The sequence below is a fragment of the Diadema antillarum genome, unplaced genomic scaffold, assembly GCF_040938485.1.
Source record: "Diadema antillarum isolate AM-2024a unplaced genomic scaffold, OU_Dant_1.0 scf00000011, whole genome shotgun sequence".
Lineage (NCBI taxonomy): Eukaryota > Metazoa > Echinodermata > Echinoidea > Diadematoida > Diadematidae > Diadema > Diadema antillarum.
In genome coordinates, this window is record NW_027270900.1 from 472,035 (window position 1) to 535,902 (window position 63,868).

General features: G+C 36.6%; 1 protein-coding gene across 1 annotated transcript; it reads left to right on the top strand.

Annotated features, from left to right (window-relative positions):
* Positions 1–14,782: 14,782 nt before the first annotated feature.
* LOC139720464 (plexin-A2-like) lies at positions 14,783–54,413 on the top strand. The gene is made up of 25 exons (XM_071631823.1): positions 14,783–15,832; positions 17,820–18,026; positions 20,768–20,866; positions 21,353–21,490; positions 22,963–23,116; positions 24,056–24,114; positions 24,857–24,994; positions 25,757–25,850; positions 26,297–26,487; positions 26,903–27,057; positions 28,710–28,824; positions 31,925–32,164; positions 32,670–32,858; positions 32,992–33,214; positions 33,484–33,623; positions 34,648–34,769; positions 35,196–35,261; positions 38,211–38,277; positions 38,679–38,822; positions 40,820–40,973; positions 42,172–42,272; positions 50,505–50,668; positions 51,345–51,483; positions 53,292–53,381; positions 54,330–54,413. The coding sequence occupies exons 1-25, from the start codon at positions 14,783–14,785 to the stop codon at positions 54,411–54,413; spliced, it is 4,323 nt and encodes a 1,440-aa protein (XP_071487924.1).
* Positions 54,414–63,868: the final 9,455 nt, after the last annotated feature.

Sequence of the window (63,868 nt, forward strand, 5' to 3'; positions counted from 1 at the left end):
ATAGCGCCATGATGTGTTGGCTCAGTGAGTAGAGCAGCTGCCCTCACAATCGGGAGGTCGTGGGTTCAAACCCCGGCCGCGTCATACCAAAAGACGTTAAAAGATGGGAGTTGCTGCTACCTTGTTTGCCGTTCAACAGTTGAAAAGGTTAGAGCAACGTCGATCTGGCGCTGCTCAGTGGCTGCCGGGCCCACGATCAATTGGGCAAAAAGAATTTCCATTCTTGGACAATAAAATTTGGAGTTTATATCCAAAACAATTATGTCACTTTATTATTATGTATCAACTTTGACAGTAACACCATATCATTGAATATATGGGATATATGACGTGTATCTATTCTAAAATGTAACTTCCTAAATATTCTTAAAACAGATACAAAAAAATGGCCTTTCATTTTACTAAAAAAGTTAATTTACTTGCTATGCTTCCATGGAAACACATACCTTTGATATCCATACTGTTAGCCGTCACACACGAAATACTGCAATTAGGACTAAACTGAAAACATGAATTTAGAACTAACTCATCAATGAAACCTTTTTAACAATTTCTTTGAAATTAAATTTCTTTCAACACCAGATTGCATTAGATATAATGTCTGGTTAGCATTATTCTATTGCTTTCTCCTTCTGGAATAAGCAAATAAAAATAAGAAGTGTGTGGAAGCCATTTTGCCAAAGAGCTGCCATAGCCGTTGGGGACGATGTTTAAATGGTGGCTCAATATCTTCATTTCAAGTTTAAATTCAAATTCAAACCTGAATTTATTTGAATGTCTTTTGTCAATTTGCACAAGAAATTATATTGTCTTCTTGTGGCATTATCATATTTTCAAGAAATAAATAGCATCTATAGTGGCCATTTGGAAAATGGCTGCCATGGTCGTTGATGGTGCCATTTGTAATGACCTCATATATTATTTTCTTTTGAATATGATTTTCAACATAAAGGTAGGTACGAATTTCATTGATTTTCTCTCTGAAATTAGCAAATCTTTCCAGAAAAGAAAAGAAAAAAGAAAGAAGCAGACATCCATGGCGGTCAGCATCGCCCTTGAGGGCGCCTTCTAAGAAGACTTTACACTTAAATTTATTTCTTGAGCATAATCTTCAACTTGTTTGCAAAGTCTTATTGACTTTTCCTTCAGACATCAGCAAATTTTTGCAAAAAACAAAACAAAACAAGGGGGCATCCATGGCAGCTGTTTTAGAACTTGGCTGCTATCGCTGTTGAGGGTGCACTTTTGGATGGCCTATTATCAAATTCAGTTTGAATGTAATTTCCCACCTTTGTGGAAAAAAAGACATTCATGGTGGCCATTTTGAAAAATGGCTGGAATGGCCATTGAGGGGCCAATTTGCAATGGCCCAAAAAGTTTACTTTTGAATGTACTTTCCCACCTGTTTGCAAAATCTTGTTGGCTTTCCCTTCTGATTTTAGTAAATCTTTTCGAAAATATAGCATTTATGGCGGCCATTTTGAAAAATGGCTGTCATGACCGTTGAGGGCGCAATTTCCGATGGCCCGATATCGACATTTATTTTAAATGTCATTTCCCATTTATAACCAAAGTTTCATTGACTTTTCCTTTTGAAATTAGCCTTTTTTAATGAAAAAGTGGCACTTATGGTGCCCATTTGAAACAAAAAATGGCTGCCATAGCCATTGAGAGAGCAATCTTCAATTGCCCAATATCTGGATTTATTCTGGATGTAATTTCCCGCTTGTTTACAAAAAAAAGACCATTGGCTTTCCTTTCTAAAATTTGCATTTTTTAAACAAAAAATGGCATTTGTGGCAGCCATTTTGATGAAAAAACGGCTACCATGGCCGTTGAGGGCGCAATTTCCGATGGCCTAATATCTAGATTCATTTTGAATGTAACTAACATTTATGGGATAAATCTTATTAACTTGTCCCTTCTGAAATTTGCAAAATCATCGAAGAAGTGGCACATTAGACAGCCATTTTAAAAAGATGGCTGTCATGGACGTTGAGGGCGCAATTAACAATGACCAAATATTTAGATTCATTTTGAAAGTAATTTCCCACTTGTTTGCAAAATCTTACTGGCTTTCCCTTCTGAAGTTAGCAAATATTTTGAAGAAATGGCATTTATGGCGGCCATTTTGAAAAATGGCTGCCATTGCCGTTGAGGGCGCTATTTCCGATGGTCCGATATCTAGATTTATTTTGAATGTAATTTCCCATTTGTAACCAAAATCTTATTGACTTTTCTCTCCTAAAATTAGCAAATTTTACGAAAACATGGCATTTATGGCAGCCATTTTGAAAAATGGCTGCCACGGACGTTGAGGGCGCTATTTACGATGGCCCAATATCTAAATTTGATCTGAACGTAATTGTCAACCTGTGTACGAAATTTGGTGCTTTTATCACAAAATGCACAATTTTTCGGCTATGCCGCTCCACTATATATATATATGCGTGTGTGTGTGTGTGTGTGTGTTAGTGTGATAATAGTAATTGACATCAGTAACCTAATTTAAGGAAGTTTTGGTATTTTCCCTTCGGCTGAAATCATGGAGAAGGTTGATAAGATTATGTGTACGGCCTATCATTATGGGCCATTGAGCACGAAAAAAAACGGCAAACGATTTTGTCTCGGTTATACAGATTTTCCCATTCATTTTCAATTTCTTTTTCTCATTCAGTTTAATGAATTTGTGTAGTTCATTTTCGTCCAGAGAAGTCTTGAATATGCCAATCCCTTGGATATAAAAGAGCTCAAGTCCAAATATTGTCATGACATGAATAAAGCTCATGCTGAGCAAAGTACGTCTGAGCATTGTACCACCAATAACATCAGACTAATTTGTTTGAAAAGTTCACGAAGTTCTGAGATTAAAGACGAAAGTGATCCTTACATTCTCCAGTCGATGGGCGGCGGACACAAATTTCAATGACAATTGACAATTTTGAATGCAATGTCATTGCAAGACGAAAAACTAATTGTAATGTCAATCGACTACTAAAAATTGGAGTTAGTAATTGCATGTTGTGTGCTTCTCGGGATGAATTTGAATCAAAAGAAAAACAACTCGAAATAGATTTTTGAAAATCCTGTATTATAAGTGCGTGTCGAAATCTCTCTTTTTACATTAATGTTGACTCGTGTTTGCATTACACACTGTTGGACCTTTTTATTCTGATGGTGAGATATAGTAGAATATAGGAAAATTGTACATGATATCACTATGACAGCACCCAGTGTAATGCTTTTCTCAACACTTGATAGGCTTTACTGCTTAATTGAAATGACTGAGATATCCAAAACAGAGAGATCCTATAAATAGGTGGGACCCAACTGTTATTAGCAACGCTTTGTTTATTTTGCTTTCGGATATCTCATTTCAAAACCAATCTTAATCAAATAAATTGATGATTCCTCATAGAATTGTCTGCTTTTTTAACATTTCATTAGTGATTTCTAAGTGTTTTTTAAAAAGTAAGAGATGAACCACAATCCCAACCAATACCCTATCATCCCTAATAATAAAGATATTATTACAGGGTTATCATAATACCGAGTATTTGTTTAGTATGTTGCACAGTTCCACTATCCCCAATCTTTAAAGCAAATCTTCCATACAATGCAAAGCATTTCTGATTTTAATCATGAGGTTGATGTTCTATACCTGTGAAATTTGATTCTATGCACGGAGCGAAACGACGCAAACTGTTAAGATTCATGAAAGTGATATATTTTATGTCACCTTAACATTCTTATACTTAGATAGTTCTCATAGGAACCCCATCAAAGTATTGCTGCTTTTAGTTTCAGGTTATATCCTTCCAACTGAACCTGAATGATAACTTCTGGTCAACCAGTATTCGCCCTGGTGGTTACTAATCATGATGAATATACTCCATCCAAGCCAGAAAGTTGTACAAGAGATGTGGCAAAATCATAACTTATGGCACTGTTTTCATAAGCTGGCATAAGTGACACAACGAATGGACTAGTAAGGTAGTGGTTAGCGATAGCAGCATAATGTGCAAAGTCATGATGACTTTTCTGTGATTTCTTTGTTTTCCTTTTGTGCCATTGTCGCCTGGCCACGGAGCCGTGCAGCCTCGGAGTGCGGTTTTCGAGTGTTTTACCCCTCTCATTCTCTTCTGTGTATTCATGCATGTATTTCTTGTTTGTCGATGTTAATGACATTATGCAACCATTCAAGTACGCCTTTTGCATGAAGGAGCAAAAGCATAGGATGTGACTCAATGCTCGAGCTACAGAGAAAGAGAAAATCAACCAAACAATGGAAAAATGGTTTAGCTGGAGCGAAAAAACCGTTGCTCACCTATATGTATCTACAGATTCATGTTGTGACTGTGCACAGACAGCCGCAACACAACCCAAGAGAAACACAGACGTCTGCCTTGCGGACAATAAAGCTGACGAAAATCTTAGGTCGAAAGCTTCTACTACCAGCCGGCATCGTGCGACATCTATATACTGTCTTCATTGTCTGAATCATATATATATATGTATATATATATATATATATATATATATATATATATATATACATATATATATACTAGGTGTTTCAAAAAACATTTTCCACTTTTGATTCTTAATACTTCAAAAACTATACATCAGATAACACTGTCATTGATATGAGTGACAGCTGAATAGTGTACAATTTTGTTGGAGGTGGTGTAAATATGAGAGCATAAATCAGTTTCATGAAATCCATGATTAATTTCACATTTAGGTTCCAGATTTTGCTCCATTTTCAACCCTATATACAAAACTTTCACTTTGCACAGGGGTCGATGGGTGTGTATGGGAGTGTGTGGTTAACGCCCTGGCAATGGTCCTGAACAACGGCCAGGGTTTGAATGCTTCATTATTCATTCATGAGAAATTCCGCTATCACAACTAGTCTTTATTCAGCCTCTGGCAGTATCTGTGTAAAGTCAAACGCCTGCCGATGACTGTCGTTGAGTCGTGACAGCGCTGTCCCTACTTCTGAAAAACGAAATTACAATAAATACCTTCTGTTCTGACGTAAACATGACAGGAAGCAAAGAAAATCAATTAGAGTATACACTTGTGTACATGGACCCTTAAATAAATCTATACTGTGAAACAAATCGCCCCAATGAAAAATGCTGCTGAACTCTTTATCAAAAAATGATCTCTTTTTATCGAAAAAGCGACAAATTTGTCAGATCATAGGTAGACAGTTGTATTAGCTCTTTATGTGCCACGTTCGCACCTCAGACTCAGTCGACGGCGTGCCAACTTCGCATAATCAATTCTGCTCAACAAACAAAGCCGCCAAGACCGTTCGATAAACCGCTAATTACTGCTAATCCCGCAGCACAATGAAAGCGTTTCTCGTGCTTTTGTTCCTCTCATATACGGCTAGCATTCTATGTGGCGATCGACTATCAAGCGATGTTCCCAACTAGAAATGAAGAACTGTAGATCAGACTTTATGTGTATTTTTTTTTTCTGATTAGTTAGGTTAGTTATAGGTCTTTTTGTCTAAGTTTCTTTGTTTCATCCATTTTCAATGTATATCAGTCATTCGATCATATAATTTCTTGTATTACGTGTGGGGGGAATGCACCCTATATTCCTCCCCATTTCCAACATTTTCGTATACTTACAATTTTTCTGTAAACTGATCCTTTATTTTGTATTATGAGGAAATCTCTGTACTTGTATTCAATTTCTGTAATATTTTATATGTTTCTGTTGGAAATGAAAAATAAATGAATGAATGAATGAATGAATGAATGAATGAATGAATGAATGAATATCCCAAATTAAACTAGTGATATGTGAAGCAAAATTTGAAAATGATTGCCAGCTGGAATGAAATGTGGTGCTTGCAAGCACATGGAAACATGTGCTTACTTTTTCCATGTGCATGCATTTTACCCTTAAGACCAGGCGTCCACTAGGGCGCGGACAAGACGCGGACAAGCTCCGGAATGCAAATTTGGTATTCCGCACTCCTTCGGGAACCTGTCCGCACGTTCCTGAACCTGTCCGCTTAAGCCCCAGTCACATAATGCTCTGCGTCCGGCGTTACGTCCAAAAAAGTCATTTTTTCCGCGGACCCCCGCGGATTCTTTGCCGTCACCAGAAATTTGTACAAAACATGCGGGCAAAAAATGCGGGCGATACAGACAGATACGACCAGATGCGAATACTTGCGTCCACTTGCGGATATTCTTACGAATTGGCACATAATAGTTCTGAACTCTTGCGGAGAGTTGCGCATTTTTCGGATAGTTACGGATAGTTACAGATTGCGATGAATAATTATGGACAATTTGGTTTTCTCGTACGATCCCTGCTTAAGTCAGTGCATTATGACAGCAAGGTTATCACATTTTGGACTGTCTTACATTGTACACTGGGGAAAACTGAAATTGAATTACGTACAAGTTGTGAAAAAATCGTAATCCTTTAATTTATTTTACAATAATAAAAGGTATATGAAATTTTGAACTTGAAGTTTGAATTTTGTTTGTGCAACTCAAATATGAATAAACGTCATAAATGTAAAGAATGTATGTGACCGTGCATCACAAAACGAACAAAAAGTCGCACACACTGATTTTGTGTGAGGACTGAAAATAGGTGAAATGGGTCAACCGAGCCGATCTTGACTTGGATACCCTGGGTAAATAAGACCTTATTATTGTTATTATTATTATTATTATTACTATTATTATTATTATTATTATTATTATTATTATTATTATTATTATTAATTTCAGTTTAATCTGATAATCCCCTCATTGTTGTTACTCCGGTGGTTTCCATCCTGTTTTTGTCCCATTCATCGCACAACCAGCACGGCTTGATAAAGATTAAGCGCTTGAATAGACACTCTACTTCAGAGCCTCTTTTCTCAGTTTACACTTTTTCTGAGTGTGTGCATTCTTTCCAATATTTAGATAGGTTAGGAGAGTCCATTTGATTTGAGTAATACATCATTTAAAGCTTAAAGTCTGCTCTTTCAGAACATGCTCCCAACTAAAATTTCATGTGTGGCGACTTTTTGTGTGTTTTGTGGTGCAGGGTCACATACAACATCACTATACCACAAATAAAATTCAATATAGATCGAAAAGTTAAACATAAGAGTAAGAAAATATTACTTGCAGTCATGGAATAGACAAACTGTGGTTACGCTGTCGTTGTTTAGCGATATTCATGACTTACTGGGTTATGTTAAGGAGATATTTATGATAAAGCAAGGCTTATTAAATTTACAGAAAAAAAAACCATCAAAACCTTCAAACACCCCTCCCACACCCAAGTACAATATCAAGTCATCTCTGGAAGTAATGTATTTTCTGTTTGAATTTCTTGTATGCATGTCATTTTGTAATGCGCAGTAGAGCATATTATTATAGTAGCTGCGCATTATAAATGTCCTTTATTATTATCATTATTATTATCATTATTTTTTTATTATCATTATTATTATCATTAGTAGTAGTAGTAGTAGTAGTAGTAGTATCAAAAAAAATTAATACACATTCGATGGAGCGTAAAGTGCATGGGTAAGACTATAGAGAAATACTAAATTCGTTCTCATTTTATATAGTTGCCCCTGTCCCACACCTTCCCCGGCCAGAAAAGTTAATAAAATGCTGTCACCCCATCCCCTACCCAAAATATTGCTTTTTTCGAAAAATATACATTCGAAGAGTACAAGGAAAAAAGTTCAGCACCAAGAGTCAACCGATGTCATGAGTATACTTGGTATATGGGTGCCACTTAAAATGACCATTAATTGTGGGAGAAATTTCATAATTTGACCATGCAGTTCTGCCTCTCCACCGCTCCGACTGTGTTGTAGCATTCCTTCAGGTAAAGGCGCTGCAGCTTGGCAACATGAGTAGTGTGCCTTCCCACGAGTCTCTGTGTTCCCATGCGAGTGGAAAACGGAAAACGTCGAAGGACGTAATTGTCCGCAACATCCGTAGCTGTCCGTAAATATACGTAAGCGGACGAATCTGTTGTGATACGTTAACTTGCGGTTAATTTCGGATACTTACGGTGGACGTAAGCGAACGCAAACGGACGGGAGGTAAAAAATTTTGCGGATGGTCTGCGTCCAAGCCACGGGTAGTTACGTTCAGTTACGGATAGTTACGTTTGGTTACGGTTACTTGCGTAAGTTTGCGTCCGTGGCGTCCCTCTGCGAAATTTTGAACATTTCAAAATTTCGCAGGTTCGGCGACGTCATTTTGCGTTTCTTTGCGGATGAGTTACGGGCAGTTACGTCTACATACGTCCCTGCGGATGCCTGCGTCCACGCTGCGTCCCCCTGCGTCCACTCATTCGTATCTATCCGCGGCGGACGTAATCCATCGTAAAGCACTGTGTGACTGGGGCATCACTGTCCTAAACATGTCCGGGCGTTTCCGCACCTTCGGGAGAGAGAAAAATGTCCGCGTCCAAATTTTGATCGAGACCAAAATTTGGACGCGGAAATGAATTTCCTGACACCTTCGGCGACTTGTCCTGACGATGTCCTGAGGATGTCCCGCTTGTCCGGAACCCTTCCGCTCCTTCCGCACACGCTCCGGAAAGAATCCCGCGGTGTGGGGAAGCTTCCCGAATGAAAGCGGAAGACACCAGGAATGTTTTAGGACAGCGCGGAGCCGATGCGGATCTATATATGCAATTGTCAGATCCGATGCGAAAATTTTGTGATCCAGACTCGAAAATGTCGACACTTTCCGCGAGCGTCATGCCAATGAAACGCAAAATGAGCAAGAAGGGAGGCGAGGCCCCTTGCAAATATCCCCATCACAGGCATACCTTTCGTCTAGTGATGAAGAACAGGAAAATCTAAGGAATTTCCAGTCCCAGAAGGCAAAGAATAAGGTAGTAGAGACTGTGCCAAAAGCAACCAGAAAGAAGTGAAATCAGCCCCCTAACTTCCTAGTAAGTTTGTTTTGATTTGATCTTTTCAGAAATTATTTTTCATCTGAGTGACTTTCCTGGTTCCTATTACTTACTATAGTACATTTTCCTTTATGTTCTTTCGTATCTTATTTGCAAACAAACTAGGTTGTCCCATGTGACAGCCCAGCTGAAAAATCACAAAAGTAGGTGGAAGTACACTCAGAAAAAAAAAGCATAGAATTTTTGGCTAAATGTTAATGTATTATATAAACATGAACAAGTTGTTATTCATACGTAAATGCTTTCTAATGATACAACATACTAGAACAAAAGACAAAGTCATCACACTAAAAAGCATGAATTCAGTTGCAAAGATATACCTGTGGTCTCATTACAATGTAATATCTTTGAAGCCCAAAATAACAATGAAAGCTAAAGATGATGGAGGAAAATGAAGAATTTTCTGTCACTTCAAAATTCAAGTTAAATGAGGAAAAAAAGCAATAAATCATGAACTCGAAAAAGTGTTAAATTTCTGTCTTATTTTTGTTTTGTTTTTTGCTGAGTGTATATATTTAAGTACACATTAAGCATCACAAATCATTTCAGAAATATTCTTTACCTGAATGATTTTCGTAGTTGTTAATACCTAATATTTTTTTCTTCTCTTTTTGTTTTAGTTGCAAATAGACTCGATTGTCCAATTTGACAGCCCAGCTGAACTCCCCCCCCCAAAAAAAGTAAATTAAAGTAGGTTAAAAATATTTCCCTATTTTTACACTTCATTGACAATAGGCTAGTAAGCTCTAAGCATGAAAAAAAAAATCTCGGACTTGAAAATGTTCAAAAGTGATCAAAATAAGAGAGGGTTAGAGATGCACAAGGGTAAATATCAGAGAAAGAGAAAAATTAATGATTAGGATCATTTTGGCATGCTCTACAGAAGTATCAGACAAAACATGTATATACTTCACGATGGATAAAGCACAGGTCTATAAAAAAGGGAATAAAGAATATATATATATATATATATATATATATATATATATATATATAATGTGAGAAATAGTTCCCTGGGTCCCGAACGTACGCGGTGCCGCATTGTTGGATGCATATAGTTGAAAGAAATTGGACTGAGGCGGGACGTTGCTCTCGATCTTAGTCTCCCTTTTATTTGTCAAGCTTTCGGCCCGTCATTGGGCCTTCGTCAGGACCTGACGAAGGTAGGTGGTACACTTGTAGGTCCTGACGAAGGCCCAATGACGGGCCGAAAGCTTGACAAATAAAAGGGAGACTAAGATCGAGAGCAACGTCCCGCCTCAGTCCAATTTCTTTCAACTATATATATATATATATATATATATATATATATATATATAAGTAACAAAACTGCAACAAAGTTCATGCTGTATTCACCAACGGTTTATTTCTTGTGAAGAAATAAATCGTTGGTGAATACAGCATGAACTTTGTTGCAGTTTTGTTACTTATCTTTTTATCTTGCCCACACGAGGACTACCTTATCAGCATGATTATATATACATATATATATATATGTATATACATTTACATTTATATATATATATATATATATATACATATATATATATATATATATATATATATATGGTTCAGAAAGTTTGCGAATATCATCCATGTGACTGTAGGCAGAGAAAAAATTGTTCTCCCAGATGAGACAAATAAAAAAAAAAATGAGTCGTCAGCCGACATGCAGACAATCCTATTCTTCGACTTTTGGTGGTCATATTTATCAAATAATATTGACCAATCATGTTAATATGATATCAGCCGCTACTGCGGAAGCACAACAGGGAGCATCAACGACGGCTAGCAGTCAAATGAGGAAAAGTCAAAGTCAGCGCCAAATTTATACCTTTCCATTTTCCTGGTATTGTCCGCAGTTTGTCCGCATGCCTAACTTGTGTTGTCCGGAAGGCATCCTGATTGTCCGCGTTCATTCCTGGTGTAATCCTAGATATTTCCGCGCTGCCCGGCTACGATTAGCATATTCCGAGGTATTTCGCGCTCTTCCGGAGTGATTCCTAGGAATGTCCGCAGTCAGTCCGCGGACAGTCCGCGGACAGTCCGCGGACAGTCCTAGGAATGTCCTAGGACAAGCCGATTCACAAAGTTATTCCGCGTCTGTCGCGGACAGGATGCCGAAATAACAAAATTTGCTTCCGCAACCCTTCCGGGGGTTGTCCGCGCCCAAGTGGACGTCCGCCCGGCGCGTGCATGAATTCAGAATAGCAGTGCCCAGGGCAATCCACATGAATTATTGATTAAGCATTCATGTGCCTGGGAGCGCGAGACGGACCCCTACCTTGTCAACAGGTGGTTCAGGCATGTCCATTGTTCAGGGCCATTGTCAGCACACACTCAAATACACATCATTAGTTTCTGTGCAAAGTTCAATTTTTGTACAGAGATTTAAAATTTGACCGAAATCTGAAACATTACTTCAAAATCAATCTTATATTTAATGAAACTGATTTATGCTTTCAATATCTCCAACAAATTGTACACTATTCAGCTATTACTCAATTCAATGACAGTTTTATTGGATGAATAGTTTTTGAACTATTAATGATCAAAAGTGGGAAATTTTTTTGAAACACTTAGTATATATATATAATATATATATATATATATATATATATATATATATATATATATATATATTGCTCTGCCGAGGAAATCATATAGGTACTACCGGGACACTGCTCCATATTCCCATTTTAAAATTTTCTCAAGCTTTCTGTCAGCCGACAGCCTGTGTCAAGATGTTTATCATTTGTATGATAGACTTGCGAGAAAAGATTATATTGGTAGTCTCTCTTAACTATAACATACGAAACATATCAACATGTAAAGGCAATAACGTTAAGTTAATTTCACATATTATGTTGTATTTTGGATGACTGCTGCCTATCATTTTCCCTACCACCCCCCTCCCCTTGTGTTGCCGTATAGTATACTCCACGCAAATGAATTACGATGATCAGTATTATATTTTTTTTTTTGGTCAACAGGGGCTATACACTAATTCAGCAGGAAGTCGCAGCAACTGAAGTCTTTCACAAACGAGGTCAACATCATTCACGGGATAGGGGCGGGAAATTCCCGAGTCAAACTATCAAATAAAGAAATTCAAATATTTGATCGACAATTCAAAGTTATAGCAGTCCATAAAACCACCATAACAAGAGCAAATACACACAACATGAAGTTTTATTCGTAGTATTTAGGATACACTGAGCAACATAATGCAAAAGCTTGCCCGATGTAGCTATCTTTGGAATTAATGTTTGAACAAACAATGAATTTTGTGTAGACTAGGTGACCAGAAGGACCAGACGCACCATTTAATTCCTTTATAGCATTGAGTGCATCAACAAACTTTTCTTTGTTACTATCATAATTGCCATATACTAGGTATTTATGGCGTTCATTCTATAGTTACTGGCAAATAGGTGTGCTTGAAAGCTCTATCAACGACGATTACATGAGTAATCATTACACGTCAGATGCTTATCTCAGTGAATTTAAAGATCATCGTGACTGAGATGGTAAATGACCTTTTACTGCTCATGCGCAAAGTGGAACTACAAAAATGCTTAATCATTATGGAAATAAACCTTCGCAAGATCTTCGGGCATTTTTATTTTGTGGTCCTTTTTGTTTTTGTTCCAAAATGTTACCATTGTTCACGAAGTTGATGCTGGATTCAAAGAAACCCCATCCTTGGTTATGAGATGCCATCACGACTGACTCGATGTTTATACGATCAGAGCCAAGTTAAGACATTTTCTTCATCGTGTGCCCATCTTTTTGCTCAATTTTGAGACATTGTGACGCCTGCATCATTGTTTACAATATTATCATTGGTTTTTATCATTGTTGTGTAGTCACCATTTCAATTTCAATAGTATACTGTTGTGAATGCATGGTTGTTCAGTCAAATGTGTAAGAGATATCCCAACTACCTTCAAACCCTACAACACTATTATTTATGACTATCGGTCATCAGTTATTCTGCTGTAACAAAAACTGCACAAGATTTATACTACCTTTTTAAGTCTGTGGGGAGTATTTCTCGCTTGCCCTTGAAGCCTCAATATGTCAAGATTCTAAAGACGGAGACTTAACACCTTCACAGGCATTGCAACCTACGTGGAAAGAAATATAGAAGCTTTGCCCAAGAATTAAGCTGTCATGCCCTCGGCTTCACCATAGGACAAGTTTGTCATTACTAACATTTTGTTACTATTGAATCGTGCACGTCGAATACGTTTACAGTTTATACGGCGAAGGTCATTAAAACGTTATTGACAAAATGATTTCTTCATTGCGGAAGTAGACTTCAAAATTACTGCTCATTGATACTTCACTTTTGACAAACACTGGATTCACTCTCCTGGAGAATGTCACACAGCTTGAATAAGACTGTAGCCCTGCTTCATATCATTGTCGATGATCTGTGAGTCAAACCATGTAACAGATCTCGTAACTGAAATTGGCTGATCTGATCGCATTGTAAATTAATTTCTGTCGGAGTTTGCACAGACCGTTACATGTGAAGGTTAGTATATCAATCAGTTGATCATGCTCATTATGTCTATTTTTTAACGCTCTCTTTAATTGAAGTAAATTGTTAGTATCGTAAATGTTAACAAATTTGTGTGTGTGCATGTGTGTGTATGCAAGTGCATTTGGTGACAAGTTCAATACATTTATGTATCACTGACTGGAATGACGATAAATGCTTGCTAGGAGACATACCACCCATACCAGCTGTTCACCTCCTGCCAGCAGGAAGGTTTACAACAATACCAGGGACAAATTATTTACTGTATAGGGCTCCAATTTTTTGTCCTCTCTCTCTTCTCTCTTCTTCCTTTGAAACACAACAACAATACCGATAAAGAAGTTTATGATGATCTGCTCAGGAAACGTGCTGTAATTAATATTTCTTTGTTTTTCACATTTGCACTTTCAAAGAGAATTTCAGAAGGTCTATTGTATAACGAACGAACAAGAAAATCTGAGAGACTACCTACTTGCACTTGACATACTGTACTTTATATAATATTGGTGGCTATGTCTGCTCATCACCATTTTCCACATCGTGACACTAATTTTTTCCGACGGCTAACTTCACCAAACATCTGAGTATAGCTTCCTGTATGAGTTCCCATAGGGATTACTCCACCAAGTACCAAGTTCTATGTCCTTCAAATTACTTGTATGGAAGAAAACAAGCTGAGGAAAAAAATAACAATCTTATACTAATAGCATGTGACATTAAATCTGAGGGAAACACAACAGCTGCAAAAAAAAAAAAACCCCAAACAAACAAAAAAACCATATCCAAAGTGCGTTTACGACTTCTAGCTGGAGAAAGGACAAGGTGATTGATAATAACAATTGATATGATGGTAATTGTAATGGAGGGAATTTTGTAATGTCATTTACCACTCTGTCTAAGTGCTTAAAGGGCATAAGAATTAAGTTCCTCACAAAACATAAAGAGAAAAAAAGATAAAGGAAAGAAAAAAAGAAAAAGAAAGTATTAATAAATAACATGCTAACTGAAAACAGGTGTTTTCAATGCTGTCCTTTAAGTGTCAACTGATGTGTAAAGGTAGCTTTAATATTCTAGAGATCATACAACTCTTTTTGAAGCGACCAAATTATCGTGAGCTGATTATTAAAAGCATGTTACATGAGTAGATTATGAGATGGTTAATGTTTAGAATTTTTCCCCAAAAATCATAAGTTCTGACACGGAAGTAACAGCTCGGACATACTCCCTTTTTATGTGTCTATCTTTATAACAGTCAGCATGGCTCGGAGGGGTCCAAAGTCGCATTCATTGCCAAGCTTCCTGTTTTACTCACTCTGCCTCATCATCCTGATACAATCTTCACATTCGGCTCCTGTCTCCTCCTACCTGGTGTCATCCTTCTCCAGTCCCAATCCCAGGCTGCCTTTCAGACTCATGGCTGTAGATAACACTACTGGTGATGTCTACATTGGAGCCGAGGAGGAGATTTACCACCTGGGAGCAGATTTCATCTTGAGGGAGACAGTTGAGGTTGGGTTATGCAATATACAGGTGTCCCAGTATTTTGGTCGACAGGACAAGAACAGACTGCTTGTCATCGCACCTGCACCTACAGAGAGACTCATTACATGTGGAACATGTGATGGCTACTGTGAAACGAGGTTGTTGGACAATATATCTGATGCCAGGAATTTTTATGATACTTCGTCTCAGATTGTAGTGTCACGCTTTGAGTCTTCTGTTGGAGTTGTGAGTCCCATGGAATTCGGTATGCAGCAATACTTGTTTACAGGAATTGGCGCTGTAGAAGGAACTTTCCTCTCTTTATCAAAATATGACGTTCATAGATTCTACTCAACACAACATATAAGACCCAGTCCAACAACAAATGGTGATTTGAAGTATCTGCAAATTTTCGTGCAGTTAGGATACATCTTTTACACCATTCTTACAGGTTTCATATATCAAGAAATATCTGCGATAGGTCGCCTCTGCCTAAACACAACTGACCAAAACTTTGAGTCCTACACACAGATTCAAATAGAATGCATAGACCAGACAGGATCAAACTACAACGTGATCCAAACAGCTCACATTGGTCCTGCAGGATCCCAGCTAGCTGACTCCTTGAGTATCAGTAGTACCGATGACGTCATGTATGCTGTGTTTACCAAGGAGAACTCATCACCTGTACAGTCTGCGCTGTGTCTCTACAAGATGAGTGATATCCAGCAGAGATTTACACAGGCTGTAGTTGACTGCATCACATGCTGGAGTGATTGTGATGAAAGATCAATTGACTACTTACATGGCAGCCGATGTGGTGTGGTGACTCCAATTTAAATTGGAATAACCACATTGATAATATAACCACATTAATATCTAAAGTCATTGGAATACTTCGGAGATTAAAATATTTTGTAACGGAAAAAGTACTCACTATGTTATACAATGCATTAATCTTACCGTATATTAATTATTGTAATGTTGTCTGGGGAAACTGTAATAAAATCAAAGTAAATGTTATTTTTCTTTTACAGAAAAAGGCAATAAGAATATGTACTAACTCACATTATTTAGAACATACTGATCCATTATTCCTTAGACTAAAAGTTCTTAAAGTTGACGATATACACAAATTTCAAACAGCAATATTTATGTTCAAATACACGCAAAATCTACTCCCACTCTTCCACAACGCATTTTCCCTTAACAGGGATGTCCATGCTTACCCCACGCGCCATCGTAATGATTTCCATTTGAATAACCCTAAACTCTTATTAGCTCAAAAATCAATTCGGCATAACGGGCCTGATATTTGGAATTCACTCCCTCTCCACATAAAACAGTGCACATCTCTCTATTCCTTTAAGGCAAATACAAAGAAATATTTCTTGGCACAATATCATACGGTACAGTAATCATTAAACATGTACCTCTTATACTCAACAACAAGGCAATATTTTGGTCCACCCCCTTTTCCCTTTCTTTTACTTTGCTGCTTGACCCTTCGCCCATATTATAACATATTCAATCATTTTCTTAGAAGTGCTGACCATCAACACTTTCGCGCTTCATCACCTGCACACGCACTCACAGGCACCACTCCTGTTTACCAAGTAATTGTATAAAACTGGATTTACACGCATTTTAACATGGCCCATCCGTATTAGTGTTCAAGTACTACAATAAAAAATGGTAATTTAACTCTGGCTGTCCGTCTGTTCAAGCACGGCTTATAACGGCGGCCCTCTGCATTATATGTATATATTATATATTGTACTGTGAATCAAGTCATTATTGGCCATATAAACATTTTGTATGTTATTTAACGTTTCATTTGTCTTTATATACAAAATATGACTTACTATGTAATATGTCAATAATTTTCAGAATTGTATTTGTGTAATTGAACCTGCCTTTGTTATTTTTGTATTCTGAAAGAAAATATGAAATGCAGAAAATAAAATCTTTTCAAACAAAAAAAAAAAAAAAAAAGTTCAGCTCAAAGATTCAAGGTGAAAGGAATGAATCACAACTGAGTGACTGTCATGGGAAATCATTTAACTAGGTAGAAGACAATCTATGTGGTTTGGTAGGTTCAACGTATACAAGTCAATGTATTTCACTGTGTTTATAGGAATGACACAATTACAATCATTGGGCCACTGGTTTGAGTCTCGCGGCTGCAGTGATTTTTGCCCCTATATAGGAAAAACAATACTAGATTATCCTCTTTGAATATTCATTCAGAGGGGACTTAAAGCAGTCGGTTTCCTGGTATCTTGCTAAAAGAACACTCAGGGCTTTTTTTTTTAAATAGTGATCGCGTCCTAATCCGAACAACTACTCAAACAACGTCAAAATTCGTATTTGATGCAATTAATTGATGAAAATGAAAAGCACTTGTTGCAAAATAAAAATCATTCTTTCAGATGTTGTGCAAGAGGGGATGAAAATGTTGAGTAGATAGGCCTATTTATCATCTACTCAATATGCTGAAATATTGTATCAGTAAGTGAAATAGATTATCAAGTAACTGCATTTCCAATATTATGAATGAAGCATGAAGAAACAAAAATAATTCAATTTACTTTTTTATTTGTTTAATTATGTGTCCGTGTACATCAAGTTGAGGTATTTGTACACATTGACAGCTGTAAACTAATATCAAAAATAAAATAGTACTTCTACAAATTTGCAGAAATCACAGCAGTGAGGAGCATCACAGTGTTCAAAAAAAGAAAAGAAACTATGCAGTTACATTGTACTTTACAGTTTTGTTTTTTTTGTGAACTACGCTTGCCATATATAGGCCCCAAACGATTGGAATCCAGAGAGCAGACAGTGTCAAGCTACTGATGGTATCAATGCGTACTATGCCTATGCCAATGGAGTGAACCCAGTGACTGCTTCACCAATACTCACCTTCTCTGATGTGGAGCCTACGTCTATCATCACTACTACAGAGAGAGACTACACTGTGGCTTTCATTGGAAGTAGCGAGGGTGACTTACTGAAGGTATGTTCCACATTGCAACCCGATGACATAAATAATGAAAATTTATAGCTATGGCACAACTTAGGGAAATGAAAGTCAAACATACATGAAGAGCTCAGTTGCAAAAGGTACTACATCCATTTTCCATCAAAATCCACTTTTTGGTCTTGATGTACTCATTTTTAGGACCTCTTTACACCTATACTAACGAAAAGCTGAAATTCCAAACAGAGAGTGTTTAAAGATTACATTAAAAATCAGTTCGGTTTCAAAAGGTACTACATCCACTCCAATGACATCATCGGAAATTTGACCAATCAGAGAGCAGCATTGGCTTGACCCTCTACCATTGTCTACTGACTTTAATCTGCAAACAATAGAAGTTGGCTTTTGGCGTTTTGGCTTTCTGTTAAAATCACCACGCAAATCTGACCAATATCTTGAAAAACTCATCACATTTCGATCAAGCAATACAGGAAAATGAAGGAGAACTCATTGATAAAACAAACCATCCCAGGAGAAGGATCGAGAACTAAAAGCAGTCGACAAGAGTAAAGCAGAAGCGGCGGAGAAACTGGAGAAATTACGCGACTCTCATGTAGTCCCACGTACTGCATTTACTGTTAGTTACCGGTACCATGCGTTACTGCTAGGGTGCTGAGTTTGAGCCATAAATTGTCCCCTGAATAAAGTACAGACACTTTGTAGGTATGGTCTATTTCTTACATAAATAGCTTCACAGCTAATAAGTGTTTGACAACTAGTCTGAAAGCAAAGTTACTTTGTTAAATGTATACAATGGCATGAAATTCTGACATCCCTACCAACAGTGCTTTACCTGTGGGTATGCTGTGCTATTCTATACGTGCATGATGTCAAGTACCAGGGCTTGAAAGTAAATAGTGACATACAGCTTTGAACACCAGATTTATATTCATTCTTGTAAATGACACCTTTTACTTATACAATGTCACAAAGGTAATACCAAATGTGCGTTTAGTATAGGTGGTCATATTACTCATCGACGGTCTTGATTTTTATCAGCTATTAGATTATCAGATTTCTCTTACCTGATAAAGAACATACAAGAATGAAATTTATGTAATGAATTTAATTACAGTGTTGAAATATACAGCACATTCAGATGCTGCTTTTCCACCTTTTCCCTTAGAAGTTACATTGAAAAAAAAAATGAAGAAAAGATAATGAATACAGTATTCTTGAGGCACGTGAAGGGAGAAATCACAGAGAGAAAATAGCCAAAAATGTAATACATAGAGGAAAAAGATAAGAAATCATGAGATAAAGCTCGTGAGAGAAAAACAACATGAGAACAGGGAAGAGAGAAATCACCTGGTGAGATATTGTGTCCCCTCCCCATCTATACGCATAATGGATCCCCCCCCCCATGCTTATGACCAATGACAGTCATTCATTCAAAATATTGGTCAGCAAAGGAGAAGTGGGGCATTAGCGATGCACATTTTGTTTATTATTCTTGATGCTAAATAGGGCAGGGCATCGTCAATTACCTAGGCCCCCTTGACCTCGTATCCCACCCCTATCAACATAATTGCTGAAAAAAATAAATCCGCGAAACATGTCATATAATAACATCACACTAAATATATCTATGGCATGTGAAATTTCGGTTTCAAAAGGTACTACATCCACTTTCGGTTGCAAAAGGTATTACATCCACAAAAATATAAAAATGTTTAATTCATAAAAAAATAAATGAATGGACCTGGATTTTCTTGGAGAGTGGCTTTTAATAGTGTTGTATCACCTAGAAGTATAATAGGGGGAGATATCATTCCAGTATGAGCTTCCTAAATATGATAATTAAAAAATCACGTTTTTCTCAGAACTTGAAATTATGGATGTAGTACCTTTTGAAACCGAACTCTTCACATGTGGATTGAGTGAATGTAGCTATACTTTATAGAACTCATCAACGAAGTTTGAAGCAAGTAGGACATTTCGTGAAAAAGTGTTGGAAGTGTTTCCGTGCAGCTATTGCTGGATGAAAAGACTACTATTATCTTTCGTGACACTATACGTAGTCTATAGACAATGATATACAAATGATTCCACAAACTTTCTTTTTTTTTAATGAGAGGTACCTCGACTTGTCACTGACATGTTAAGTTTAGTATTCTCCATGCTTCTGAAAGAGCACTTTTATTTTGCTAAAAAAGTGGAAATATGTTGGTAACTAATAATAATGATAATAACAATACCTCTCTTTATGTTTCTCTACATCGTTATCCATGGCGTTACGTTACACACGGTTGCAGTCTTCTCATCCAGCAAAGGCTGCTCAAAAACGTTAAAAGTTCGTAACTTTTGAATGGATTGTTCGTGTCTTCTCAAACTTTGCTGAATCGATGTGTTTTACTAATATTGCCGGATCTTGTCACTCCAAATATTTATGTGGTTTCATTCTCTTTTAACATGAACTATATCGGTAAATCTAGTCAACTGGACTTACTTCTAATTTGGAGTAGCGACGTTTCACGTCCTCTCCAGGACGCTTTATCAAGCCGGCTAATCTTTGGCGGCAATTGGTTGTTGACCCGTAATTTCGGAAGGCGTCGAGGGATCTTCCGAACTGCCGGGTTGTCTGCTCTAGGTTGTGTCGCAGGCCCCCTCCTCGGTTTAGGGATGACTCCTCCCTTTTTAGGTAGATAGACTATTTGACTCCCCTCTCGAACCACCGTGCCTCACAATCTAAGATGATCACATCCTTGTTGTCAAAGGTGTGGTTACTGCTGTTCAGATGGGAGTATACGGCAGAGTATACATGGGTTAAAAACAGGAAAGACCAGCTGGATTCCTTCTTTGACCACATCAAGAAGGTGAATAAGTACATCAAGTTCACGCAAGAGAGAGCAAAGGAGGGAAAACTCGCTTTTCTGGATTGCCTAGTCAATATTCAGAGTGACGGTACGCTGCACACATCGCTACTCCAAATTAAGTCCAGTTGACTAGATTTACCGATATAGTTCATGTGATACTTTACCTGGATGATTGAGAACATTCACAGACATTCTCTTTTAACGTTCTTTTTTTTTTCTTCACATCACCTCTTACAGCAAACCCCGTGTGAAGTATTCTCTTCTTATAAGGAGAAATTCATGTCATTTTATAAAGAATATAAAATTATCTAAAAACATTTATAATCATTCTGGACCAATTATTTTCATTTCACGATGAATGTATTTCGAAGTTATCGTTCCATTTCGGGAGGCGGAAAATGTACATAAAACATAAAAACAAAAACAGCTGAATGACCCTTAATCAATGTCTTTGGTATCACGCCTTCTTTGTAACCTGCTGTGCAGATTCATATTTTGGACCACTCTTCAGCCTACCAGTACGAAAATGTTCCCCTTGGACAAGGATCCGTTCTACGAGATGTGTTTCTGGATGAAGACAAGGAGCAAATTATTCTTGCAACAGGCTCTGAGGAAGGTTCACAGGTGATAACACGTGTGCAGTGTGTTAGGCTGTAACATAGTGAATTCCGAATGTTGTAATCAACATCACGATAAAGGTTTGAAAAAAGGTGGAAGGCCATCATGTGGTGATGTCTTTAACAGGTGTAAAATAGTGAAAGAAAACTTTTATTTTCTGAAATCAGTATAAGATATCAACTTATCAAGTATTTCTTTATAGCAAAAGAAATGATACCAAACTGATTCTCAAAGTAAAAAAAAAAATCATGTCAGTGTAGATCTCAATAACAGAGCACTATGCAATGACGTGAATTTCGGGGTCTTAACGTTTTATAATATGATTACTCCAAATCTTTGATATATGCACAAAATTATTTTATACATACGCGTTACACATATGGTATCTACATGGAATAGTCATGTATATGTCACATGCATTTAGGAATGGATCGTCATAAGCTATTCAAAGCTTGACTGGGACGTCCATGCAGTAGATATAATTTATACACCTATTTACAAAATTACACAGAAAATTGTATTTTGCATGTTCAAAAACCTCACCAACACCAGCATTTCTACTCTTACTCCACCGCGCAGGTATTCAAGCTCTCTCTAGCGAACTGCAGTAATTTTATGACCTGTGAAGAATGCATCGGGCCTCTCGGTGAACACGATGGCGACCCATTCTGTGGGTGGTGTACTCTTGAAGCCAGGTTAGTATTCATTCATCCCATGCACATGCCCATACGTGATAAAAAATAGTTTAATACTGTTTCAGCTTGGGAAACATGGTACAGGCTGGGATGGCATCACCAAGTTATTGCAGCACAAATGGGAGTGGTTCGGAATTATTACTGTATTGTGCAGCACGTTTAACAAGATCACAGTCTCCTTGATGGTTTGCCCTCGATGATCTTTATGTACATGACATCATGTTTGATCCGTGAGTAACGATGTGATTTACCAATTTCGTCTTTCCTTTTCTGATAACAAATATATGTCTTTACTATGATCTTGATACAGCATATGCTCCTAAAATAAAGTAGATATTGCGTGCATGTTTATTTTTGAAGGTGTACAAGATTTAACGACTGTCCGCTACGTGAGGTATCCACTAGATGGTTGCCTTACGACACCGTGCCCTGTGTTTCAATCTCTGAGATCCAGCCTTCAGATAAAATCATTTATGACCAACCTGAGCAAAGTGTAAGTTTTTCATGTTCAAATAAAACACTTGGTTCGAGTTGAAGCTGGTTCATCTGTATTGTTACTTCACCTCCATTGGTGATAAACTTTTGATCTAAATACAAAATATTTACCTCCGGGATTTTCAGCTAACAAATCCACAAATCTATCTAATTGTCACGTGTCTCTCATTTTGAATGATTTTATGTCAATGCTGTATTTCTCACGCATTATGTTCTCCGTGAAAGCTATTTTAGCAAATGTTATGATATGTAATGCTTTTCTTCACTTTTCCTTTTCTTCCACATTAGATTAACATCGTCGTGGAACAACTGCCAGAATTGTTTGATGGCAACCGATACATTTGTGCGTTTGACTTATTCGAGGTACCTGGTATTACCAATGGCAGCACAATCAGTTGTGTGACGCCTCCTACCAACAAGTTACCTCAGATACCTCATGGAGGTAAAGTGCCTATAATAGTGACTCCTTTGCCCATATAATATCGTCTGTTGAGAATTAGAAGGGCGTTAAATTGTCTCGAACACTATGGATTAAGTGGCAACTTAACACCCTCATCATTCTCAGCAGAAAATATGTACTTAGGCTATGATCACAACTGTTTTAGTAATATGTATGTGTTTTTATTGTCATACAATATCTGGTATTGAAGCAACAGACTGCGAACAATTTCTCTCCTGTATTCAGAAATACCTATTTTCCATTTTTAACGATTTATTCCAACAAAAAAGGGGATCACGTCATGATGTCACTAGCCATTAAATCAACTGAGAACGGAGTTCCGTTTGCAACGAGGGATCTTTTCTTCTTTGATTGCACCCTTATCGTCTCGTGAGTCGTTCTTTTTTTTTCTTTTATTCAGAGTTATACCTTTATGCCATCTACTGTTAACTTATCATCTGAGCTAGTTTTGGTCACGTAATGAATCACCTATCGGTTACAGAAATTAAATCGTATACTAGTACATACATGTTCCTATGTCAAACATCGGTAATTCTCTCTCCTTATGACATGGGTTTTCTTTTCCCTGATAACGAGGATGTTATACAAACTGATACAACTTGTGATGCAAGTGAAAGTGAAAGTTATTTGTTCAGATGAAATAAGGATAAAATTTAAGGGGACTAGAGAGAAAAGTGATGCCTTGATGCAGTAACGTTTGAAATTGTTCCAAAACATCTTTCTAAACTAGAACAGGATGCGGTAGAATAGGTACACACACACACAAACGCACACACACACATGCATACAATCCAACAAGGACTGTATGGGAAAAGTAGGCCTATGTCCTTATATGTCAGAGGATAATCCGCAAATTATGTGGACTTATTTAATTCTAACTGGAATTCACACTTGTTTCCTCGTTTTTCTTTCACTACAAAGATGTTCCTCTTGCGTCACTCGCCCCTGGCCATGTGATTGGTGTATCTACGAGAACAGATGTACACCTGACAGTTCAGCCTGTTCTAATGATACCGTCATAAATGGAGTGAATGTGAGCAAAGTTAACGTACTCCTTTCATATAACATGTATTAGATATTTCACTATTCCTTACAATGAACACTTCTACTATAAGGTTTCACCATTGTACACTCTGTTGCCTTCTCTGCTGAAAAAAAAAAAAAACTGCAGAGTGAAATCCCTTCACACTCTTAAGTTTGAGCGTTTTAAAAGTGTGAACACAATGCGAGTCATCAATTCACAGTTTGAAACAAAGCATTACTAGTACTTGGTAGGTTAATACTCTCTGAGAACCACACCACAGTGTGAAATCATCTTCACACTGTTAAATTCGAGCGTTTCCACATAGTCAACTATATGCGAACATACTGTGAACACACTGTGGAATACTGTGTTCTTTCCAGTAGGGTTGTTTACCTTATTCTCTGTTATAAAAGAAAGTGAAATGTATGTTTTTGTAGATAACTGATAAATAAATTTGAATCCAGCTGAATTTGAATATTAGTTTATTATTGCCATGCAAAAGGCTGTGGATTCAAACTGCTGAATGAGACATCGCATTATCTCTGGCCATCAGATATTATTGTCATGATCTCCATTTGCAGCATTTATTTCTGATTGCCATTTGTATCGTGAACGTGTAAGCAAAATATATGTATATTTATGTCGATTTTCCTGTTTTCCATGCATTATCTTTCTCTGTTAAAATCACGATCAAATAGAATTCCCTGGGAATGGGTAACAGAAGCCAGGAATACTGTCCCCAGCTGCTCAGTGTCCAAGACGACATTCTTGTGCCCGTTGGTGTAAACACGGCTTACACTCTCCTAGCAAAACACCTACCCACTGACCAGAGAAAGGTATGAAGTCGAGTGGAGCTTGAAAAATACCAATTTGGCAGATTTAGGAATCAGACTCGTGAAGTAGCATGGCCCGGAGTCATTTGTGTAACTCGTCCTTTCATTCTTCTGTTAGTTTGATGATTTATACATGGCAGAAGTAATCCCCCCCCCCCTCAAAAAAAATAAATGTCCGTGATATACAGAGAAGCTTTCAGGAGCACAACTAGTATATTTTTGATTTTCCGTGCAGGTGTGCTTAAAAGCTTGAGACTTAAAGGGTGTAATCATTACGAAATCATAGACCATAATGAAATTTAAAGTGTTCACCGTATATCGCATTTATCTCTTTTGCCCTAAAATCCCAAAGAGAATGCAACCTGTTTAAACAAGCTAACTGCACTATCTATTAAAGGGGTTTATCTTCTTCTTCTTTTTTTAGGTCAGAGTTTATGAGTGCATATTGGACGTTGAGGGCGCTGAACAGGCGGTGAGGGTAACGCATTACAATGAAAGCCAAGTCATATGTGATGGAGTCGTGAGTTCAAACTCTTTTCGTTTGTCATTCCATTAGTCTAATTTCATTTGATGTAAAATTTCATTTGATGTAAAAACATTTGTTGTGCGCGGCTTTACAGATGTCACTCGGAGTTGCTAATTAACTGATATTTAAGCTGCGATGAATTGTTTATTTGAACACTTTTTAATTTGACGTTCAGAGAATCATTCCATGTAAAAGTTAATTATTTTTTTCTCCAATTGTCTATTTTCCCGTTCTTTCAGTTCGCATACAACGAGGAAATTCTGTTAAAACGCGTCCGTGTGTCAGTGCGCTGGAACGGCAACAATAACATCGATGACGTCACAGGATCCCAGGGCATGTTCCTTTTCTACATGTTACTATACATTTTGAAGGGAGGGGAATCGTTTATAACGGCAATATAATTTATTGAATTACGAAACTGGGTCCTGTATACACACCATAATGACAGTCTTGGTAACGTCAACATAACTTACTAGTACCGTTTATATGAGTAAAACTTTTAACACGACATAATGGTAGATTCTGGTAAACAACACATAGGCCTACGCACGATTTATGCAACAAAAAAGAAAATAGAATCTGATGTTATTACCTTAATTTGAAGGATTCATTTCTTACACTTTTGATTATCAGCACACTCAGTTTGTACACACATTCATGCGTTTATCATTTATCGAGCGTACGATGTAGAAATGGCATTGATAAGATGTATACGTTTAAATTATGGTTTGGAGTGAAACTATCAGCACGAACAGAACTCATTTCTTTTATCTTGCCAGTGACTCTGTACAAGTGCTCGGTGAACAGCGAATGCTGCAGCCGCTGTTTGTCGCCTGAATTCGCCCCCGCCCGACTTGGCTGTGGCTGGTGTGGCAACGACTGTAATGTCGCTGGGAGCGAAGTCTGTCTTGCCAATGTGTTTCTTAACCAGAGCATGTACCTCCAGTGCAATGGGCCTGTCATCACTTCGGTAAGTTGTAGTTACAAGACTGGTGCTACCGAAGTTTTTTATGTCCTTTCCGTACAGCTACTTGTGGCTTTACACAATTAACCTTGTCGTACTGGTTGATATTTGCCGAGAGTGCAAAATATGCCTGTTTGATACGACGTGATGCCATCAGAACAAAAATTAATTGTGCTTCTGCCATGAGTGCGAATGGAAACATTTAGGAACAGGCAATAATACCAAGCATTAATCATTTCTTTTATCTCTCAAAACATTGAGACTTATTCCAGCAGCATATTCGTATTTCACATTGTCGTCAATGATATTAGAAGCCGTCATTTTTTAAAATCTGTTTCGTATTTTGGATACAGCAGAAATATGGAACGTTTAGAGCTGCTTTTTGTAAACGATGGTGTGTGAACTACCTTCGATACCTCAGATATTTCCAGCATCAGGGCCGCCTGAAGGCAACACAAGGTTGGAGATCCGAGGAACGGATCTGGGGCTCACTTTCTCCCACATCACCAAAATAAGTATTGGCGACTCTGACTGCACTTTAACAAATATGGATATTTTCTACGAACCCGGCTTAAGGTGAAGAACAAAGAACACAAATGAACTCAGTATTTTCTCTTCAATAAGAAGTATATAAATGTTTTATTATGCAGATATGTTTACAGTTGTATTCATCTATTTCGTGCTGTATGAGAATCCGTTGTAATTCATTCAGCAGGCAAACAAGGAATTAAAAGGGAAAGGAAAGTTTTTCCCGCTTACATGACATATGCCTACATAACATAATGCACAATTACCTTTGATGATTGTCAGAATATATATATATATATATATATATATATATATACATGTATGTACACTCGGCAAAAAAAGAAAGTAAACACTTTTCACAGTTAATATTTTGCATAGAAGATTTGGATAAAAATCAATGTGTCATATACCATATCAAAGATTATTTAATTGGCTGTCAACCTGGTAGGTTCATACAAAGGGATATTTTACGCATAAGTGAACACATTTTTTTTTGTCCTCCAAGGCAGAAAAGTAAAAATTGCAGAATTGGACATACTGAAATTCATTTGCAAATGCCCTCCAAGATAGCAATGATAACAAAAAATCCAATTTAAAGCAATGACAGACATGAAGGAAACAGCAGAAATAAGTTTCCGTTCTCTTGTTTCCCTTTATATTCAAAACAAAAACATAGTGGGGAAACTGAATGTGGAACATAAGCATTTTCCATCAATTCAAACTTTAAATGACATAGGGAGTAAGCCGTAAAGGTGATAAAATCGACAGAATTTCTTCGTTTTACTTTTTAATTACGGAATTTAGGAATGCACGAGACAAATTCAAGATCCAAATATTACTTCAAATTTTCTTAATTTGAAATAACGTTTCAAATTTAACTTTCTTTGTTACCATAATTTTCTCTTATGTCTTTTGACTGCGGATTTGACAGAAGATTCTTCAGTTTCCTCCATTTTTTACCTTTCTTTATCTTTTTAGGGTTACAGAGACATTATTGATATCATAGGTAGAATTTTGCAAATCAATTTGCATTTCTTTTGTGTTAAATTTGTCTTTTGTTCTCATTATTATATGGAAGAGCAAATACGCTTGAATAAGAACTTGTCCATTTTGCAATTTTTACTTTTCTGCCTTGGAAGAGAAAAACGAATGTGTTCACTCGTGCGTAAAGTTAACATTTTCATTGACCTACAAGGTTGATAGCTAATTAAATTACCTTTAACATGGTATGTAAAACACCATCTTTAGCCAGGTAATCTATGAGAAAGATAAACTTGAAAAAGTTTTTACTTTTTTTTTGCTGAGTGTATATATATATATATATATATATATATATATATTTACATATTATATATATATATACATATATATAATACACTGCAGATTGTTAACGTTGAAACTATGTTTGAACTTGATAAACTTAAAAAAAATACAAATTTGTATCATATAGGAATCGATTTTTCGCGTGTAAGGTGTTAAAGTGAAGTATTGTTGTCTAATACAAGTGTAGATTATTGTTGTCTGATACAAGTGTAGATTATTTTCACCATGTTAATGACAATGAAAGTTTTCATTATAGGCAGTCACTTCAAGCCACTTTCGAGGTCATGTCTGCATGCTATATCTTCTATTTCAGTGCAAATCCATTCCAATTGAATACACTATAACGCGTCATCTTTGATTCTTTTTCTGCTTGACAGTGTCAGCTGCGTGACAGCTCCTCACGAACGAATATCTGCGGAACAGATACAAATCGTTATCACACTAAGTGACGGTAACAGAACGGCTTATTTTGAAGACCCCTTCTACTTCAGGGTAATGTAAAAAGTACAATTAGTTTAAAGAAAGCTTTAAACAGATTCACACACTGTACGAGACAAAACATATTGTTTCCGAACATTATTGAAAATATCTTAAGGAATCTTCTAAAACGTATTTATTCGATCACATTGAAATAGATTGTGTTCTGAGTACTATTATCTGTCATTATATAACTACTGTTATTGTTTGATGCCATGTTCATCTGAGGATCGTAGTGAGATAGCTGCATATTTCTGTTAGTTTTCTGTGCGTAGTTCTTATTATAATTTATTGTCAATTGCAGAAACATATAATGCCCTTCATAAGACTGTTTTTATTATTGTTATTACAAGTATCATTACTATTAAATGCAAATGTACCACATTTTTATTTCAATCCCACGAAGAGGACCTACTTATCTCTTCACAGCACTGGTTGAGGCAATTTTAAAAGACTTAAAAACTGCACAGATATTTGAAATTGGTTGAGTATAAGATAATGTTCGTAAGGTATTAAAAGTTAACCATCTTTACAATTCTTGAAATTGTAGAAATGATCTGGTCAAAGCTTTGCCGATACTGCTTGAATACAGCATTTTTCCCCTTGGAAACGCACTTTTGATAATTTTTCAGTGTTGAATTTCTCGTCTTTGCAGTGTAGAAACACTGCAACAACAAAAAATGCTGGCTGACAATGGTGTGAAAGGAATTTTCTTCCAGTTGAGATTTACTTTACTCTTTCACATGTAACCATGAGTTGTATCTTCCAAAATATAAAAAACCCAATAAAACAAGTCGATCCTCTTTCCTTTTGTTGTACAGGATCCTAGGGTGACCAGATTTAATCCCACGAAGGGACCCGCAGCAGGAGGGACAAGGATTACGATCTATGGAGAGTTCTTAGATACTGGAAGAAATATCACAGCACGACTTGGCAACTCAGAATGCATTGATGCGTTAGCTAAGAATAGAATCCTCTTTTATCTTAGTGTAAAATGACTGCTGTATATCAATAATAATAATAGTTTGTACGTATTTCATTCAGAGGCAGACGAAGTGCGTAGGCCTACTCATTGTACTGGATTCCTCGTTTAGGTTACCAAGCGGATGCATTTTTATGTCATAGTACTTTAGGTGCTTACTTTTCACAGCATTTTTAGATACAATACTTTCTTGAAACTTTAACTGGGCAGGCGGATGTAGCAGAGGAGTATTAGAGCAATATACATGTCTCTTTCGTTCTGGTTCACTTTCTTTTTTTTTTCCTATTACACAACAGCTTTAGTAGGGCTTACTGTGAATCTGATAAAATTGATCTTAAATGTTTATAATCAATTAGCGACAGTTTTGGACAAAAGATTTCCTGCAACTGTGCTTCAACGGAGTCTCTTCAAATTGGACAGCAGTGAAGGTCTGCTCCTCAACGTTAGACCGACAATATGAATAAAAAAAAACCCAAACAAACAAAAATTCTGACGGAACAGTCAGTAGACCCACTTTTTATTTCGCTCAGCATAAACAAGCATATATATATATATATATATATATATATATATAATATACATATAATACCAGTTACATAATCATATAGACATGGGTTTTATGAGAGAAAATGTATTTCAAAATTGCTGTAGAACGTACGAAGGAAGCGAGGCAAGATGCACAACCACAGCTCTCTCTGAGGGAGCACAAAGTTTGATCATGACGTTTGACGGAGCGGATAGATTCTCACATGACGCTTTCACAGTCCTGCCTAATCCCGTAGTTACATCCGTGGACAGGGAAGAAACGATCATGTCGTATGTTATCATTCAACTTTGAGTCGAACAATAGCGGACAGTAGTAGAATAGGAGCGTGTGGTTTGTTTATCAAGGAGACACTTTATGAACACACGAGTTGGTGGAAATACATTTTTGTATATCCACTTCATATTCGTGTGTTGTCCATGTACATACAAGTAAATTATCATGTATGGAAACCATGAATATAATTCTGTGTTTAGATAGATAAATGCATATTTATTTCTTTTTAAATAGAGGTATATCTATTGTATTGTATTTAGATTAAGTATCCTATGATATTATAATTATGATAATATCATATCACATTTTATCATAATTATGTATGTGATATGGTCATTAACATGTTAAATAAAAAAAGGTTTACACTGGAGTTTCGATATTTTCCCTAAATACTCCTGCATGCTATTTTGATTGAATAGGTACCCCCTGAAATTTAGCGCAGTATTTTATTGTTCACATAGCACGTGACGCCATGACAACATTATTGTCATTAGTGTTTTTCCTTTTATTCAGAGGAGGATTACAAATGCACATTACAGGGGAACGATTTGATATCATCCAAGAGTCACGGATCATTTCTCAGTCACTGTCATCTGGAGCTATCCGTACAGAGGTCTGATCTTTTGTTGATAGCGGAATGCCTGCCATTGGTCGATCACATTTTGCAAATGATGCCACTGTGCAACACCTTCCCATATATTGAGCCTTCGAAAAATATTTATCGATTTTAAGTATATCCTTATTATACCTATCTAAATGTTATTTGATTGAATAGCGTGAATATAAAACATACCACTTTAACTCACAAACAGCATGATGCATCCGTCAAACCATAATAGGATGATTGTGAAAATGACGCAGAAAGATCCATGACATCTACTCCACTACAATGACCATTATTCAATGAACGATGATCCTGAATTAGGACAAAAAATAAAGTAAACATTTACGTTGCAAAACATTGAGGCGAGCTTGAAATATATATGTATGTAATCCCGACAAAGTACATTCATCTGATGTAAGTGTTGTTATGTCTTGTCTCATTACATCAATTATTGTTGTTTTGAGTGTAATTTGTCAAATATATTTTTGCGATAATACCGTAAGATGGTAAGAGTTATTGTAAAGCGCACGGGGAAAATTGATTCGATAAACTCCTAGTATGCGGTATGCATTGTAGAAACTTGAAAATTATCATTATCTGATTATTATTAGAAGTATACGTTTTTGAACCGTAATTTGCTTTGTCAAAGAAAAATGCACGATAAACGAGAGGCTTTTGCCCGATAACAATCGTGATTTCTGCCTTACAGGTGTGTGTGAACGTGTCTCCAACTCTGTTGATATGTCCCACACCTCCTTACCCGGATGGTCAGTCACTCGAGAGAATGACAAGGCAATCTGACACCAGGGCAGCAAATAAAACCTTTGACCTCGATGGTTTCGTCATCAACGGTGGTATCATAACGTATCATCCAGATCCAGTTTATTTCGACATTGCTGAAAGTGACCGAATTGCAATCATCACTGATAATAAGAGGCTCGACTTGGAGGTGAGCTCGTCATAGCATACAGTATATATATAAACTTGTATTTACCATATTCGGTATTACTCACTGTGAAATTTTCCAACGTCATAACCGTCAGGCAGTCAGCCTTCAAATGGCGCTGTGACTAAACTTGTACTCAAGATTCTCTACACTGTTAAGTCCACCATCTTGGTACAATCTGAGATTTCTCTACCGTCTTCACGACTGTCCATCGGGTATATGAGCTTCTCCTATATTTGCCCAACTTAACGCGAAAACTTATCGGTAAAGTGTTTATTAGTAGAAAATGAAAATTATCAGTTGAGATAGGAGTGTTGCTGTGTTAAATTTGGGCCACAAATGGCGATAAAGAGAAACTGGTCACATTTTGCTAAAGGACTTTAAAAGAAGAATCGTAAGGAAATTGTCCTGCAAACATCTAACTGAGTGATACCTTTTTTTTTGGGGAGGGGGGGGGGGTGTTCATTAAACGTTATATCTGTTGTTGCATTTTTTTGTTTTATTCAAGGGACAATATTTAGACACAGTCAGCAACAAAGAGGACGTTCAAGTACTGATAGGTCCCAATGGAGTATGTGATGTTCTGATCCTGGAGTTCGACAGTTTGATTTGCTTCGTACCTATCCCACTTCCCGGGGCTGGAGATTATAACGGAAGTCTTGGAGAAGGCCCAACAAAGTCCCTACCTGCTGTGGTGGTATGACAAATCGCTTGATTATGAATCTTCAAGTACCCGTGGTAGTCTGATTGAAATTTTCGCGTTATTTTATTTCATTGGAAGAATCTTTTAGACAATAAATGAAGAAAATTGATTTGGCGTTGTCTTTCAGGTCCAGCATGGAAACTTGGAGTTCCGGCCAGGTTTTGTCCAGACACACTCAGAATCAAATATCCTTCCAGTAGTCATCTCGACTGTTGTGATCGCCATCCTCGTTCTCCTGGCAGTAGGTGTAGGTATCGGATGGAGACTAACAAAGAAGAGGAAAGAAGTATATCACGTTCAACAGGAATTGGAACTGGAACGACGGAGACTGAGGTCAAGAATAAACGAAGGTATGGCACTTTTATAGCAATAACAACTACAACAATAGCAAGCTCCACTTCTCTTTATTATAGTTGTTTGTGTAATTTCGTTGCTAAACATGACATTCATTGTTTTGTTTAGTTCTTTATAGGGATGAAGGAGGACGAATTGCATACTAATCGTTTAGTTTGATATGCTTTTCTTCTTTAAATTGTTTGCTTACGTTTGTTTGTTTATTGTTTTCGTTTCGTTACGATTTGTTTTCGTTTTTTGTTGTTGCAATGAACTACAATGGCAGTCCCTGATACTAAACTCGAGATGACAGATGTGGACGAGAGAGTCAAGAAGTACGGCATCCCATTCAGAGATCACAACCAGTACGTCACAGTCATGCTCTTTGGTGGACTTGGGGTTCGTCCTGAGACATCCGATCCAGAGGTAGGAGAAACTCGAGAGGAATTTTGCTACTTAATTGATTCTTACCTATATCATAAGGCCAGTCTGATCCTAAAAGTATATTTTTCTTTAACTGGAAACATGAATTAACTGCAAATTACATCCTTGGAAGGCTTTAAAAAGCGTTCATACCAGTGTGCATTAATATTGAAACTCCATGATAAATTGCGCTATCCAGAAATTCATGATATCAATGCCCGATCAACATCTTCTTAATGACGTCACAGGCTAATTTACACGTCTTTCCAAAATGCAAATACTTATTGTGTGCGTTTATAACAGCCAATACATGCACCGAAAAGCTATTAAACTGTTTAAAAAAATGCATTCTTGATGAATTTCTGATCTGGTAGACGTAAAATGATAAACTTGATCCGCGCCAGATCATTCAAGATTCAAGATTCAAATTTATTTTCACTTTTCATTCATTCATTCATTAATTCATTTATTTTTCATTTCCAACAAAAACATATAAATATATTACAAAAACTGAATACAGTACATAAATTTCACTATACAAAGTAAAGGATAAATTTACAGAAAACTTGTAGGTATAGAAAAATGTTGGAAATGGGGAGGAATGCTAAAAAGCTGAGCTTGTAGGGTGCATTTCCCCACAGGTAATACAAGAAATTATATGATCGATTGACTGATATACGTTGAAAATGGATGAAACAAAGAAACTAAGACAAAAAGACCTATAACCTAACTTCCATCAAATAAACAAAGAAATTATGTACAATGCATATGCACAGGATATTTGTAATAATTGCAGAATGTGATTTAACAAAGTACATAGTATATTATGAAAATGAGTAGCAGATGAAAAAAAACCCCACACAATTATATCTTTGTTAATATATACATAACGCATATAATACAAGTTAACTACGGATCATGTACCCATTCCTTCAAAAACTCTAGTTGGTTTGCAGGTCAGCAGCACTGAGAAAAAAAAATGTGTAACATCTATATCATCTCCTTTACTATCATTGTTTAATAACAGTATATGGAAGATTTCATGGAACAAGCAATAGTGTCTTTTTATCGGTCGCTGAAGGATGAGGAATCTGCCGTGGCTTTCATCCAAACTCTTGAAATGCAAAGGCAATACGAACAAAGAACAAGGTAGGACAAACGCAAATATGAATTAGGGAACGAATAGTTTCGGAGAGAGCAATTTTCCAATTAAAAAAAAATGTGTTTATCGACGGGTCACGGGTGTGATTTCTCCTTAATGACTTATTCCAATGAAAGTTGAAAAAATGATTCGAATTGAAATGAATTGATATTAATCCACAAATAAGAACAATTCCGTGGACGACATCTGTTGGTGTTGTTTATATGCAACCGTTTTCCTCAGTTTGTTAACCCACTTCGTTCGACAGAAATATCCGATAACAAATTTTTGTGAAATAGTGAGGATGAATGTCAAATTTGCGCGGAAACAACGGAACGTTGCAGAAGACGTGTAATCAAAACCTAAAATAAATTCATATTCATTTGGTTTAGATACAAGACAAAGGTGCACTTTTATGTTTATTTCCTTGTCAGGCAACTGATTGCATCACTTCTGTCTCTTATCTACGTGAGTGAGGGCGAGAGCATCTATTTCTCAAAGTGAGTGAAATTACGTGCCAGCAGAATAGAAATAAAAAAAATACACTCTCAAACACATCTAGGAGATGTAAGTTACCATGAGTGTGTCATGGATGTCCAATAAAGTATTTGAGTAAAGGTTAAAGGCATATTACCATTTGCAGATGAAACAAAAACTAAAATGTGAGTTAGGGATAGAAACAACCACTGTAAAAAAATTGAACCCGTATAATCGATGTTAAGTATTGTTATATACACAAAATGTAAACAATAGTATACTACGAATGCTTCCAGATTAAACCGTCTGCAGTGATGGTTAAAATTTATTGAGAAAAATACTGATTTCTCCTTATATCTTAGGCTTTATTGCGAAAATCTATATGATAGGATGTTGTGTGATACAACAGACATACACAAGTATGATTATGAAATGTGATACCTTCAACATTTTTAAAATCACTGCTCCCAAAGGCAAACTGGACCTTTAACAAACACTTGTTTTAAATATTTTACATTGTATAACCACCTAATTACATGCCATGCCTTCTAAAACTATACAATGTAAATTGAAGCGGCAGCAGTTCTAGATTTTAACACTGTTTAAAGCGAATGTTATTGTATGGCATCATGGCGCAGTTACGCCAATATTATTGACTATGCATTTTTTTGTTATTGTTTGAAGCTTTTGAAATAAATCGGTGATGCTGGGTATGATTTCCTATTTTACATGTCCTAATAAAGGCGTTATTCAGTATCTGTGTCACCCTTTAAAAGTCAGATAATGTGCTAAAATAATTTTGAATGTAGGCCCACATTCAGTCATCATGGCAGTCGCAGGCGCTTTTCATAACAATCTTGTCCAAGAGTGATGTCAATGTATATATGCTCCTCGTAAAAAAAAAAAAAACAACACACACACAAAACGATTTATCGTCAGTCAATATGGCATTCGCCCCTGAGAAGATATGAGTTGAGGTTAAATCATTTTGATATTTGCTCATCTACTTTTCGGACAATGTAACAATATTATGGAGTATCGTTTTCTTATGAAAAGGTTGATTTCTAGGCTGGTTCGAGATAGGGTTGCTGTCACAGCAAGTTCTTCAGGAAGAATGGATGAGTTGTTTGGCAGGTAAGAGTGGTATACATAATATTATATGTTCACTGACTAAATAGGTTGATGTTCGTTGTTTCGAAGGTTCGTTCTTCCGAAGGCTTGTTACTTCAAAACACAAATTTCTTGTACCTAGAGGTTCGTTAATCCGAAAATGAAATAAGGTTATAGTTATTTCGAAGTTCGTTCATCCGAGAATTGAATAAGAGTTGTTATTCCGCAGGTTTGTTATTCTGAAAGTTCGTTCATTAAAAAGTGATATAATATCTGTCATTCTAAAAATTGAATAATCTATATAAAACCTAAAAAGTGTAAGTTGCTCATAGTGATGATGATGATGGTGTAGAAGATGGGGGGGGGGGAGGGTGGCATAAAAGAGGAGGAGAAAATACTACTTTTTTTAATCATTGATTTTATTACAATTAATATTGCATTTCAGTATTTGTATGTCTGTGTTTGTGGCCGTGTAGATGCGCGTGCTTCATCTAATTTTCATAGTTTGATAGAGCCTACCATTCAGAATAACGAAATGTTACTGAGTCAATACAGGAATATTGTAGAACACATCACCAAAAAAATCGAGCAATCTGTTGAAAATTTATGAATTTTTTAAAGTTTCAGTGCTGCCATCGCTGGATAAGAAGGCTACAATAGAATGTGACGTCATAGTTCGCAATTCCTTTGATATATTACTGATGTTAAGACAACTATTCTTCCTCTGCTTTCAAAAAGATGTGTACAGTCGATTGCGCTTTTAGTAAGCTAGAATGAATTTATTCACACTTTCTTCTCAATCAATACGATTCAATGATAAACTTTGAAGAATGATTAACTTGGGTGTTACACTTTCCAAAAGGCAATTCTGATCGCTCTGTGGCACCTTTGTCATGGGAAGTAATAACATATTATCAATAAACATATCCGTGGCATCTGAATTTCTCTTTGGATGTGTATGTGATTGTGTGTATTGGGCAATCTTGTTATCGTAAACTTTACTCTCTTTCGTTGTTACTTTCGGGTGTGTATCGTGTGTTCCCTTTTATCATTTTTTCTATACCATAAATATGTGCTTTCCAGTTCTGATTTATGCTTATAATGATACAAGTTCAAATGACATGTTTTTTTTTTCTTCGTTCGTTTGTTCGTAGTTACTTTGCTTCTCAAATGAAATGAAATGAAATGAAATGAAATTAAATAAAATTAAACAAAATCAAATCAGAAATGAATTACATCAATATGACAAATTTAACTAAAACATAACCAAATGACAAAGCAACGACACAAAAGTGCAGTGTATGCTACATGCATTAAAAAAAAATCTTTGTAAAACATTTAGAGTTTCATATTACAATACAGATTAGGCAGTAAATTTGATTGAATAACGAAGCAGGAGACTGTCAGCATAAGTATAGCTTGACTGGGCTGATGGCCTCACTTTTTTTTAAATCTTATTAGTCTATAGTCATCCTTTGATGATAATAATTATGCCTTTTCATGTTTGCTGTCGATCGCATTGCCATATCATGTACTATCTATATGAAGGTCTCTCTTTGAATAGGTTAATTCTATATGGGAATTATCATACCCTGCGATTATCTTCTGTTGTTTTGGGGTTGATGATGTTGTTGTTGCTGTTGCTGTTATTATTTTAAAGAGAACTCGATGTAATGGAAATGAAATGTTCACATGATTGTGATAACTGGCGATAATTTGATATCAGTAAAAGAACGCATTAACGCTGAATTCTTGATTTGATTGCCTTTATAGTTTTACCTATATTCTTTAGTAAGGATGGCGTCATCAATATCTACCGGGACCAACCTTTACTTTTTTGTTGTTGTTATTGCTTGCAACAGGTCGGAATCCATCGTGGACAGACTGTTGGCTAATTGGTTTGCTTTGTGCATGTGTGGGTACATCAAGGTAAGGATAACGATAGTCTTCTCAACTGTGTCAATATCTCTAAGCGATATACATCAAGAATATTAATTCTTCCGTGAATTATTTAAGGTGAGAGGCTTTTGCGAGTTTTTACGAATTGGGTCGTTAATCTTAAAGGGAATCACTAAAATACACGACAAGCTATTTTTTTTTTCCATACGAGTTCCAAAGAAAATTGGTATCCATTACCAAAGAATCCACCTAATATAAGTATATGAAGAGTGTGATCGTAAAACGGATATATATATATATATATATATATATAGATATATGATTAACCTTGAGGAATACAGTGAGTTTATTTTGAGACAAAGAGGAAACTCACGTTTTTATCGTTGCCGGTGCTAATACAAAATGCTTCTTTTTTGTTCTGTACTTCGCAGCAAATGCTGTACCCGATGTTCATGCTGTATCAAGCTTTGAAGTCTCAGTGTGAAAAAGGACCGATCGATGCTGTCACTGGAGAAGCATATTTCACTCTGGATTACAATCGCTTGTTCGACCAGGACATCACTTTTCAAGAAGTGGTAATTACCCATGAGACATCTACCACCTCGATATATGCGACATAGGTTTGGAGAGCACAATGTTACTCAATACCACTGTGTTTCATAATGTACACAGCTCCCTTAGACAGTTAGAGGATGTAATTGCCAAAAAGCACTAATTCTGATGTAGCAGTTGGTCAGATTGAATCACGCTTAGGTAAAATTCAAGATTGGTCTCTGCAAAATGGTTTGAAATTGAATCTTGAGAAAACTAAAGTTGTGTATGTAAGATCTCGTAACAAGTCCTCAACAACTTTGTTCATCAATGTTTGCGATACTCCTGTGCTGCCAATTTCTAAGGCACGTGACCTTGGTGTCATTATCCAAGATTATCTTCACCTGATCTTAGTATGAAAACTCACATCAATAACATACATGTATGCAAATCTGCAGCCATAGATCTATACAGGATTGGAAAATTGAGACACGTTCTCGATAAAGCAACTACAGAAAAACTGCTTTATGCTTTTATTTTTAGCCATTTGGATAATAATAATGGTTTGCTCATTGGAGTTCCAGACTCTCAGATGAAAGGACTCCAACGGATACAAAATTCAGCCGCAGGGCTTGTGACACGCAAAAGGAAATTTGATCATATAACTCTCATTCTTTGTAGTCTTCATTGGTTGCCAATAAGAGCTCGTATCAGGTTTAAGATTTTGACCATTGTATTCAAATGTTTTCATGGAAATGCCCCTGAATATCTCAGTGAACTCATCAAGCCATATCAGCCTAGTCGTAATCTGCGCTCAAAATCAAAAAATCTCCTCTCTGAAATAAGTGTCAAATCTAAGATATATGGTTATAGGGCTTTTGGAAAAATGGCACCCTCATTGTGGAATAATCTCCCTCTCAGTATTAGATGCATTACAGATTTTGATAAATTCAAATCTGTGTTAAAAACTCACCTTTTTGACAATTGTTGACTACATGTTGCAATAGAGAATTATGTGATCGATTTTGTTTTCATAAATTTTGTACACGCATAGAGACTATCTTCATGATCTTATGGTATTATGCGTTTCTAAGAACTGACTTTTATTATTATCATTACCAATTCTGTCTTTGTAGTATAGTGTAATATATACTTCATCTTTATAATAATTGCTTTAAGTCGGTTAAGTGCCACGGAAAGAAAATCTCTTACGAATCTGGAAAACGAAAATGTTTTCATAACCGTTGTGAGAGGTACTGTATGTGAGTTAGCTGTAGTGCCAGCTAGTTCCACGCGAAACAGTCTATTAACTTTGTGCGAGTACTTGTGTGTATGAGTCATGCAATAGATCGGTAATACCTTATTCTTCTACAATCAGAAAAATGAACATTTTTAGGACCATAAAATGAATACTACTGGATATCTTATCTTATCTGGGTAATACAGCATTTCCCAGACCCACGTTGATTTTGACATACACGCTACAGGCCCGGCTTCGCCCATAGTCACACCATATCTTTTCAAAGCAACGTTGATGCTGGATTTGCACTGTAACCCAAGAAGAAGTTAGTAAATAGTGTGCATACTGCGACGATTTCACAGTTTATTTCAAGAATATAGAGCAAAAGTTTTCGTAAATGATGGCTATCGATCGGGGAGAATTGTTGGTCTTTTGATCATTTTGTGACAGTAAGTCCGATTATATTTTTTTCTGGGCCCCGTTTTATCAAAAAAATATCATCGATTATAAATTTCCCTACCACACAGGCTGCCATAGACTTATGATAGAAATCGACTATAATTATAATCAATTGTAACTCTTCATAGAACAGGGCCTTGGTGTTGACACTATAAACGAAAAACATTGTATGCAGGCAAGAGGTGAAATTAAGTAGCACTTCCATTGTTGAAAGACATTGTTTATTTAATGCACTTTTTTGTTTTGTGTTTGGGATGTTTAAAAGCTTATTTTCGAAAATGTCATACAGTAATTAAGGAATCATATTAAAACTGCTTTCTGGCGTTGCGTTTCTTCTTCCAGGTGCTTTTTGTTGTTGATGAAGACGACAATGCCTTCCTTAAGGTAAAAGTGTTGGATGTCGATACTGTGGGACAGACAAAGCAGAAAATCCTGGATGCTATGTGGAAAGCTGGACATCGTCTTCTTCCGACCGATGGAGAGTCTTTGGATGTAGGTAGGTCTTCAAATATGCAAGAACCACACTGGTTCATGCAATACTTGCCCCATGGCCGCATGACATTAGTTTTCTCTAGTATACATTCAATTTGATCACATGCTAGAATGAACTGTGTGGGGACACAGAAAAGTTTTCGCTTTTTTTTTGTATGCATAACTTGAGGCAGTGTGCCAAAAGGAGACTTTCAGAATAAAATCTCCAAACAAACTAACCCAACCATATTATCTGGAAATAGGTGAAATTATCATGGTGTAAGGAAAGTGAAAATTATGACAAGGAAAATTTGAAAATAGTTTTAAAATCAAACGATTATCCTGTGTGGACTAATGTGAAAAGTAACAGGTTGCGTCTTATGATCTTTTTTTGAGATTTTATGCCAATGTATTTATGTCGCCCGTGGAGCGGACGCGTGGCATAGGCGTCACTTTTCCGTTGTAGTCGTAGTCAACAATGTGATGTACTCAATAACTTTCTACAGCGTTGAGCCATGACCACCAAACTAGTATCACAGATAACTTGAAAAATGCTGGTCAGGTTTGAGTGTGGGTGATCGAGGTCTGAGAAGGTCAAAGGTCAATGAACCTTTCTCACAAGTGCCGTACTTGCGTGTTTGTTTGTTTGTATGTATGTTTGTTTTTTTTTTTTTTGGGGGGGGGTTGTTTTGTTTGATGTACTATCTGTAACTTTCCACAGCTTTGAGTCATGGCCATCTCAGTTCACCACTGTTACATAACCTGAAACATGCTGGTCAGGTTGGAATATAGGTGAAGTCCGACTAGGTCACAAAGTCTAAAAGCTCTATATAATTATGAACATTTACTGATAAGCACTAGGTTGTCCTCTAGAAAGCTTTTAGCTGTGGTGACCACTTTTTTGTTCAGCTTTTGTTCTTCAGATCTTTACAACGTTTCCCTTCTTGGAAGCTATGTCAAGTTTACAAACCATACACATGGTATACAAACTGCAATATGCAGGCAAGACATCTTGCTTGTTTGCTTGTTTTCCGACAATAATGAATATCGTCCTAATCATTAGGAAGATTTGAACTGTGTCCTCGTGAACAAAAAATCAGTACAAGAACACCATGAAGAAAAAAAAAAACCAACAACAACAACCCGCGAATATGTAACGAATAAAACTCTGTTCACGGCTGAATACCCCTCTTCCTCCTCCCCCTGTTATTCCACACTCAAAGTTTGGCTGAAAGACGCCGGGACATATCTGATCTTGCGAGATGAAGACGAAGGAACTGATGGTCATGTTTCGGGAAGAATGAATACTGTGAAGACGTACGGGGTAAGCGCCAAAACATTATAATATGATGGCAGGCCAAGCCGTCCTAACCCTGTAATTCCTGCAAAGTATGTTATAGTTTTTGTTATAGTCTCTTAATGATTGGCACATTGGCACATTAGGGTAAGAGAGGTTTTTAGTTGACGTGAATGCCGACACAAAAGTGAGGTAGTCAATATGTCATGCAAATAATTAGGGTATCTCTGAATCCTTAAAGGCGACATTTATGAATGGGAAATACAGTATTATGCAAAAGAGGTTTAAGATTCATCTGAGTGTATCCACGCAATTTATTAAAAATGCATGCCAATAACTCATCTTTTCATCGGCAAGATAAATATTTGGATAAAGCCCGTGTCACACTATAGATCATAATAGTAATTCAATTCATTTCAATTCAATTCAAAGGTTTTATTTTCACTTCTTTCAACAGAATGTACAAAAGATATAGATTCGACATGCGTTTGAAGGAATGATACAAAGATAGCAAATTTTGTCAATAATCATTACAAAATTAGGCATTTTTCATACAAACATATTTATACATTCTGCGAAAAAAAGTGGAGGTACCCACTCCAAAGACTATGCTTGTACAACGCGGGCACCTCACAGGAGGAAAAAAAAAAGGTGAAAACTTAACTACAAGTGTGCGGGATGAAAAAAGAAGTGGAAAAGGGGAAAGGGAAGAAGCAGAAATACAAGTAAAGAGACGAGACAAATAAAAACAAAAAGCCTAGATAAATCGATATATTCAAGATCAAACCAACAGAGACTTAGCCATAATTAGAAGTGTAGAGCGTTGAAAGCGACGAGAAAGTGATATATACAATTGTATGGAATTGCTGATAGCAGAACACATTATCTGTTCTGTGAAGGCACGTGTAATAATGTACAAGTTTGCAAGAAGAAAAACAGGGGATGCGATGTAGAATTCCGCGAAAAACGCGACCTAACATGCCTATGAAAAATCAATAGCATCCTGGTGCTTACAAAACCTACTTACTGAAAGATAAACAAACAAAATTAATTAATATAAATTAAGTTAATTAATTAATTAATCATTTAATTAAGTAATTAAGTAATATGTAATACTCCCGAGACTCATCTAAACATTGCATCTCTCTCTCTCTCTCTCTCTCATACAAGTTGGATCATGGATGTCGAGTCACTGTCAGACCAAAGGAAGCTATGGCGGATTCCAGTGGATATCAAGAACTTGTTCCCTCTAACATTTTGTCGAACAAATGCAAGATTTCCTTCCTCTACCTTGCTTACTTTTATGCTGTCAATTCTCTGACGATTAGATTTCATATACGTAGGCTATTATTTTATAAAGAATTCGTTATCTCGGTATGAGTTAAGTGTGAAGATTCATCTTGATCATTTTATTCGTTCCTTTGAAATGTTTCGATTATTTTGAGTTTCTGTACTACTACTTTTCTTGAATGGTTTAAATTTTCAACGGCAACGTCCAACTTCATCAGTACTGCACTTTTCGAGTATGTGTAACTTAGTTTGACTCTTGTTTCCGAGTCTATTGTCAATCCTCTCATACAAGGGTTGTTTTGTATACTCTTATTTCTCAGACGAAAGTTTGACAGCAAATCAGACGTCAACTCCCCCTGGCCCTTCGACCCAAAACCCGACCAACCTCGGGGCAATGCATCTAAAGGTAAGGGGTATACCTGTCTGATATGACTAATCAAACATTAACAGTTAATTTTCCGTAAAGATTCATAAACCTTGTGGCGCAAAATTCATGCCAAGATACTTATGAATTTTTGGTACCTCGAAATCAGCTTTATGTTGCAACGTCACGTTGAATTTGACGATAGGGAGCTTTAGAATTGCGGCGCGGACGTTTGAGACGACGCTTGAGCTGGACGTTCTCCTCTTCCTTTCCTGCGTCGTGTTGAAAAGCAGCTTTAGATTACGCCGAGACGCAACCAAAGAGATTTTTTCCCTCTCCATCATTTATTGGGGAAAAGCTTTTTGGACGCAACCTACTAGTATAAAAAATAAAATGGCGCCCCCTTTAATCGGTGCATGAAGTTAGTCTTTACGTCGTGAATTGAGCGGACGTAAAAATAAGCCAGACGCGTTGTGAAAACTCAGACGACGTGAGCTATAAATAGACCGACTTTGATACACGATTCTGCGCATTCTCAGAACATTTTTTCTCTCTGAATGTCCCCGTCGCAAAAATTTAAAGCTCCCTAATGCATTAAGTTTAAGAGGTCTAATAGGAATTTCTTGTAATATCGCATTTAATCCTTGTATTTCATCTTAACTTCTAGTTACTGTGGGAAATCTGCGCCACATGAGTATGATACAGAAATAGGTCTACACTCTTGCGGCAGTATAAGTTTCAATAGCTGTAGTCGGGATGACACATTGCATGTATATCAACCATTTCGTCACTTGGTGATGTAATGTCTCATTCTAATTTAGGAGGAAATAGATAACGGATGACTTCTCTACAAGCAGTGTGATGAGTGAAAACAGAATTACCTAATAAAGGTGTTACTGTATCTGTCTTCTCAAGAGTATAATTATCAATAATCATTCGACATCTGCTTTAAAGAAGAGCAGTCGACATGACATAATTTTTGGCTACCTCATGGCACTTGGAATTACGTTCTTAAAGGAAACTCTGCAGCTGAGGACGGATGATACCAACACCCCAGTTCACGTCACACAGGGACGCGCTGGGCTGGGTAGAGATCTCGCTATAGCTCACATGCTGACTACAAAGGTAGGCCTTTTATACACATGTATTATGTACTTGTTCATGTTCATATTTTACCTCAGTAATAGCAACTGAGATATTCTTTTTTTTTATCTTGTTATGACCCTTTCGTCCGAATGCCGGGCCCTGCCGGCGCCGCTGCATTACCGGAAAGACTTTCTATTTACGTGCATATCTGATTATACCTAAACTGCACTTACCTTTCAACCTTGATATTGACAATGACATCAGTTGGCCGCATCTTGGTTTGTTTTTTTTGTTTTGTTTTTTTGTTGTTGTTTAAACTGAACTTCTTCCCCATAGAGCACTATTGATCAGCAGAGTATCATTTATTTCCGCTTCTGACGAATCAAACAACATACCAGCTTACATTTAAATCAGATTCTAAAAATTTTGTATAAGATAAACAAACGGCTGATGTTTTTGACGATCGGGACAAATTCAATTGGTCTGGATTTTCCTAAGCTACCAGTAGATAATGTATACAGAATGAATTTTTTTTATTTTTGTCAAGACAGTGTCCGTGCACAGTTATAAATCACTCAAGAATGTCCCGTTTGCACTCTTGTAAACTTGTGAACCCTTTCATTGTAGTTTGACACAAGAATTTTCCTCCAGATGTACATTCCTCCTTCATGTCTCACCTTCACAAACTATCTCTACGTAAATGCATAGACGTTCGAAGGGGCTTGTCAGCATGACTCTGTTAAACAACCAATCAATTTTTTTTTACCTTAACTGTTAGAACACCTCGTTCGTATGCTATTATTGGAGTAATTATATTTCTGTTATTACTATATAAGCGCCTTGTCTTCTTTTATAATCATTGTTATTTCATATTACGCATACGAATTTACCTCACCAACGTTAAGTGTAGGAGGATTCCATTTACTTTTGTAGACATAAATTTAGCGAGACTATATGATGTAAAATTTATTCTATTGTATAACATAAAAATTTGTTATTTTTGTCAAGACTGTGTCCGTGCACAGTTATAAATCACTCAAGAATGTTCCGTTTGCACTCTTGTAAACTTGTGAACCCTTTCATTGTAGTTTGACACAAGAATTTTTCTCCAGATGTACATTCCTCTTTCATGTCTCACCTTCACAAACTATCTCTACGTAAATGCATAGACGTTCGAAGGGGCTTGTCAGCATGACTCTGTAAAACAACCAATCTAATTTTTTTACCTTAACTGTTAGAACACCTCGTTCGTATGCTATTATTGGAGTTATTATATTTCTGTTATTACCATAAAAGCGCCTTGTCTTCTTTTATAATCATTGTTATTTCATATTACGCATACGAATTTACCTCACCAACGTTAAGTGTAGGAGGATTCCATTTACTTTTGTAGACATAAATTTAGCGAGACTATATGATGTAACATTTGTTCTATTGTATAACGTAAAAATGTATCAGTATCATTATTGTTATTATCAACGCACATGCACTGCACACCCCTACACATGCACACACTCACATTTACATTCACGCACAGACATTGCAACGTACTACACAAAATACATGGCCCCAGAACAACCATTCTCAACTTTGCACTCAAATCCTCATGACTCATAACAACGATCATCCTGACCAGGGTATCATAAGTAATCACAGTAAATACTACACTATTTCGGATTTCAATAATATGTTCAAATCTTCACTTGATTCCACTGCAAGTCATGTTAATAATTCCCGTAGTAATTCCACAAATAGGAATGATGACACTAATTATAACCCCATTAAAGATTTTAGCTTATTCCACTGGAATGCTAGAAGCTTAAACAAAAATTTTGATTCATTTGAACTACTTCTTCTTTCTTTACAAAATTTTCCCTTTTCCGCAATCGGTATAACTGAAACTTGGCTAGGGCACACGTCTCCAAATTTGTTCAGCCTTGATAGATATAAAATATTTCGCTCTGATCGTAAGAGAGGTAGAGGGGGAGGGGTAGCCCTATATATATATATAACGAATTGCGAGTAAAAATAAGAACTGATATTGCTATTGAAGGTTGTGAAAGCCTGTTTGTGGAAATCATTAATGATAAAATGAAAAATAAGATAATTGGTGTTATATACAGGCCACCAAATCATAAAACCGAAATGTTTTTAGAAAATTTTGATGAATGCCTCAACACGATTACACAAGAAAATAAGGAAATTTATATTATGGGCGACTATAATATTGACATGACGAAAATAGATACTTTAGCAGTAAAATTAAAAACTATTCTTTTTTCATATGCTTTCCATTCCCATATTGATAACCCAACAAGAATATCCCAAACATCTAAAACCTTGTTGGATAATATTTTTTCTAATAACTTTTCTGTAAATAAATTCATTAATGGTATTTTATATTATGATATATCTGATCATTTACCGATATTCATTATTCTTCGTTATTCTGAAAACGTCAAAAGTATTTCAAAACCCAGGCCGATAATGTACAGAAAAGAATCAGACGAGAATATTGAATTACTTAATCTTGATTTAGTGAAGGAAGAATGGCAAGAAGTGTATCTTCAAAATAACGCCGATAAAGCTTATGATATTTTCCTAGATAAACTTTTATATTATTATCGAAAAAACATTCCTTTAGTTAAAAAAAACACGCAGAAAGAACAAACATCCCTGGATTACAAAGGGAATCATCAATTCAATAAAAACCCGTAATAAATTGTATAAACTGGCGATTACTACCCACAATACAAAACATTTTACAGATTACAAAAAGTATAGAAATATACTCAGTAATTTGATTCGTATTTCTCGTAAAATGTATTATTCTGATAAGTTTGATAATCAAAAGGATAACGTAAATGGTTTATGGGAAACTATATATGAAATAACAGGTAAAAATAATAAGGAAACATCGTCCGTTTTTTATAATGACAACAAAGAACTCATAAACCCTGATGAATTCATTTTTTTTTCTTCTTCGTCTTCTTCTTCTTCTTCTTCTCTCTTTTCTTTCTTCTTTCTTCTCCTAACCTTAAGACTAAAAGCGCCATGAGCATCTTTTGATGGACTGTTGCGCTATAAAAGTATACATTATTATTATTATTATCATTATTATGAAATATCTGATGCTTTTAACTCATACTTCGTAAATATTGGCCCCCAATTAGCTTCAAAAATAAAAAACAAACATGTTCATTCAAACTTTACTGAATTTCTTCCACCAAACTGCGACAAATCCCTTTTCTTTACCCCAACAGATGAGGAAGAAATACTGGAGATTGTTAACAGATTAAAGCCAAGTAGATCTAGTGGCCATGATGAAATAAGTGTTTATATACTGAAGAAAATCATCAAACAAATAACCACACCTTTATCTTACATTTTCAATCTTTCACTGTCTTCTGGAATATGCCCAAACTCATTAAAAATTGCGAAAGTAGTTCCAATTTTCAAAAGAAAAGACGACCATTCTCTTTTAACAAATTATAGACCAATATCGTTATTACCTAGTATTTCTAAAATTCTGGAAAAAATTATTCATAAACGCCTGTACATTTTTCTTCATGTAAATGACCTACTTATACCTAATCAGTTTGGATTTAGAAAGGGCCATTCCACCGATTTAGCTATAGTTCAATTGTTAGATAAGATTACTGAATCTTTTGCAAATAAAAAACATTTTATAGGAATTTTCATGGATTTATCAAAGGCTTTTGATACCATAGATCATGATATATTAATTTACAAATTAAAAAGATATGGTATTCGTGGTTTAGCACTTTCTTGGATTATTGATTATTAATCCAACAGAAAGCAATATGTACTATTTAAGTCATCTAAATCTCCGAATTCTAATATTGTATGTGGTGTTCCCCAGGGATCAATTCTTGGCCCCCTACTGTTCCTTGTATATATTAATGATATAATAAATACATCAAAAACTCTTAAATTTATACTTTTTGCGGATGATACTAATATTTTTTACTCCCATGAGAACCTTGAAACACTGTTTAATACTCTGAACACGGAAATAGACAAAGTCTCCCGATGGTTTATATGTAATAAATTATCCCTTAATGTCTCTAAAACAAATTTTATACGTTTCAAACCTACTGCTTCACAGAACATTAACAGCAGTTATAATATCAATATTGATGGATTATCTTTAACTGAAGTAAGATTTACTAAATTCTTAGGAATCACAATTGACTCGAGTTTAACTTGGAACGATCACATTCATAATATCCACACGTCTGTCTCAAGAACTGTAGGAATTTTATATCGACTGAAAAACTTCATTTCTCAAAATTCCCTGACTATTCTATACAATGCATTGATCTTACCACATTTATTATCACATACTGCAATATCGCTTGGGGAAACTGTGGCTCAACTAAAATTAATCCAATTTTTACTCTCCAAAAACGTGCTGTACGTTTGATTACCAATTCCCGTTACTTATCCCCATCCAATCCCCTATTTCGTCAACTAAAAACATTGAAAATTGAGGATCTTCACACCTTTCAAACTGCTGTTTTTATGTATAAATATACATTTAATTGTCTTCCAAAAATTTTTGATGGCTTCTTCACTCCAAATTTCACCGTTCATTCATATCCAACACGTCAGTCGTCCGATTACCATCTCGAAAACCCCAGAATCATTTTAGCTCAAAAATCATTAAAGCACAATGGACCAGATATTTGGAATTCTTTACCCCCTAATTTAAAACAACGTACGTCGTTGAACATTTTCAAACGAGAACTAAAAAACACCCTCATAATCCAGTATACTTCTGACACGTAAATATTCATACCACCTGGTCAACAAACACCCTAAACAATGAGTTCACGGCCATAACTGAAGTAACATTCACCTCATCACACTGATACACAAAATAACACTCAACGTACAAACCAAGATTCATCCCAACACAATGCACACCGCACTGCACCGCACGCCCTTCGCACAATTACTTCCCACTCAGTGAGTGGCAAGATTTTCTTTATGTATCTCTTCGTTGAGCCCATTGCACAATTACCCCCCACTCAGTGAGTGGCAAGATTTTCTTTATGTATCTCTTTACCTGGGGCCATCATCCTCGTCAAGCTTAGCTTATGATGATGGTCCCCTGCATTTCATTTTTATCATTTCCTATTGCTTCCTTTCATATATGATATTCGTTCTTGAAAAAAAAAAGAAAATGTATGTAAGATCCAAACGTTACGAATATTAGCTGTGTAAATGACTATGTAAGTATTTTGTTGATTTGTTGATTTGTATTGATTTTGAAATGCAGAAATAAAAACTGAACTGAACTGAACTGAACCTATTGTTCACGTAATGTACATTTTAATCTATTGAATACTCTAATATGATCATAATTTCTGGTAGCAGTAAGAATTTATAGAATTGTTATCATCTTTTCTCCATCGTCATTCTTGCCATTACCATTTCTGCTGTTGTATGAAAATGGATGAAGAAGATGAATGAGAAATTCTCGTCTTTCACAGGCTGCAGTCAGTCCATACGTGACGAACGTTTTGGAATCGATGTTCAAGTTCCCACAAAAATATCCGCTCCCGGTCAGATATCTCTTCGACACCTTTGACGAGGTGGCTAGAGAATATGCAGTTGGCAGTACTACCAACGTGGCGGAAAGATGGAAAAGGAATTGGTAATGAAACGTTGATATAGCGTAATTTGATAAATGTGTGGATTATCTAACTGTAACCCTACGTTTCCAAAACTCGTGTTCTCAAGGCCCTGAAAATGCATCTGGGCCGATCAACTTTATTTTAACCGTGATAGTGTGTTAAAAGATCATATGGAAACAGTAGCAACAGTGACCATAACCTTGAATACCTTTACGATCAATTACCTATGCGTTCTTCATTATTGTGCAGGTTTTGATGTTTTTTTTTTTCACAGTGGGGCCATTAAGATTCCAATCCTTTCCTTTCTTTCACGCGTAATTAAGGGTGAATCACTTCACATGAATGAGCGCTCAACTTCAAAACCTCTCTCCGGTAGACCTGTTGCAATTCCTGGAGGAACATTGAATATTTATGACTTCTTATCAACCTCCAGCTTTGTATCTTCGCTATTAGAATGTCACCTTAATTCAGAAATTCAATTTGATGACTTTTAATCGGTTTTGTCTTACCGACATTTCGGCTGATACCGATGTTATTAAGACATTCACCATTCAAGAACTTCAGTGGGTATTTGGGGGGATCGCCTTCGATAACTTTCCGTGCCGAAGCACTGTATCGGCGTTCTGAAAGATTAGTGTTACGTACACTTAAATTTCAGGCATTTTACATGAAAATGCTCTTTCTGATTCCTTCCAGCTTGACGCAATTCTGGGTGGGGCTTCTCACCAGCATTCCTTCTCTGTTCAACATGCCGAGGTCAGACCCAGCGGATCAATGCCTGAACGTGCTCGTTGACGCCATCAACCACGCGTTGAAAGACGAGCCACCTCCAGAGGTTCGTCCGCCTTGGTCTCTATGTTTGTAACAGCAACGGTTGCTAATCCCGAAAATGAAATGGTTTATCGAGCATGCCGAAGGCTGAAAATAATCCTCCTGTCATTCTTATTGTGTCATGAACTTTTAAAATGAATTACTTTTCTCCTCATTTCGAAATTGTGTTGGAACCATAAACGCTGACGTGAAAAATATTTATCTAGTAATAGCGTACAAACTCGAAGAGAAGTAACCCCGTATAATTCTTTGCATTGGCGAATGAATATAGAATATAAACGTCATTTAGCTAATTATGAACGGTGATGACAATAGTTCCTGTGCTTTTTGCCACGTTACACATAAATTCCGTATGGACTTTAAAGAAAGTTTCGGCGATGGTCTGAAATCGACTATTAAAGAAATAAATGAAAATGTTTTAGTTCATGATCTGCGTCACCGTCTTGATCCAAGAATTTTCAGAAACAGTGATTATCATCACGCACTAGGGGACATTCAAGATTTTACTACACTACTCCTCAACCAATGTCCAGGATGTGTGGTCAGAAAACTCAGGTTAACCCTATTAAGCCGAAGCTATTTTGAACCCTCTCAGGCCCAAGGGGGGGGGGGGGGGGGCGGCACATTGTGCCCCTATATAATTTTTTTTATTATTTGATGTATCATCGTCATATTTGGCACATGGGTAGAGTAATTCATGCTCTACATGACAGTACATTTGAATTTTCTCAAGGTCACCCATGGAGGGCGCTATTTACCAAAATATAAAGAAATACATAAGAAATATGCTAAAAACATGATTTTTCTGTATAATTTCTTTATCCCCATTATATATGTCTTATTATACACCAGTCATTTCCATATTTGCCAGAAATGATAAGCAAGTGGAATCTTATCATTTGTTATGGTTGAAATTTCTCAAGGTCACCTCATGGGGGCGCTATTCATATCCACATAAAGTAGTACATTATGAGACCTGAGATGAAATGTTTGGGATGGGTACATGTAGTTATGACATTTCATATTTGCATAATAGTAGAATTTTGAGATTGCCAATTAATAATATGATGAACTAGTGATATTAGAGGCATAACTTCGTTGAAGGTATCAAAATAACACAAAATAGAAGGGCAATCTTTAGTAAATAATATTGTTTTCAATTATCTCTATTATATCTATTGTTTTATGCCTTTGTCACATAAAAACAAAGGAAATAATCAGAAAAACTTTCCAGGACCATAATTACTTCAAATTTTGCTCCTCCAACAAATTTCAGCCAAGAAACCCCCATTTCATACACTGTAATGCTGTTAAATGAAATGGGAACAGAAAAAAGATGCAAAATCTGACTTACATGGTTGTCAGTTTACGGTTGCCATGGCAACCAGCGACATCAAATTTAGCTTAATTATACATCAAAATGTTCGCAATAAGATTTTAGGAAAAGTCACCAAATTTGGTTGAAATCAGATAAAGGGATAAGGAGTGGCAAATGAAAATCTGGTAGGGGGGGGGCACAATGTGGGCTTTATAGGGTTAACCTCTCATAGATACTTGTTAACGACTCAAAATTCGATCTTTGTTTTAGCAATACTTGAATCTCGAGACTCAAAATGGTAATATCAATACTGTTCGTGAAAACTGGGATAATAATCATTATTATGGATATGACACAATACGTTTGGGGAAAATGAGCTGTATACAGGGGAGGTCTATGTGTAGCTAGCTCCGAGCTCCGTTATTATTTTCATTGAGAATAATTTCATGTACTAATATAATCATACTTGATACATTGTACCATTTCAAATTCAGACTTCAACGCAACAACCTTACTTCGGAGATTACGCGCTCCAGTCGCGTATGGTGTCCTCCTTCTGCAACGGCGTGGCAGGTCTGCCCCAAGTACGCCAAACAAAGTTGTTCAGTGCCTGCGCCTCTGTCACAAAGGTACTCAAACATTGAAACCTCGATAGGATATTTGTCTTTCTTTTCACCGTGTACTCATAACATATCCTGCGATAATCCATGGATGTTGATTTCTTCAGTTCCTTCTCCGACCCCAAACGCTTCCAGCTGATAAAGAGTAGATGCCATGTGGCTAATCTGCTCTGGAGTTTATCATGAAGGGCGATGATATTCTGGTATCAAAACGACCGCCCTCCCCATTTGACAGGTGTCCTGGAAAGTTACGCGCTGGAATATAGTTTGATGTGTAAAAGCTGCGCTTTTGAAATGACGCAAGAAAAAAATCATTATCATTCCATTCTTAAGATACATTTATGGAAAGGTGATGTTGATTGTTGTAAGTAGGACGTAATTGTGATAATCATTTGGTAATATAAAAGTGCAGCATTTCCTTTGCGATGGAAGTGCTGCCATAACGAAGTATAAATGAATACCTAGAAGATATATTCATGAAAAAATTTAATGTAGAGTCAGTTTGTTCAAGAAAGGAGATACTTGTGAGACGATAACACCAATTTTCAATGACTCATATAAAAAAACAACAACTACAGTGTATGTAATACTTCAGACATGCATACGATGCTTTTCGTAAGCAAAATCATATCAAACCTTTTACAAGTTTAAAAAAAACCCGCCAACTCTACCGGATCGAGCCATATGAAAAGATACTGAAAAAGAAAGGAAACACAAATTGATGATGAAATCAAATGATATGGGCGTAAAAGAAATGTATGATTAAACAGAATCTAAATATGTGATAATGCAATGATTATACTTTACGAATCTATTTATTTACTGAACGTTGAATGTACCGTATCAATTGTAATAAATTGATTATGATGCTGAACTTTGTCATTAACTGAACAAATTTCACTTTTGAAACAGGAGTTCCGAGGGCACTTCAGCCATCATGCCGCACTCCTGCAGCTCTTTAACCTGACCAAACACGACCTGCAAGACATGCTTTAGTGAGCACACAAGACTTCTGGCCGTCGGCTTTATCAACGTCAAAGCATCACTTCAATACAAGTTCACTATAAGACAAGACATAATTTTGTTCTCTCTATATCCCATTTGTGTACATCAATGTATGGATTCGTACCAATGCAGTGTCAGAGTTTCATAAAGCAAGGTCCGCGTAGTACTAATATTAGGGAGCTTTAGATTTTAGACGCGCGGACGTTCAGAGGGGAAAAAAACATGTTCTGAGCGTGCGCAGAAGCGCGCGTCAAGTCGATCTATTTTTAGCTTGCGTCGCCTGAGTTTTTCACTACGCGTACTGGGCTATTTTTACGTCCGCATAGTTTGCAACGTAGACAGCTACTTCATGCACTGATCATAATGGGGGCGCGATTTTATTTTTTTATACGTTGCGTCCCAGCGTAATCTAAAGCTACTTTTCAACTCGACGCAGGGGAGAGGAGAACGTCCAGCACACTCGTCGTCTCAGACGTCCGCGCGTCAAAATCTAAAGCTCCCTATTGAAGATTGTGTAAGGAAGACCAATTACCAAGAGGAACAGAAGCAGAATGGAGAAGCAGTTTCATCGCTCCAGGGAATATCCATGCCACCATGGCCACTCAGTCTGAACTCATACGTGATGCTTGTCTCTTCATTCCCATGCAGCTTCTCCTTTATGATAAGTTAAATTGTAAATATTTCACGCTGTGCATATCCGCTTTACCATTCGACCATAATGGATTGATTGATTGATTGATTTTATTTCCGCTAAAAAGAATAAATGTGCACGACTTCTTATTGAATAATACGAAGAAATGATCACAAAAATACGTTAATCTGCGGCTGGATGGCCATACTCAGCTCGGCCCTCATCAGCTCATCGTGGAGCTGTTCTACCGAGGGGTCCAGAAGAATGACAACACGCAGTGAGTTTTTAGAACAGGAGGGAAAGAGAGCAAATTTGGAATGCCTTTACCCTGATCGTATACTCTACTTGCGGAGTGATTAACAAGGTATAACAAGAACAGAATGCAAGTCGCATATGAAATTTGCTTGCATCAAATAGGTTATTAAGGGGGATGGGTAGGTAGGTAGGTATTTATTTCCGTTAAAAAACATATACAAAATGTATGCAGTTTAAAACGGGTGGAAATCCCATATTCAGCGGTGCCGCCATTGCACCACTGGTCTTCCATGGGGTCCAGTTACATATATAATAATCAAACAAGGCTTTACAATATGCAAAAAGGCAGAATGATACATAGAGATAAAATTGGAAAGAGATTGAGAGAAAACAAAAATACAGGGTTTGAGGTAACAACATACATAACATTACATAGTCAAACATTACATAACAGAACAGAACAAAGTAACCTGGTTATCCTATCACAGCAAACAAATACATTGCAACTGGGATTCAAAAATTTGTATATATCCGTAAAAAAAAATATCTAAGTTTAAGGCTGATCGAGCAGCTGGTGGTAGGTTATTATACATAAATGCCGCTCGATAAATAAATGATCTTTTCAGAAATTCAGTATAAAGTTTGGGTAATTTAAGTTTGTTTCCGAAACTCAAAGAATAAGGATGAGAGAGATAATCAAAAGATTCAGACAGATATTCTGAGGTCATACCATTGAGTGTTCTAAACAAACATATCATCAGGTGTTTATTTCTTCTTTCTGCTAAAGTGTCCCATTTCATAGCATTGTGAATCTCCAGGTTCGAAACATGAGATTCTCCTTTTATCTGGAGTATTAACCGGCCAGCCCTATTTGGTAATTTCTGTAATCTATCAATATGCAGTTTACAAGCAGAGCCATAAACAACATCGCTAAAATCAAAACATGGTATAATACCAACATTATAAATTAACTTTAATATAGATTCATCTAGGACTCCTCTCAATCTACCCAAGTAGCTTATCATTTTCCCAATTTTTTTTACCATATTGTCAATATGAATGTCCCATTTTATCTGTTCATCACAAATAACACCCAGATATTTAACATGATTAACCTGCTGAATCCTAGTGTTAAATAAAGTAACATTCAAATCACTTACTTTAGATAGCATATATATATCGGCTTCCTATTAACATACAGTTTTATCACAATTTACCCCGAGTTTGTTTGCATTCATCCAGTGAGATAAATGCAGTAAATCATTATTCAAAACATTTTCAATATTGTGTACAGATGAATCAGAAAAATAAAAAACAGTATCATCCGCATATAACTTCAAATTACATAATTCATTATATTTTTTCAGGTCATTTATATATATATCAATGAATAAAAGTGGTCCCAACAGTGAACCTTGCGGTACACCATAGCTTACTACTGCCTCATTTGACAACACTGAATTTACAAGGGTTTTGCATTTCCTGCCAGTAAGGTAACTTCGAAACCAGTCATTGGAAGAGTTTTTTATACCGACACTTGGGAGGTTTTTTTTTTTCAAAAGTATCAAATGGTTCACAGTATCAAAGGCCTTCTTAAGGTCGACAAACACCGCACCAGTGTACTGGTGATTATTCATGGCCTGTAACCAGTCGTCTGTGACTTTAATGAGGGTAGAAGTTGTTGAGTGCTTCGGCCGAAAGCCAGATTGTTCTCGACATAAGATGTTATGCTCACGTAACTAGCCGAGCAATTGTTTTTGAACAACTCGTTCTAATCTTCGATACACAAGACAATATTGAGATTGGCCTAAAATTTCCTGGAGAAGATTTGTCACCACTTTTATGGATAGGATCTCACCCGAAATGTAGGCTTATGTATAAGTGAATGTAGAAATCGGTAGAACACTTCGATGAAATTTTAGGAAAATCAAACTCTTCAGAACTTACGAATTTGTGAGTTTCAATTCCTCAGTGGCTGGATATGAAAACTACAACGGTTTTGTGATGTCACAGTAAAACACCGAGCATTCAATGTACTTATTATATTTATAACTCTTTATATTTTCTTACATTATGATATACTCAGTGTGACGAGGAAAGACATGCATGTCTGAAATTATTATCACATGTCTTTTATCTTTTTATTAGAGCTGAGTAATAAACTCTGGATATCTATCGCAGGAAACTGGTGTTGGCTGGGTAAATATTTGGATACCATTTTATAGATGTGCTCTATAAGAGAAATAAGATAACTATTGGTTTAGGTGATTGGATTAGATATTTATGACGTGAGGGCCTTGATGTCTGTTTGATTTCAGGAGGAAACAGTTTTAAGTTGATGGTCTCTTCAAAGAGCAGTTTGATAAGCGTGGATATTCAACTTTATAGATACGATAAAATATGTTGTAGAAGAGTAAGGAAGAGGAAAGTATACGCAAATGGAATATCTTCATTTGCTTATACCGATATTCTTTTGTTATCTTTTTTTTCTGCTCCAGATTACCGATCTAAGTGGCCCACTTAATTGCTTACTTTGTTTGATTCTGTTGTCATGGTTGTTGAAGGTACCGAAATATACAGACACAAATTGTACAAACAGTATAGAAGATGTATGTGTTTATGTTTAGTGTGTACTCAGCTCCTGTTTGGATCGGAAAATATTTTTCTTATATACTATACAGTTAAGTATTGATCAAACTTTGAAAATCTATCGCAGGATATTGGTGAAATATTTGGATATCCATTATTATAAGATGCACTCAAAACTACAACAGAGGTACTACTTGTAATGTGCTATGATTACTACAGGTGTTCAGAAAGCATGTTTCAGACGTAGGGGCCATTAGGTCTATTCGATTTCAGAGCCTAGACAGTTTCGAGGTTTACGATGTGATGGTCTTTTAAATGAGCAGCTTGATACTTGTGGATATCAAACTAACAATAAGGTATGTTACTACCACAACTTCTATTTCACATATCTTCAAATTCTCCCAGTACATTATTATGTCTTTAAACAGTGAGATACATATACAGAACAATGGAATAAATGCTTTTGAACATATCCTTTGAAATACAGTGTCTTGCCTCTCACTTGATGCGTCTTGAAGTCTGCCCAAAGGAAAAAAAACTCCCTTGTTACGTGTTCCTCTTTCCCATTTCCACCATTGCTTTGTAAACTGTGTTCCTTAAAACATCATACAGTCGTGCTTGTCTTGTGGAAAGAATGCCTGTTTTTGATGGACCTTGTTCAATGATAACCGCGAAAAAAATGTGTGAAAAATGTATCTGACCACAGCTGAATACATGTAGAAGTCGGTGTCGGTGTCTGTTAAACAACGTCGTTTTGAAAGATTAAATAGAATGTACTCACATGAATGTTCAACAATTAACTGATTAAAGCTATGTCTCACTCGTAGCTTTAAAAAGTCAAACTATTGATATCGCACATAAGTGAAAATGAGCTATGGAAAAATGGTTTCACTCGTTATTACTGACCAAAGATATCGATTACAATAACATGCACCAATCCGAATAGAAGATGGGTCTATAACTAGGTAATAATTTCTTGTGTCGCATGATAATGATATTGAGAATGTATGATGTTATGGCACAATTTGCAATACATCTGCCTCCAACATTATATTTCGGTTTTTGTTTGAGAGAGAGAGAGAGAGAGAGAGAGAGAGAAAGAGAGAGTAAAGAGTATAGCAAATCATACAAACATTGATTGGTTTACTCACAAAAGCTTGTTAGATTTTATTCTAGGTTTTCCCATCCATTTTCGCACTTTTGTCATTCAGTTTCCAAGATTTATTATTCAGTTTCGTCCCAAGAAGCACGTGGAACGCAAATCCTAACTTCAATTTCGTCAATTGTCATTGTAATTCATTTTTCGTCAAATTTTTTCGAAGACGCAGCATTCAAAATCGTCAATTGTCATTCAAATTCAACCCTCCCGCTGACGGATCGCAGAATGTGAAGATCAAATTCGTTTTTGTTCACACAATTTCATGGATTTTTCATTCAAATTAGTCGGATGTTGTCGTATGCGAGACGGTACGTCTCTTTGTATCGGTGTGTACTCGGATTGCTTGTGTGTGTGTCTGTATGTGTGGTTGTGTGTGTGTGTGGGGGGGGGGGACACTTGTGTGTTTGTTAACTCCTGAATGTAAAGTGTGAACGGTTACAGAAGAAAAATACATGAATGACTGGGAAATCACATTGGATAGAGATATGAGACGAATATAAATGAAAATCTAACGAAAATGATTGACAAAAGACGAAATCGATCCTGCTGTTTTGAGTGCTGCGAGTGAGACTGACGAATTTGAACTGTAAATGACGAAAATGTATGCCAAATGACTAAATTGAATGGACTTACTTTGAAAATGAACGACGAAGGACGAATTTGAAAGTAAGATTGGCCTATTCCCAACATCCTGCGGAGAAATTGAAGTAAAAATTTGTGAAATTGAATGAAAAAAAGTTTGAAAATGAATGGGAAAACCTATATTCACGAAGCGTTGCCAAACGTGTTATATTTCAGGAATACTTTTGACCACTTACAAACAACTTGAAATCTCAATTCTTTCTCGCTGGAAATATTATATCACGACACTTTATTCATTTTTCTTTCTAAAAGAAGGGACATTCGCGAAAAGAACATACATTTGCACTAATCGGGAAAATTGTTTGGATTTAATCTTCCATATCGATGACAATATCTCTTTATCCCTGTAACTGTTCGTATTCAACATTTTTTTTTTTTTTTTGGCGTGGAGGAACAAAAGGGTGCGTGACATTGTATCGGGTGGAACGCTTCATTTTGGCTTCATTTTAGTGGAACAGCCCATGGGCGAAACAATGGGTGAGCTGATAATGGGCGTGAGAAAATCACAACATGTAATCTGAACTCGTTGTGTAAATGACGCATTGGTGAAGAGGAAGCAGGATATACACATGCAATGTACACATAACGACAAAATCTTTTAATGATATTCTCGATTTCAGTTTCTTTCGACACCAATATCCTATTCACAATGAAGCCAATATAAAAACACTAGTATCCACCCATTCGTTCTGCGTAATCACATTTTTTATCTTTTTTTGCATGCAGAGGAAGATTTCATGCAGATTCATATATACAATATATCCACACATAGTATGAATGTAGGCTACAAATTAACCAACACAAAATCCCAATACCATAAATACTCTCTATCCTTGTGTTCGGGTAGCAATGCTCGGATAAATAGAAATTCTTGATCTACGCCAATTCTTGATGCAACATGTGCTTTGCCTTAAAATATACACATGTATCATCCTTCCCTTAGACAATAAAAGATAACTGATTTTCACTCCGTAACAAGATGTAATTTTTGAATTTCAACACCTTATATTGACGCTAAAGAAGTTATTGCATTTTCAGATTACCTAACGTTATTTCAATTTCGGACCAACGAACGTTCGGAATTATAACGAACCTTCGAAATAAGACCTTCAGAATACCGTTTTGTAACTACATGTAACACAGGAAATACCAGACTTTTCCAACCTGTCCTCATGGTATAGTTCTAGCCAAGAATATTTTCCCACGAACTAAACAACACTGACCACCCAGGATGTCATTAGTCTTTTGTTCGATTATCAAGTTTACAATGGTAAGCATTACCCTAGAAAATGTTCGTTCCTTTCAATAAGTGGGGAAGGCTGAGAATTACTGTTCGCATGTTATAGAGAGCCAGGAATCACCTTGGTTTGATTGTAGCGTATATCTGATGTCTGTATTTCCTCTTGTATTATATTTGATTTTTGATTTTTGAACTTCCTTTTCTTTTTGAGCCCGGTAATTTTCCATTGCTTAACCCACAGATCACGGTGTAAGAGCTATTGTTGTGCCTTCCTGAATTAATGTGACCCCTCGTTTTGTAAAACTACACAATGATTACGGGCCGTTTCAGCGATGAAGTTTAGAGCATGAACACATTGGAAAGGGGGTGGAATGGCATCAGAACTGATGTACATTTACATGTATATTATACTGTATAATGTGTCTATGTGTGTATGGGTGTGAAAGCGTTTATTTCACTTTCTTTTTGATGTGCTGCTCATCAGGTACGCAAACTAATACAAGAGGCGACAATAACCATGAAAACTTGAAGTCGAATCAAATTAGATTAGAAAAGACGAAAGCTGGAAACTCGGAAGACATTCTTATGCCTGTAATCATGCATACGTCTTAGTTATTCACTGTAAAGATTTACCACGCGACCATGGAAACTCAATAAATGCCGTTGTAGTAATACAGCGTCCTTTTTACCAAGTGGTGCCATCAGCCAGTGTTCAGTGCACTGGCATTACGCTGCGCTGCATGCACTCTGTGATGCTCGCAGAGATTACAAATTTCTTTGGTAATGCTAGATTAATGCATGCCGGTGGTCGCTGCTACGCTGACTGGCTCTCCGCAATTGCGATTGCGATATCGATAGCTAGGTATCTCATCATTGGCAAAAAAGTGACACCAAAATATTGGTCGGGCGAAAAATATTCCGAGACTGACGTGACGCCACATCCACTTTCTTTTCATGGTGAAAATATTGTAAGTCACATGGAAACTTGTCGGCCCGTGAGTGCTAGTTCGAGAATTTCATGATGTACGATATTGTAGCGAAAACGGGGCCTTGGCACTTATGCCGACCGAGCCGACCGTCCGTTTGATCGAAATATACGATCACTCTGTGAAGAGGATAGAACCTTAGTCTTCCACCATGCACTCTTCGCACGTTACCAGTCTACACGTTGCACTTCACATCATCCGACTCAAAGGCATATTCTCACTCTCATATCTATCTCATCCTATACACTGACAAGTGAATTCTCCCTTTCACTCCCGACATCGTTTCTTGAGTGCGTCGTTCTTTGACGTCATTCAGAAAGTACGTCGTTTCCCAAAGTCCGCCCTTGTAAGTTGTACTTCGTCGTTCTGCACCTTAGTTCAGAAGTACGTCGTCTTCCGACGTGCGCCCTGGAAGTACATCGTTCGTACTTATCATTTCCAAAGTACTGTACTTCACTCTCCGACGTCTGTTCTTGAAGCACGTTGGGCGTCCGTCCAGACAATCAGTTGTCAAACGTTGCAGCAAAGTCTGCTCGAGAATGCTCACAAAGGCTGCTGGACGAGTTGTTTTCTGGTGCAGAACCACCGGTTACCATCCCAGTCTCATCGGCATTCGGCACTCATTCCTACCAATACTTATCTGAACACGAATCCATCACAACTTCAGAGGCGATATACCGGAACACAAGCTTGTTCATTTACAGGTAAAGTGTGTACATACTCACGTTCAGAACGTCGTACCGAGCACAAGACACAAAGGTCGGTCTCGTTTCTCAACATCTTTGCTCAGAAAGTATGGGCTGAGTATCGTGCATGAATTACATCAATGGCACTAGAAAATCGAGGAAGAATCTAACGAGGTAGCTGATAGTACCTGAATGGAATTATTATAGACATGGTTTTCAGTCCCATAACTAAACACATTTACTAATTAATTAAATTTAATCGTCTAAAATGGGTCATATGGCTAACCTGTGTACACACGTATACACACACAATGCTAAATGTATGTCTCAAACCTCTGTAACACAACTTTGAACTAACTGTAGGAATTATCGCTGCACTTATTATCCATACTTTTTATCATTATCTGAATCTTCACAAAAACCACTAATTAACAAATAATCATCAATACAGAATACTGACCTAAAGGAACAATTCAAACACTCTTTTAGAATGCATAGCTTGTTACATGTGTAAATAAGCACAAAGTAACCACGGCCACATTGTGCTACTGAAATGCTATGAGCAATTTTCGCTGCAGTGTGCTTTCACATTTCCCCATAATATACATCAGATATTTACACAAAACTTTGGTTCATTCATTTTGTCCGGCCATCCATATAGCGATCGGGTAAACACGGTACTTTAAAATGTGCATTCCTCCTGTGACCCCATTTCACACGGGGGGCTGCAGACTGTGTGCTGCAAATCAGAGCGGGTAATTTTCTTTTCGGTGCCGTTGGGAGATTTATGTAAAATTTGTTGCAAGTTGTAACTTAGACGAAAGTTAATTGGAAATCTATTTGTTTCTTTCTTTTTGTTTTGTCTTGTTGAAGTGCCAAATCATGCACACGCCAGTTCTGTTAGAGTATTGTTTATTCTTGTTTATAATTACTGTACAATAATAAGAAGTATAAAGTATTATTATGTAGATATCATTGTTGATGTTCAGTATTACTGCTACCCAAGAGGTATATGCTTAACATTTGTGCTTTTGTTGTGCTCCAATGAGTCATTGTAAATATTGTACATTTGTTGATATTTTGATGAATAAACTTATTAAAGAGAGAAAATAAGAAACTTTGTTGAAGTGCCAAATCATGCACACGCCAGTTCGGTTAGAGTATTGTTTATTCTTGTTTATAATTACTGTACAATAATAAGAAGGATAAAGTATTATTATGTGAATATCATTGTTGATATTCGATATCAATACTGTTA

Excerpts from the sequence above, each read along its gene's own strand:
- LOC139720464 (XM_071631823.1), top strand. The coding sequence starts at position 14,783 with ATGGCTCGGAGGGGTCCAAAGTCGCATTCATTGCCAAGCTTCCTGTTT. Across the intron at positions 23,117-24,055 it reads ACCTCAGATACCTCATGGAG|ATGTTCCTCTTGCGTCACTC; the intron begins GTAAAGTGCCTA and ends TTCACTACAAAG. Across the intron at positions 24,995-25,756 it reads TACCCACTGACCAGAGAAAG|TTCGCATACAACGAGGAAAT; the intron begins GTATGAAGTCGA and ends CCGTTCTTTCAG.